At 31.8% G+C, this 72,089-nt stretch overlaps 4 protein-coding genes across 6 annotated transcripts; 2 read left to right on the plus strand and 2 right to left on the minus strand.

The window, feature by feature from the left end:
• The first annotated feature begins 2,501 nt into the window (after positions 1-2,501).
• On the plus strand, positions 2,502-21,764 carry Polr1B (RNA polymerase I subunit Rpl135). Its single transcript, XM_088273417.1, has 18 exons — positions 2,502-2,660; positions 2,743-3,075; positions 4,190-4,429; positions 5,360-5,532; positions 5,956-6,205; positions 7,660-7,815; positions 9,136-9,305; positions 9,827-10,035; positions 10,662-10,858; positions 12,140-12,293; positions 12,978-13,068; positions 14,097-14,292; positions 16,425-16,639; positions 17,671-17,809; positions 18,252-18,458; positions 19,050-19,253; positions 19,866-20,030; positions 21,504-21,764. Exons 1-18 carry the CDS (start codon positions 2,580-2,582, stop codon positions 21,717-21,719), a joined length of 3,396 nt encoding a protein of 1,131 aa, XP_088129543.1. The 5' UTR covers positions 2,502-2,579; the 3' UTR covers positions 21,720-21,764.
• A 990-nt stretch (positions 21,765-22,754) lies between these two features.
• Positions 22,755-28,343, minus strand: LOC148301344 (cytochrome c-2). Of its 2 annotated transcripts, none has more exons than XM_088273421.1 (4): positions 28,316-28,343; positions 26,771-26,873; positions 25,328-25,436; positions 22,755-23,186 (listed from the first exon to the last, which is right to left on the minus strand). In XM_088273421.1, the coding sequence occupies exons 2-4, from the start codon at positions 26,840-26,842 to the stop codon at positions 23,041-23,043; spliced, it is 327 nt and encodes a 108-aa protein (XP_088129547.1). In that variant the 5' UTR covers positions 26,843-26,873; positions 28,316-28,343; the 3' UTR covers positions 22,755-23,040. The 2 variants fall into 2 exon arrangements, with proteins under 2 accessions (XP_088129547.1, XP_088129548.1); XM_088273422.1 differs by having other exon boundaries at positions 28,138-28,343.
• A 1,014-nt stretch (positions 28,344-29,357) lies between these two features.
• On the plus strand, positions 29,358-30,535 carry Den1 (SUMO peptidase family member deneddylase 1). Of its 2 annotated transcripts, none has more exons than XM_088273419.1 (3): positions 29,358-29,539; positions 29,632-30,151; positions 30,235-30,535. In XM_088273419.1, exons 2-3 carry the CDS (start codon positions 29,701-29,703, stop codon positions 30,438-30,440), a joined length of 657 nt encoding a protein of 218 aa, XP_088129545.1. In that variant the 5' UTR covers positions 29,358-29,539; positions 29,632-29,700; the 3' UTR covers positions 30,441-30,535. The 2 variants fall into 2 exon arrangements, with proteins under 2 accessions (XP_088129545.1, XP_088129546.1); XM_088273420.1 differs by having other exon boundaries at positions 29,358-29,535.
• Positions 30,536-30,575: 40 nt separating this feature from the next.
• LOC148301346 (fatty-acid amide hydrolase 2-A) lies at positions 30,576-55,938 on the minus strand. The gene is made up of 6 exons (XM_088273418.1): positions 55,420-55,938; positions 44,855-45,074; positions 34,653-34,785; positions 33,406-33,530; positions 32,138-32,272; positions 30,576-32,050 (listed from the first exon to the last, which is right to left on the minus strand). Exons 1-6 carry the CDS (start codon positions 55,636-55,638, stop codon positions 31,254-31,256), a joined length of 1,629 nt encoding a protein of 542 aa, XP_088129544.1. The 5' UTR covers positions 55,639-55,938; the 3' UTR covers positions 30,576-31,253.
• Between the last annotated feature and the right edge of the window lie 16,151 nt (positions 55,939-72,089).

Here is a 72,089-nt window from a genome sequence, read left to right on the forward strand (position 1 = left end):
AAAGTAGGAAACACTGTAATTTTCAACGTGATAACGAAAATACAAGTAGCTAAGTGTAAGTAAAGGAAATGAGTTGTAAAGAGAAAGATAAGAACAAAGAAGAGTGCTAATGAGCCATAATTAGAAATCGTTAGGAAGGTAAAAATCTTGAAAGTTATTAGAGGGAGCGCATCGTTCACAGAATGATATAGATTATTTTCCCAACTAGGAAACAAATTACCTACAAAAGAGGACTCATAATGATGAGTAATGCAGTAAGTATTATCTTTAGAACAGAGAAAAGTAATAGATCATATTTATTATATTCATTATTCACGTAACTTTTAAACTAACAATGTAATAATTTATTTCTGTAATCTTTTGTAATCCATAGAACAATTAAAAAGTAGATACTACACGTAGGTAGATGGATAGTAGATAGGTACTCGTGATTCAACGCTGCTCTCGACTCTGGCATTTTTCAAATAAACCTTGTCTATAAAATGGTCACACGTGTGAAAGAGCTATTAAAACCACATTGTTTCGCTTTGTTCCGCTTCCCTGAGATATTGCAGTTAAAGCTTTGGATATATCAAGTAATAATAAAATTTGTTACAAAGCTCTCTAAAAGGTTTTGTGCTACGGAAAGCGAGAAGAATGTAATCCTTGAACTCCATGACATTATATCTTTCATGAGGCAAGAGATGTATTTTTTTTTTAAGTTAATCATATTTTGAATATTTTTTTACTGACATTCGTGAATATTTCGAGATATGAAAAATTTATTCGAAAAACGGTCCAAATAATAATTCATCCAGAAAAAATAAAGCTTATATAAAATAATAAATACACTCTCTTTAATACTTACGACATGTTTGTTTTTTTCAAATTTATTTAAAAATATAAACTAAAATAGAGTTAATCATAATGATGTATGATGCCAATTATTAGTACTACTACTACTACTACCATCACGCCGTTTCCCCGCAGGGGTAGGCAGAGAGGATGGAACGCCACACTCTTCTGTCCTGACATACACTCCTAGCCTCCTTCACATCCATACATCTAGTCATACATGCCCTCCGATTACGCAGACTTTTGACACCGCCAGCTTTTAGGTTCTGATTGATCTGATCGTGCCAAGTCTTTTTCGGTCGTCCACGTTCTGTTTTCCCTCTCACATTCGCCACATATATTTTCTTAGTCATTCTCTCGCTATCCATTCGCTCCACATGTCCATACCACCGCAAAGAGCTCTTTCTAATCTTTTCAATTATTCCTCGTTCAGCCTTACATTCCTTTCTTATATCATCGTTTTTAATTCTGTCATACAATGATTTTCCACACATTCGTCTGAGGGAGCGCATTTCAACAGCATTCACTCTGCTTTCATCCTTCCTTTGCCAGTTCCATGTTTCGCTTCCATACATTAGTGTCGGTACTAGCACGCCGTTGTGAACCGCTAGCTTGGCTTCCATGGACATATTCTTATTCCCAATCACTCTGTTAAAAGCACCATTTATTCTATTCCCTGCATTCACTTTCTCTCAATATCCTTATCCACTTTTCCATCCCTTGTGAACATGCTTCCTAGATATAAAAATTCTTGCACCTGTTCTAGGGATTCATTGTGCACGATAATCTTGCAAAAGCACCTCGCACATCCCAAATCCGTTCTTTCGTCACCATTCTAACTTTTTCAATTATAATCTTACTATAGAGTTTACCGAAAGAGCTTAGCAGGCTTATCGCCTTATATTATTAGTAAATATAAACAAATGTATTCAAATAAGAATAAATATTTTTAAATGTCTCGAAAAAATGTTGAACATTTTTTAATACGAAAAGAGTATGAAAGTTTGAAGATTCACAAAGTTAACTACCTTATATACATAGTTGGCTTAATTAATCCCTTTTTGTACCTTAACATTTACCGTTCATATTGGTTATCAAACAAAACAACATTGCGTATAAAATAATTTAAAAAATAATTTGTTATTGTGCATTATTTGGCAGCAACATATTATCTCAAATTATCTTTCAACAAACTAATCAGTCGAACGAATAAAATGGAACTTGAAAATGTCATACAGTTTTGTAACTTTAAGTAGCAAAACAAAATTTTATATAAACATGGCGAGAGAAACATTAAAAAAAATATGAATCAACCTAGGTACCTACTCAAATAAAATAAAAATCTTCAGCATAGTTCTAGCCTCTCGTTGCTAGTGATGAACATTTCGGTAACTATTTTATTTACCGATTTCAAAAATATATCGATATCACTTATTCATTACTTTGTTGATATAAACTTTGTATATTTATTTTTTTAAATAAAACTAATAACAAACCTTAAAATGATAATAATCAACAGAACACGTAGACTTATTTAAAAAAAAGATTGGCAAGCATTTCATAAAGTGTATCGATGTATATCGATGCACGTTATGGACACCCCTATAGTACGCCTGCGCACTAATCAACGTATGCACATGTTCAAACGACCAATCACGGATCGAGTCATATTTATTAAGTTTGGAAAATTTGAGGTTTTCGTCTGTTCACATGTGATTGTTCTGTCAAAATAATACTGTTTAAAAATGGTTGTCATGAAAGATGCACCTTCTTTGTCTGCGTTGACGGATCGAGATTATGGAAAGCCGGCCAAGGAAGCTAATCCAGTTAGTTTTGTGAATAAATATTACATTTTATATGAATTTGAAAAGTAAGGTTATATTATATTTCTCCCGACTTATTTTTCAGCTTCTTCAATCCCTCGGAGAACCACACATTGAATCATTTAATTTTTTGATAGACGAAGGCTTGGATATGGCTGTGAAAGATATTTTACCCATTAGTTTTGAACTACCAAATTCCAAGAGAGTGTGTTTTGGCATACAAAGTGTTGTTTTTTCAAAGCCAGCTGCCCCTGCTGGTACAATCGGCATTAAAAATCAGACGATATATCCCACAGAATGCAGGCAAAGAGGGTCTACATATAAAGGAAAATTCGATGTTAATCTAAGTTGGAACATTGATGGAAATGAGATGCCTTTCATTAATAAAGAAATGGGCGAACTGCCTATCATGCTGAGGGTAAGTATTGATTTATAATCTTCTACAAATTACATTATTTCATGCCAAACGTCTTGAGATTAAAAAATAAATTCAGATTCTTAGGTTTTATTACACAGATATGTGTAACAAATTCGGAGAAATTTATGGAAAAAAGTCGGAGGTGATAATTTTATTGTTCTATCGAAAATTTATTAGCGGAAAAAATCATAAAAACAGGAATGTCACCAACCGCCATTGAATGAGACAAATTGTGTTTAATTTGAATTTTTGCAAATTCGTGGAGTGGCGGAATGACCACTGTAAAAATGAGAATGCTCTTGATAAATGATGCGAGCAGACGCTACGCAAGGTCGAATTTTTTTTTACTAAAAAGCACTTAAAATATCAGGTTATTTTATTTTTTACTTGAAGAAATTTATTACTTTTTAAAAAATATACATTTGCTATGTTTCTAAATAAGTTACAACAGAAGAAATGATTTGCGTTAACCTTTATAAGCGTCAAGTGGCAACTGGCATGCTCAACAAGTCCAAACACGTGAACAGTGCTCAGGTTGGCATGATACAACACGTGCGCCATCCGCGAACACTGCTTGTTGAAAACCATGAAGTGGTTAATATGAAAAAATGTACACCTGCCAATTTGTCTCTTGTTTTTTTTTATCTAACAGTTGTTTTTTTTTGTTTTTTTTTCTTTATTTTAAATTCTTTTGCATTACATAAAATAAATTCAAATACAATTTTTTTTTATGATGAATAAAATATAAATATGAATACAAAAAAAGATCCCACAAAGGCATGGCCTGTGTGTAGGTATACAATATAATTTAGTCATAGTAAAGGGTATAGGTATTAGAAGTAGAACTAGAATAATAGTGTTAATATAAAAGACAAAAAATACTTGACCATCAGAAAAGAATTTTTTTTTTACAAAATTAAAAACTTAAAAACATAAAAAAGATGAAAAAGTAAAATTGGCAAGCATGTACTACAAGAAAAAGGAGCTTAAATCTGTCTCTTCAATAAATAATCTAAGCAAATTTTTTAATTTACACAAACTTAGGGAATTAACATCTAACAATTATTTTTTTCATCATATGTAAATTGAATCTTTACAATATTATTATTTACAGTCGAAACTCTGTAACCTCGATGGAATGAACCCAGAGCAATTGGTATCAGTGAAAGAACACGAGGAAGAGTGGGGCGGGTATTTTCTGGTTAAAGGACACGAAAGGTTACTCCGAATGCTTCTGATGATGCGAAGAAACTACCCTGTTGCTATACGGCGACTAACCTGGAAATCCAGAGGCACCCTGTTCTCAGAATTCGGAATTTTAGTGCGAACCGTAACTCCTGATCAAACTGCTACGGTAAGAATTTCTCATTCAATTCAATTCAATTCAATTTATTCAATAATTAATATTTAACAAACAAACATTTAAGGCGTATACATTAAAAAAACAAATTAAAAATTACGCAAGAAGACTCTTGTTAAATGTGTAGAAGAATCTCGCTTCGGAAAACTCCTTCGGACACATGGAACAGATCAATATCCAATGTGATATTGTTCAACATAGCGGTAGCTCTTCCTACAGGCATAACCATCGGCAGGTTGGTCCTGTGTATGGTCCTCATACATTTTATACACTTGCCTCGGTTTCAAAAATACTGTAAAACATTTTATTTCCTTTTATATTAATTCAATTCTTACCTCAAACGATAATTATTTTACTCCATATAATTTTGCAAAAGCTTTATATTTAATATTGATGAATCTGCCTTTTTATTGAATTAGGGATTGTCCCAAATACAGTGGAACTTCTCATAGTGTGTAATTCGTATAGCGAGCAAAGAAAATTGTGAAAAAGTTGCTTCTTTAACGAGCGATATTTCACATAACGTGTAACAGAGAAACGGAATTTCCCTTTTTCATGATATTCACTTGTAAGCCGGGACTTCTGAGCTAGTCAAAATAAAAAAGGTTTAGCTTAACAAGTGTTTCGCTTAGCGAGTAAGATTCTGGAACAAATTACACTCGTTATGAGAGGTTCAACCGTATTTTTGAACAATTGTGCCGGATTTATCGTGCAATATTAACTATATTTATTGTAATTATATATTGCACATGAGCATACCGTTTTCCATTGAACATGTGGTTTTTTCTACCGAAGGCACTGAAATATGCACTTTGGTGAAGTCTTAAATTCCCCACAACCTAATGCATTTAGAATTTTTACTCACACCGTGTAATAACAGTTTTTATACATAAATATATGTATTTATTTATTATTTATTTTTAGAACAATTCTCTTCATTTTGTACTGAATGGCACACTTAAATTCATGTTTAGCTACAGTAAAATGATGTTTTACGCTCCATTACTGCTTATAATGAAATCCTTGGGAAATTATTCGGATGAGTTTATATATCAGCAGTTAATTAGAGGAATGAAGGGGGACCTTTATTATTCCAGGTATGTTCACTAACATTCAACTCCAAAAATACAGTTATGAAGAATTAATTTTGTTGATTTATTTTTTATTCTAGATTGTAATTGAAAATTCTCATTAAAAGTTAAAATATATTTAGCATGTAGTATTTTCACCCATATTTTATGTCTTTACTAATTAAATATTTTACTATTTATGTTTTAATACATATCTATAATTGAAAACACTGTGTCAAAAGCGACTTACCTCTATGTATTTTAATATTTGAGCCTGATTAGTATAATTAATTTTCAGTTTCATTTTAGTTAATTTTGAATCACTTCTTATTGATTCCCCAACAAACATAAATGAAAGAGCTTCATCTCTTTTACAGCAACGTCTTTTTTTCCTACTCTCTGATATGGCCAGGACAATTTTGATTAGCAATTTATTTTTACTGATTTCAGCTGTATACAAAAAATGTTACGTGAGCTACACGCAGAAAACCTTCATACCAGTCACCAGTGTAAGGAATATTTGGGGAAGATGTTCAGGACTCGCATATCTGAAATTCCTCCATGGGCGACTTATGCTGAAATAGCTGATTTCATTCTGAATCAATGTATTCTTATCCACTTAAAAAAGCATGAAGATAAATTTAACCTATTGGCATTCATGAGCCGCAAATTATTTGACTTTGTTCAAGACAAATGTAAGGTTAGTTAGTTAAATTAATTTTTTTGGAATATTTATTTCTGGAATGCTTTTTAGGTTCAATCACTTTATTAGATTATGCACACAGGTTTAGGCGGATCTAGTGTAACTTGATATACTTATCTGGCAATTCACTTTTTACTAACACTACATTGTTGTCAGGCTATTTTTTCATCAACCCTGACCCTAATTATACTCAATTCCGATCTGTACAATGTTTTTTGGCATCTCTCACGCTCTACCAAACGTAAGTAAATAGAACCCTTATTAAAGTCTCCCGCTCTCTACCAACTGTTTGTAAAAGACGCTTTTAAGCATTTCCCGCAAAAAATGTTAAATGCAAAAATTTTGCATTTTGTTACTTTATTTTACTATCTGCTAGCCATGAAAACCACTGCTTAAAAAAATGTTACTCCTTCTGTAGCATTATTTGTTTGTTCCACTCAAAGTTGAACCATCACACACCTTAAATTCGTCCCGAACACCCATTCTCAAAATTGTATTCTAGTTTTAAACCATTGTGAGGTGCCATGTTTCACAACTGTATAGGAGAAAGGGTATAATATAGGCATTAAAGAGGGGGCATTTGGTATTCACGGAGTATAATTCCCATCTCCAGACAACCTTCATACTATTGAATGCGGCGCCTGCAGTTCCTAAACACACTTGCAAAAGCTACCATTGTTGTAATATTACCAAATACAAGGCTGCTGGACACTACACATTTGTTGAGATACATTTTTTTAACATCAATATGTCGCTCACTCCTTTCAACAACGACGTATATAAAAAAACTTGATTTTTCAGAAGATCGTATTTAAAGTTTAAGAATATAATGAAATGTTTTAAAAATGAATATCAAGCCACTTATTAAACTTTTTACTGTGGAACAGATCTTTTTAGGTAAAAATCTCAAGGTTTTTTCTCCATTTGAAAAATATTTAGTATATTTAAAAAAATTATTAAACAATACCTTTTCTTCAAAATGCAAAAACGACACTTTCTGCCCTATAGCGAGTAAATATTAAGTTAAAAATATGCCGCTTTTGCTGGGATATAGTACATTTTTTGGGCATTCCGTAAACATGCACAACTGAAAATTGACGATTTTTGATATATGACGTTGTTGAAAGGAGTGAGCAATGTGTGGAGTATCAATTAAGCCTATGGCAGCCTTGGCCGTTACCAGTATGAAGTTACTGCGAACTTGTCTACAGTTTGACAACTTGCATACAGCAATCGCTGTTCAGGTAAAGTGCCATTATAAGCTACTAATTTTAAAGCCGCTCCATATGCTTCTAGCGCTTTCCAAAGTATAAGCTCACGCGGGGTATCTCAAATTTTTTCTCATATTTTACAAAACACATTGCCTGAGTACTATATATTTACTTCCTGGCTCTCCTATAGCATGTGTAATATACAAATATAACATATTCAGTTATGTAATTTCTCATCAGGTAGAAGGCACTGATGCAGTCATGATGCAAGAAATTTTACTTGGTGGACATCTCTATTTGCAAATCATCAAGGAGAGACTGCAAAACTTCCTTTTGTCAATCAAATATAATATTTTGAAAAAGGCAAGAAATAGCCCGAATTATGAACTTACCCAGGTTAGTATAATCTACACTATAAGTTTAATCTATACATGATCCATACTTTAAAATGAATGAAGGATATGAGAAATAGTAAACTAATAATTGTTTATTTGAAATTAAAGAGGCTAGAAAAATATGCTGAAATTTATTTTTAGCTTTTTTGTACATTGCTTTATACCATTTTCATACAGCATATGACTATGTGTTGAGTTGACTGATGGCTATATGCACTCAATTTTTTATACATGTGTACACACTGTATTAAATTGAAATATAATCAAAGTTTAAAGTAAATTTATATCTCATAACAAATTTGTTTTTCAATTGACTACAGAAAAAGGGGTTACTATTTATTTATTCAAGACTAAGTACTGATATGTAGAAACAATGATATAACAATAGCTAAGAAAACAGTGTTATATTTACAAATTTGCAAAAATAATGCTAAACATTAGTTATTCATGACTAGGTACCCATAAGTGAAAACAAAGATACAATATTAACCACTTAACAGTCAAATATTGGTGAGAAAATTTGCTGGTGCAAGAAATCATCGCCAACAAGTCGAAGCAAGACTGCCCGAAGACTGCTCGGGTCAGTCAATAAAAACAAATACAGAAATATGTTTGGCTCGGGCAAATCAATACCGCCAAGTTAGAATATTATTTGCCCGAGCAGCACTCGGACTCATCAATACAACACAAACTCCTTGCCCGAGTCACGCTCCGGATAAACTGTGAACTGGTTATCCATAAAATAATGAAATATGTATGAATTTGTAAAAATAATTCTTAACATAAAACATATATTTCTAAAATGTTTTTCGCAGATACTTTGTGGCACATTTTATAACCTTTATAAAATTAAACAACTTTGTTTTAACCACTTTTGATTGGTACACTTTATCGAACCGGTTTCGACAAGAACCTTGTTTTCATCAGGGTTTATGTACTGAATTCTAAAACATTGAAATACTCATAGTTAATTACCCTTCACTTACCAAAAACTTTTTTTAGAATTTAGTACATAAACCCTGATGCTGACAAGGTTCTTGTCAAAACCGATTGGATAAAGTGTACCAATAAAAAGTGGTTAAAACAAAGTTGTTTAATTTTATAAAGTTCAAAACATATATATGTTTAACAAATAAAGAGAGAAACTCACTTTTTTTGACTTGGATTTACAAAAGAGAGTAAAAAAGTTTGGTCAACTTAATTAAAGAAAGCATCTGATTTATAATGAGAGGATCCATGTTCATGCCTTGAAGCGAAGCAGTTTTTTTGTCTCTTTATTTGATTGTTTTTTTCTAATTTGTTCTTGTATTATTATATTCAGAAAGATGTAATGGCTGCTGTCAAGTTTTCCGGTGGATTAGAAAATGCTATGGGTACCTTCTTGTCAACTGGCAACATCAGAACATCCTCGGGACTCGGTCTCATGCAGGATAAGGGTCTCACCATAATTCCTGAGAATATCAACAGAATGCGCTACATGTCACATTTCAAGTAAGACCCTAAATGTCAGTTTGCCAAAATCTAGGAAATATATTTACTATCATACCATCTTAAGCTTTCATGTTGTGAAATAAAAAATACGTACAGTAAAAAAAATGTATTTAATGAAATAAATACATCTCATTTTTATATATATATATATATATATATATATATATATATATATATATATATATATATATATATATATATATATATATATATATATATATATATATATATATATATATAATAAATTCATCTCCTTGGCTTCCTCCCAAGTCAGTCCGGCATCTCGAAGTTCCGCTGAGTATAGTCGGTGAATAGTCGTCAGCGGCCTTTCGGGGCGCCGGAATCCTCGGGGTTGGAAGAAGAGACATGAGGGGTTGATGCACTCAGGTGGCATTCTAAGGACATGTCCCAACCATGTCCATCTTCTCCTCTTTAGGACTTCCTGTATGAGGGGCTGTTGAGTTCTTCTACTGACTTATTCTACTGACTACATAATAATAAAAACATGATTTGATTTGTAGATCTGTACATCGCGGGTCGTTCTTCCTGGAGATGCGTACAACTGAAGGCAGACAGCTGCTACCCGACGCCTGGGGCTTCATATGTCCTGTCCATACTCCCGATGGTGCACCGTGCGGTCTCCTCAACCATCTCACGATGCAGTGTACTGTCACTCCCTCGCCAGATGCCAGTAAAGTCAGGAATGTTCCACATGTTATGGTCAGCTTAGGTGAGATTTAAAAAAAGAATATTGCTAGACGTAGTTCATCACTAATCTTTTTGCTTTCCTTTTTACTTAATGATACTTATTTTACTTATGTTTATTTCATTTTTCTTGTACTCATTTTTTTTTCTATTATTTATCATGAATTAATTGATTTAAAAATGTATTAGATTTACTAAGAAACTGAAAAATAATAAAATACTCTCATAAAATTATGTACCTACATAATATATTTTTAAAATAGTAAACAAAAAATTTGTTTTTTACCACTTGAGTATTATATATATTTTTTTAACGATTACTTGAAAGCTACAGATGCTTCCATCTATTGGTTTAAATATAAACTTTATTTAAACCCGTAGATGTAAGCATCTGTAGCTTCCAAAATAAATCTTTAAAAAAATAAATATAATACTGAACTGGTTAAAAAACAAGTGTTTTTATTTACAATTTTAACATGTCTTACCGCGTATGAATGTTGAAACAGTAAATATATATATTTTTTATTAGATTTATATATGTGTATAAAAATTCAAAAAATATATCTTTCTTTGAATGAAAATAGTGGTAAAGAAGACGCATGCAAAACCAACAGTTTTTCAGTAGGTTATGTATAATATTATATTTTTCAGGAATGATACCCATCTCCTCGTCTTTGGATTATTTGGAATCAGATGAATACCAATATCCAGTCTTACTGGATGGTTGTCTGATTGGTCATCTCCCCTTGAATATTGCCAACAAAGCCAGAGACAAATTACGACGCTACAAAATACTGGGCGAAGATATTCCAAATACACTGGAGATTGTATTAGTTCCAAAAAAAATCGTAAGTATTTAGAAGATATTTTTTTAAATTTGTAAGATACGATTATGGTTCATCCACCAAAGAACTACAACAAATGAATGTCCCTTCTGCATCTCATTTTTCTCGTAATCATCACATCTGTCTAAATTACAATGACATATCGCTCACTCCTTTCAAGAACGTCATAAATCAAAATACATGATTTTTCAGGAGAACGTTTTTAAAGTTAAAAAATACAATACAATGTATTAAAAATAAATATTAAGCCACTTATTGAACTTTTTACTGTGCATCAGAACTTATTAGGTAAAACCTGAAGGTTTTTTCTCCATTTGAAAAATATTTAGTATATTTAAAAAAATAATTATCCAATACCTTTTCTTCAAAATGCAAAAACAACACTTTCTGCCCTGTAGCGGGTAAATATTAAGTTAAAAATATGCCTCTTTCACTGGAATATAGCACATTTTCTGGGCATTCCGAAAACATGCACACCTAAAAATTGACGATTTTTGATTTATGACGTTCTTGAAAGGAGTGAGCGATATATTTTTTTAAAAGACTGATTAACTACCTATTTTTTCTAACCCTTATCCGCACCCAATGGTGCGCAGGGTACTGTGTCATATATAAAAGCTGTATCATCTTGATCATTCACACATGAAGTAAAGGCGATCAGCCCCGCGCTTCAGGCGCAGTTCAGGGTAATATTAAATAAATATTAGAGTGAAAATCACATATTTATTTGACCCTCTCCATGGGAATCGAACCCAGGTCCTCAAATACGGTAGCCGAGCGTGCTGACCATTACACTACTGAAGCGGACAAAATAATCTATCTATTTTGATCGATCTATTATAATTATTTATTAAACCGGTTCGTTGCCACGAGCGCGTTAACGTGTTCTCCAATTCCGTGCTCGCCAGGCCGGCCATTCAAAATGAGCGCGTAAACGCGCTATCGTTTGAACTTGTCGCAAGCCAATATCAAATCCAAATGCAATATTTTTTATTAGAATATATAGAGATATCTATTAGGAAGATCAAGAAATACTAAAATATTACAATATACCCATATTATCAAAATTACAGTCATCTTTTTGAAAGCTTTCACATTTTTGTAGAAAAAATCACGGCCTACTGGGTAGGGCCATATTAATACCTTCCGGCATTGAAAAGGTTAAATAATTTTAGACTTATTTATGTTTCTGCCATATTATTTTCTTCAAAAACACATTAATGATTATCAAAATCTAAATTTGAAGAAATTTAGTAATGAAGTATTTGTTCTTCTTTTTTCTAGGTATCCGCTCAGTATCCTGGCATGTTCCTGTTTACTGGTGCTGCTAGAATGATGAGGCCAGTGGTAAACTTGGCTTTGGATAAAATTGAATTGATTGGAACCTTTGAACAGGTTTATATGGATATCGCAATTACAGCAAAAGAAATTTATAAAGGTATTTTCACTTCAATAATGTGAGATTAATGTTTAATTTTTTAACACAATTCGAATGATTGTTTTTTTATGCCTGCAGACGGGATTTGCTAATTATGTACAAATAGTTAAGACCTTAAAAAAGAAATTAGTACCTAACATTCATATAAAACATTAAATATGTATTTATTGTAACTGCAGACAGTTGGTAGAATTCCATATTGAATTGTTGGGTTAATACGTGCCGCGTTTCTTCTTCTTAGGACATTATCAAACACTGACTAAAAATATTTACAAAATGTCCTTATATACTAACAATAATTGCTATCATTAGGTCTATGAGTGCATATAATGGTGTCATGTATTAACATATACATAAATAAATGTAGAATTCAATCCAACAAACCTTGAATTATTTTGGGTATATTACCCAACAATTAAATATGTAATTTCCTCTTTTCTGACTTTGTAATAAGGCCAGCGCAGAAGGTAAAAATACGCTTCCCGTCCTTAAGCACCAATCGAAATACCTTTCCCGTCCAAAGTGTGTTAACATTGTTTTTGCTCAATTCTATAAACTTTCGATTTCTATTATTTTACGATGTATAGCTGAATGAAAAAAAAAACCCTAAATAGAAATTATCAGAAATATTTTTATACATATTGTGCTTGTCTATTTTCCTAATAATGCATTATATATTTCCAGGTATCACCACCCATATGGAACTATCCAAAACTTCTTTCTTAAGTAACCTCGCACAATTAATACCAATGCCAGATTGCAACCAGTCTCCGAGGTAAGAATAACAGATAACAGATCTCTCTAAAAAAATACAAATTGACACAATCATTGACTATGAATAGTTCTTGTTTATTTAAGATTCCTTTTTTGAAAGTCAGTGTGACAAAAATGCAAATGTTTGAAACAAAAAAAAAACAGAAATATATATTATTTACAAAAAAGCTTCAATTTCATACTATTTCTGTGAGCCTAAGCGGCTCATTATTAAAAATAGCTATCAAATTGTGGTAGAGTGAGTTTGAGCCCAGAAACTCTGACTCAAGAGTCCTTAAAACTAACCACGGAACCACAAACCGACAGTTACATTTCCTTCACCAATTATTTTGACATTTTGAAACAAACTTGCCTTGGAATATGCGCATGTTTTTATATCCACCCATTGACAGGTTAAAATATACTTTAACCTGTCACAGGTGGCTATTTAAAAACAGTTATTTCTATCATAATAGCAGCGCCATCTGTTGAACGTAACAGAAATATACGCAATACTAAACATTGTTTATGGCGGACACTGCTTCTCGAAAGATGCTGTCACTTAGAATTTTCAATGTTTTCAATTCCATTGTTGTTTTATAGATTTTTTATTCATTCCTTAGCAAGCATTGTGAAATAAAACATATTAGATATGTGTGCTTTGTATTTTCTTTATTTTCCATTTTACCAGACGAGCCACAGCAACATAAGGCTGGGTACAACTATTTTAAAATATATGTATATATTATATAATTCCTTCTTCTTCTAACCGTTATCCGCATCCAATAGTGTATATGTTCAATGGTCAATGTTATCTTGACCGTTACATGCATGAAGGCAAGGTGATCACTGCTACGCTTCAGGGACCAGTCCAGGGTAATATTAAAATAAATATTGTAAAATCACTAATATTTATTTTTACCCCCCCCTGGGAATCAAACCCGAGACCTCCAGCACAGTAGCTAAACACGCGAACCTTTACACCACGGAGGCGGATTATATAATTACCAGTTATATATTGAAGCATGTTGATTTTTAAACAATTTTCAGAAACATGTACCAATGCCAGATGGGTAAACAAACAATGGGAACACCGAGTCATATTTGGAACATACAAGCTGAAACTAAACTCTACAGATTGCAGACTCCTGCCACTCCATTGTTTAGGCCGGTTCACTACGACAATATTGGACTTGACGACTTTCCAATGGGAACTAACGCTATTGTTGCTGTCATATCATACACGGTAAAACATCATAAATACTAATGCGATACAATATTTCACAAATTATGGATTTATCTCCACCTGAGTTATTTATATTGATAATCAAAAAATTTAATTATATTGATAATAAAAAAATTGAATGGGTAATGATCAAGAGCTAATTTTATGAAAATTGTAAAATGTTTATATTCTTTTTTCTTTTTTCTTTTTTGTGTCTATATTAGATGCTAGCTTACATGAACAGAAAACATAATTATAATTTTTTTTATTCAAAATCAAGAAGTAAAAGAATATTTTTATTACTACTACTACTACTACTACCATCACGCCGTTTCCCCGCAGGGGTAGGCAGAGAGGATGGAACGCCACACTCTTCTGTCCTGACATACACTCCTAGCCTCCTTCACATCCATACATCTAGTCATACATGCCCTCCGATTACGCAGACTTTTGACACCGCCAGATTTTAGGTTCTGATTGATCTGATCGTGCCAAGTCTTTTTCGGTCGTCCACGTTCTGTTTTCCCTCTCACATTCGCCACATATATTTTCTTAGTCATTCTCTCGCTATCCATTCGCTCCACATGTCCATACCACCGCAAAGAGCTCTTTCTAATCTTTTCAATTATTCCTCGTTCAGCCTTACATTCCTTTCTTATATCATCGTTTTTAATTCTGTCATACAATGATTTTCCACACATTCGTCTGAGGGAGCGCATTTCAACAGCATTCACTCTGCTTTCATCCTTCCTTTGCCAGTTCCATGTTTCGCTTCCATACATTAGTGTCGGTACTAGCACGCCGTTGTGAACCGCTAGCTTGGCTTCCATGGACATATTCTTATTCCCAATCACTCTGTTAAAAGCACCATTTATTCTATTCCCTGCATTCACTCTTCTCTCAATATCCTTATCCACTTTTCCATCCCTTGTGAACATGCTTCCTAGATATAAAAATTCTTGCACCTGTTCTAGGGATTCATTGTGTACGATAATCTTGCATTCTGTCAAATCTTTCTCTCTTTCAAACACCATGACCTTTGACTTACCTTCATTCATTGCCAGATCATTTTCCATACATACATCGTACATTCTTGACACTATTAGTTGCAAGTCCTCCGCGCTGCTCGCTAGCAGTACGGCGTCATCCGCATACAGCAAGCAACTAACAGTTATATTCATCATTTTCGCTCCGACTCCCATACTTTCAATCTCTTTCATACAATGGTCCATATAGAGATTAAACAACCATGGTGACATTACACATCCCTGCTTTACGCCTTTGGATATTGCAAACCATGATGTAATGTCCCCATTCACTCTTATACTAGCTGTGCTGCCCTCGTAGAGGGAAGCAACTGCTTGTATAAGTTTATTGTCTACTCCATATTTTTCCAGCACGCTCCATAATTTTATCCTATCAACCTTATCATACGCTTTCTGCAAATCCACGAAAGCACAGAAGAGTTTCTGATTTTTAGCCAAAAACTTTTCCGTCAGCATTCGTAGTGCAAAAATTTGATCTGTGCAACCTCTTCCACTCATAAAAGCACCTTGCACATCCCAAATCCGTTCTTTCGTCACCATTCTAACTTTTTCAATTATAATCTTACTATAGAGTTTACCGACAGAGCTTAGCAGGCTTATCGCCCTATAATTCCCACACTCTGCGCGGGATCCCTTTCCCTTGAATAGAGGCATGATTACTGCCCGTCTCCAATCCAGAGGTGTGTATCCTTCCTCAAGACACAGGTTAAATAGTCTGTGAATCCATGTGAGGGTGGTCAGTCCACCACATTTTACAAACTCTATAGCAATATTATCATACCCTACAGCCTTACCGTTCCGCATTAATTTTAAGGCATTCGTTATTTCTGACATACTTTTATTTTATTGAATATGATTAAATAAAATTGGCCTTTTAGACCAAAATTCTGAAAATTGCAGTCAACATATTAAATAAAATTGGCCTTTTAGACCAAAATTCTGAAAATTGCAGTCAACATATTAAAAAAACTTGCCGGACTCAAACAAAGGTGGTATGTACCAAGAAGTAATATGTAAAAGGTGTCATTTAAAGCATAAATATCATATTTTGTATGAATCAATTTGTCAATTTTTCCACATGTTGAATGAATTTTTTTTTCCTTTTAGGGATATGACATGGAAGATGCTATGATCATTAACAAATCAGCGTATGAGAGAGGTTTCGGACATGGTTCGATATACAAGTCAGAATTTATTGAGTTGGAATCTATCGGATCATATTTTAGTCGAGATCCGACCGCCGATAAACTGGTCGATAAACTAGATAACGATGGTTTACCATATGTTGGTTCACGACTTAACCATGATGATCCTTTTTATTGGTAAGTTTTCTTTAAATATATAACATTAAAAACCCCCATCAACTGGACATAAAGATTTTTTTAAATATTTCAAATTTCAAATTAGCAATTTTGGAGAAAATAATAACTTTGTTTCCATAGTACAAACCTATATGTTGCAATGTTTTTTTTTTTTAAATGTGTTAATTTTTTTTGGAACAAAAGCAGTGAATTTATATTTTGAATTTGAAAAATCATTGGAGAGATCAGATTATATATTTATTTAGAGTTATATATTTTTATAATTATGAAAAAATAATTCTATGAGGCCCAGTATTTGTTAAGTAGCAACTTAATTTTCTCTAAATCTAGGTAACATTTTACGTAATTGATTTTGTTCTTAAAACACCGATTTTGCATTAAAAAAATTAGTTTTTCTTCAAAATAATTATAAAGTTGAAAAGAAAAGAGTTACTGAATGGTAAAAAGTTTAAAAAAGAAATTATAAAAATATCTATTCTATTTAATTCTTTAAAAAATCCAATATACATTCTTTAAAAATTGGGCATGGAATGATTTGTTATCTCTCCGGCGGTCGGCAGTTGATTGAATTCTGTGTTTACGAGTAAGGTCTTAGCCATCTTTTACTGCACACATAAATTGGAAGTTATATAAAATGTACCTTTTTTTTTTTAATTACCTAACGTCCAAGTGACTCCGAAATCTAGCTACGGCGTATGCAACACCGTTTATCATGTCCCTACTCAGGCTTCAACTTTATAAGTTTCATTGCCTATGCCTACTTGTGAGTGGATTTACTCTTTATGTTTAAAGTTACTATAATATCATGTAATTCATGAGTGAAAATTCTAGGCAAAAACACTCGCATAATGTCCCTTTTGGTGTTGTCTGAATTCTTTAATTCATTTAATTTAATTTTCTAATTTTTAGACTTCCTTTCTGCATAACACCCAGCCAATGTCAATAATTGTGACATCACAAAATCAGACCCTATAATATTCTTTTTCCGTTTTTTTGCCTCTTTCATTCATCCGTTTTTTTGCCTCTTTCAGTTTTTATGATATTTTGGAAGGAAAATACCGAACTGCTAAGTATCATAATAAGGAAGAATCATACGTAGATAATGTTAGAATTTGTGGAAACTTTACTCCCAATGTCCTGAAAAAAATCTGTATTACCGTCAGAATACCGGTAAGTTTGTTTACTTTTTAATCATAGTTTGTCAATTCTCAGAGCTGGAATTCATGTACTTTTATATCACAACTTTACTCCCAACAAAAAATAATTATTATAAATTAAACTGCTTTGTTTTTAACCACTTTTTACTGGTACTTTTCTCCAACCGGTTTCGACAAGAACCTTGTCATCATCATCAAGTTTATAAAATGTACCACAAAGTATGTATCTGTGAAAAACATTTAAAAATAATAATTCTAATTACCTCGCTCTATTACATAACTTTATTCCACTCACCTAGTTTGTGTCGCTTCAAACTTATAAATTCATCATCGTAATTTTAGTTTAGGTTACAATTGGTCAAGGTTTCTTGTTTGATGTTTTTTTTAATAAAATGCACTTACATTTATTACATTTTTTATCACTCATGATCTTCATCTAAATTCTATATTTTCAGAGAAATCCATCTGTGGGAGACAAATTTGCCTCACGAGCCGGCCAGAAAGGCATCTGTTCACAGAGGTGGCCAGCTGAAGATCTACCGTTTACAGAGTCGGGACTCATCCCGGACATTGTGTTCAATCCCCACGGCTTCCCTTCTCGAATGACAATAGCTATGATGATAGAAACAATGGCTGGAAAATCAGCAACAGTGCATGGGCTGGTGAGAATATTGTTTTACAATATATTCATGTACATACTTACATCTCTCAATATTGAAGCTAAATAGTCATTTTAAGCTATTCGGAGGTCTGTATCAAATACGCACAGAAATAATCACAATAAACGAAATATTTTGGACTAGAATTCTTAGAACAGATATGTTTGTAATTAGGATTTGTAACTAACCCAAAACCACTCAAAATGCTACCCTCAATGGACAAATAATATAAATAGCTCATTTATTTGAATGGTGATTGTTAGATTATTGCCATAATTTAGAAAATATTCGAAATTTTGATCCCTCCAACAATAATTTTATGCAAACTTTTCAATGATTTCAAAAAGTACAAAAAGCTGATTTTTTTCTTCAGATTTTGTTATTTTATCAATAAACAACACTAATTACCGTTCAAACATCTCCACATATTGGTTTATGTATGAAAAATTATGATTTCCTTTTTATCCAAATTTTTTAATTCTAAATGAGATATTTTTTCAGTCCCTTTTTCGATTGATGAACTTTTCCAATATGACATGACAAGATAAGAATATTTTTATTGTATGCAATTGTAAATGAGCTTTCATTTTCAAGGTCCACGATGCAACCCCCTTCAAGTTCAATGAAGAGGACACCGCTATAGACTACTTTGGGAGACTATTAGAGGCTGGCGGGTATAATTACTACGGCACTGAACGTATGTACAGTGGAGTGGACGGGAGAGAAATGAATGCCGATATATTCTTTGGAGTCGTTCACTATCAGAGACTTAGGCATATGGTTTCAGATAAATGGCAGGTAACAAAGCAATTTAAGAATTCTAATCTATTACAGATATCAAATCACTCTACATACTAAATCATTTAAGAGTATTTTTATAACATAATGAGATAATGGGCAAATTTACATATAATCACTGCAATATTTACTCAATGATGATAAGCTTATCCTAAGCCCTATAACTATTACTAGAAATACATACATTATTTATTAAACATCTGTTTAGGAAAAAAAAAACACAGAAATGAATTTTTTCACAAAAGTCCAGAATTAATATTTGTTTTTTTTTTATATCACATTTCTGACGGATGTTTTTTACGCCTGCGGACCGCTAGCAACGGGATTCAATAATTGTGTACATATAGTTTACACTTTTACAAAGAGATTGGTACATAGTATTCATATAAAAGCATTAAATAATTTCTTCTTTTCTGAAGTTAAAATGAGGCTGGTGCAGAAGGTTAAATACCCTTCCCGTCCTTAAATCAACTGACCGAACGGGTTGAAATACCTTTCCCGTCCTTAGTGTGATATTATAACATCGATCATTGTAACATCATACACAAGTATGCAATGTTCTTGAGAGTGGAAAGTGTTATATGGATATGTAGGTATTCTGAACCATTGCAGGTAAGATCAACGGGACCCATAGATGCTCTAACTCGACAACCTCTCAAAGGAAGAAGGAGAGGTGGCGGTGTAAGATTCGGTGAAATGGAGAGAGACAGCCTTATTTCTCACGGTGCTTCCTTCATGCTGCAAGATCGCCTTTTCCATTGCTCTGACAAAACTAGAGTATGTTATTTGTATTACTATTTCTTTAACCTTTTAACCTTTTAACCTGAGAGACAGACGCCCGTGCGTGGCGGTATTTTGCTGTTTTTTAAATGATTACTTTTATGTTGTATTTAGTTAAGAAACAGTTTTCCTATAAACAAAAACGTTCAATGGGATTCATTGTGCCTTTTCGGTACTCTATATGTAATACACTTCTGTCACATTATTCTTGAAATATATCGTAATATAAACAAATAAGATCGTAGCATAAATAAATCAAAGCACGCATCGTGTGTCATTCTTACCCACTGGCGATGCGTAGCGTCGAGAGTGAGACAGTATAGGGCATGATTATGGCGCAGACTATTTACCGACCTCAAGAAAATTCAGGGATCTGTTCTTTTATTCATCCTTGTGATGTAACAAATTATTAGTCAGATATTTCAACAGATGTCATAAGGCCAAGGCCAAGGATTGACGTATTATTTTATCCAAAATTCCACACCATGAAAAATCCCTCCAAGTTGAACTGAGGTTCGAAACTTGGAGCAAAGTAAAAACACATACACGTCAGCCGCGTATGGGGCACGTTTTGTGAAAACACATACATTTATGCGAGCCGCGTGGATCCGGTTAAACATATTTTTTCTTGATCCAAATGACAACATAGAAATAGCCCTGTGACTCTGTATGCCCGTGCCAAGCCAAATTGCATGATGCTGATTCTTAATTTCCTAAATAAACAAATTCAAATTAGTTTTACGTAAGCGCTTGGCTCGTAACGTATTACGTTAAAATGAAATGGCTCCGGCCAGTCCCAACCATAACGGTATTGTCCACAAATCCCCTTTTATAGTATTTACATCCATTCCCTGTAGAGTGGTGATTAGCTAATTTGCTTACCACGCAAGTGGTCCTGGATTAAATTCCCAGCGCGCCAATGTTCTTTTAACCTTATTCATTTAGGGCACTGCATCATATTGAAGCGTTTTATCTTATTTATTAATTTTATGAAGGCAAAGTGTGATCAGTTCTGCACTTTAGATGACGATATTAAATCAATACATATTAGAGTAAAAAAACACCTATAATTATTTTTTACCTTCCTGGGAATCAAAGTTGGGACCTCTAACACAGTAGCCAAATGTGTCAAGTACTGCAGTATACAGGCAGGCTTACTATTGAGTATTTTTTTCACTGTTTTTCTTAATATGGTTAGCTTAGATTACATAAAGTGTAATTTATGATCAAGATATTACAACATATCTTGTGCAGTCCTTTATGCACAACTGTGCAGATAGGGGACAAAGAAATGAAGACTTGTCAAAATATATACATATTCGGGTTTGACATTATTCCAACGATTGAAGTATGTATTGTGCTACTGAGCAGGACTTGCGTAACAGAAAATATCTTCGCTTGGCATTGAGGTTAGAATGCCGACCCAATTCTATGTCGTTGCGCTAATAGAATTAATTTGAATGTTGACAGTGTCTGGTCTGCATGGAATGTGGATCTCTACTGGGACCCATGACTATCATCTACAAGCAAGGAACACAAACTGGAATGAGGGACACTTGCAGACTGTGCATGAAGGAGAGCAAGATAGCGGAAATGGAAATACCATACATCTTCAAGTTATTTGTGACACAACTTACATCTGTCAATATAAATGTGAAAATAGATTTTAAAAAGCTTAAAGCTTAAGAAATAATAAAAGAAAATCTAAATAAATTGTTTTTTCAAATAAAATGGTTATTTATTTCAAATATATTTTAAAGGAATGACCAGCGAAGGCTTTATTTTAGAGGTAAGATGGGGCAGGTAAATATGAAAGATTATTTTCAACACCCAGACCAAAGAATGAAAAAAATACTTCAATTTATTTTTTGCAATTGATAGGAATCAAACCCGTGTCACTAGTTTTAGTCGAGTGACTACCTAACTATGCCACGGTACCTGTCTTGATATTACCTATATGTATTATAATTTTTTTCTAAAATAGCAAACATAATTTGAGCCCATTAGATGACTTCAAACCTGCACTAATCATTATAAAAATAAATTCACATAACACAAACACAGTTGGAATCTTAATTTGTTGAATACATATAAAGGCTTATCAATCCGTACATAACTTCCTTTTTCAACCCTTTGACTGCCAAAACCGTGTTGATAATCTCATTTTTGTGTTTGTGTGCTGGCCATACAACATTTCCATATTTAGATATGCATCTTTTTCAATAGTTTTATCAGACGATGTGAAGTGTTTTTGACATATCCGTCAAAAATATTTTGTTACAAGATTTACTAACATGATTTTTTTTTTCTATTTTTGTTAAAAAACTCTCAGCGTTGCAGACAACTCCGTATAATATTGACCTGGTAGTTTATAGGTTAATAACAAAATTATTATCTGGCTAGGTTATCTTATCATGGGGTAATATTGGAGAGAATGTGTTCAATGCCAGAAATAAACTGATTGTATATACGATTTATATAATGATGAGGGTAATTTTGAAAAAAAAAAGTTATGTTATGCATACTAATTGGTAATTTATTTTTATTTGCAATCAATTAAATGACACATTATTTATTAATTGATGAAACAACCTTGTCATGCTTCTTCGTTTGAGCTTTTAACGCATTCACAAATCAATAAATATATTCACTCCAGGCAACTTGTGACATTTCTTAATTTCCATGTTGGCTTTGTGTAGTTATGTCAAATAAAACAATTGATTGCCTGTCTAAATAACACCAACACTTAGACGACAATTTATTTTAATTAACTTAAATACTCTACAGATTTTATAAATAAATATTTAACATACTATACATGGTTAATTAGTAAGTGTAAGAGGTAAAATACTATGACAAGTTTTTAATGTCAATTGGAAATAATACGATAATAATTTAGGTGAAAATTGTTTTCATAAATAAGTCTAAAAAATAAAGATTTGTTTGAATCAGGTTTTTACATAATTACGTAAAATTTAAATAAATTGAATGTCTAGACTGCCCGTGTTCACTTGGTAGCGCTCTTCAGGTACGCGATAAGGTCGGCACGCTCCTGGGGCTTCTTCAGACCAGCAAACACCATCTTGGTTCCAGGAATGTACTTCTTGGGGTTTTCCAAGTACTCAAATAGCGTATCTTCATTCCAGGTGATTCCTGCAGGATAAAAACACCCGGGTTAAGTAAACTAAATGTTAAGTTTAAAAAAATAAAACAAAGAGAGAGAAAGGAGAGTTCCTACAGGTTATTATTTGAGGTGGAGAAAAAACTCCTGGAAATACAAATAATCTAACTAAACAAAGCTCCATTTTATCGTCCTAGAAAATCTACACAACTTGTGAAAACATTGTACAAAAAATTATATTTGTATGGATTAAATCTACGCAAACAGTAAAAACTATAACTTTTAAAGTGAAAATATGGGAATATAAAAAATAAATAGGAATATATTTATTTCTACAATTAATATAATAAATTCATATTAAACACAACCAAAAAATTATAAATCATGATTTTAAGTACATGTATATGTGGTATCTTATGAGTAATATTTATTCAAGAATTGGCAGCACCTTATCTCATTACTACCTCTATGTAGATCAAGGTCATGTAACCAACTTGACATTGCTTTTAATGATTTATATTTTCTAAATATGTACTAAGAACATATTTATTCCTTAAATTCAAAACACAGGTTTGAAGACAACACGATAATTATGAACCTCATACATATCATTTGAAATATTGCGTTCAAAGGTCATACTTTAATCACGGAAGATCTAGATAATTCAACTATTAATCAATGAGTGATTGTGAACTGTATATTGCAAAAGATAAGAATATCAAGAATTAATCAATTATGAGCAGTTATCATAAATCTACTGTTTAAATTTAAGTTGATTAAAATAATACAAATAAAACCCCCAATATAAACCCTTTTCCTCAACTTTTTTAAAAAATATTTAACAATTATTTTTAATGTAAGAACACGAAGGAATTTATATGCAAGGTATGTATTTTAAAAAAAAGTTATTTTAATTTACATATTCTTACACAAATTAATTAATAAATTGCATCATATTTAAAACTAATATGGTGTAATAATCACGTGTGTTCAAAGTACACGAGTTTTATAAATGTATTATATAATTCAAACATTGATGTACTTTGCTAGATTATAGAAATAAAAATGTAACTGAGTAGGTAATCGAACCATGGACCACAGGTTTGAAGTCTGGAACATTTAATAATTACTGCTTTAATAATATAAATTTGATATACATATTTTTAAAGGAATGAAATGTCCCTATTAAAGTGTCTTGTCTACATACTGTAAATACACACAAAAAATATTTGGCGTAAGTTTCGCAGTATGATATCTACCCAACTATGCCACGCCATTTCATTTATTTTCCATAGGTCGTGGTGTAATTATTATTTTTTTAGCTATGATAATCATAAATATTTTTGTACTACTACTACTATCACGCTGTTTCGCCGCGGGGGTAGGCAGAGAGGATGGAACGTCACACTCTTCTGTCCTGACTTACACTCCATGTTTCCTTCACATTCATACATCTAGTCATACATGCCCTCCGATTATGCAAACTTTTCACACCACCAGATTTTAGGTTCTGATTAATCTGACTGCCAAGTTTTTTTCAGCCATCCTTGTTCTGTTCTCCCACTCACATTTGCCACATATATTTTCTTGGTCATTCTCTCGCTATTCATTCGCTCCACAAGTCCATACCATCTTGAAGAACTCTTCTTAATCTTTTCAATAATCCCTAGTTCAGCCTTAATTTCCTTTCTTATATCTTCATTTTTAAATCTGTCATACAATTATTTTCCACACATTCGTCAGAAGGAGCGCATTTCAACAGCGTTCACTCTGCTTTCATCCTTTCAAATTTTTTTAATGATAATTTTTAACCTATCCGGGAGTGAGTTTCTGCAGACAAAACTGTATCCGGGGAGTGACTTTTTTTGCAATTTTTTTTACTTTTTATAATTTTATATCATAGTCGATGCTATAAGCAGCATATTTTTTTAATAAAAAAAATCATTACACCAGTAATTATGATTTATATCAAAATTATCAAAACACTGATAAATCATGTTTTAAACATGTTTTGATATAAATCATTTCATAAAACATGTTTTGTATCAGCCGTACACATACGACCATACTCCTTTGAGGAAAGTTTGGAATGGCCGTAGATGTACGGCCATACTCCTGGACAGGTTAAAGGATATGAAACACTAATCAATAGTTAACGGATGTATTTCTTTACCTTTAGCTTTGTTAGCATCGGTGTAGGTGTATCCGGCAGCCTGGCCAGTCTTGCGACCGATGAGACCACTCAGATTAGGTCCTACCTTGTGCTTGCCACCTGCTTCAACCTATAATTTGTATCATTTTTCATTTAATTGCTTTATCTTACAAAATCCATGAACCGATACATAATTCACAAGGAATATCACTACTTCAGAAAAAATAGTAGAGTTGACTGACATTTAAAATGTTTTATTTTACATAATCCACGAACCGAAACATAATTAAGAAGGAGTATCGCCACTTCAGAAAAAGAGCTGAGTTGACATGAATACAATACAGTGTTAAGGACTTGCAATGTCTTCTAATGTTACCGCCCCTTAGACCCCATACGAATATACAATACAAACACCTGAGGATGTGTTTGTTGACTTCTTACGTAAGGTTAGCAGTAACAATTAAAGAAAAAAGAGAGCCTTTTTTTAGAGGTCACACTATAACAAAATCATAGGTTTGGCTTTCTAAAAGAAAAGTTCTCATGATTGGTAAAAGATATTAACGATAAAAAGAATGGCCATACGAAACGTAAAGTACAAAAAAAATGTTCTACTTAATTTATAAAAATTAATATTTATACAAGTGACTAGAAATAAGAAAAACAATAATGAAAGGGGAATGCTGAATACGGTTGCAAATGACATATATTTTTATATAAAAATCACATTAATATATCGTGGGTAACTGGCAAAAAACGATAACTCGAAAATCCCTGTTGGAATAATCCGTTATTCAAAGCTTTTACCCTGAATAAAATACCCGCTATTAAAGTTTACTTTTAAAACCACATAAATATGACGTTTCAAACTACTTAGTGTATTTTGCTTGTTTATAGAATGTTGAAAACTTTATAATATGATTTATTATTAGATTAAAACCAATATTTTTAGCTTTTCCACTTTTTTATTTGACCAGCGACCGGGTTTCGTCGTTACCGACATCATTAGACTGGTGAGAGGCTATGCAAATTGTTATATTATATATAAAAGAAGGCCATGATTTGATATAATTTTAATTAAATAAAAAACTTTTTTTTAACCATAATTTTAATTAAATAAAAAACTTTTTTTTAACCATGATTTGATATAATTTTAATTAAATAAAAAAAAATTAATTAAATAATTAAATAAAAAAGTGGAAAAGCTAAAAATATTGGTTTTAATCTAATAATAAATTAAAAATGCAATTCCATCACGAAGTGTCAGTGGATAATATAAAACTTTATAATATGCATCATTTAGTCAAAATTTCGTATTTTACAGTTGCCATTTTTTGCCAGTACACCCACGATATGTACAACTGCCTTAAGGGATCCACGAGCATTCTATGATTACCTTTTTAAAAGGACAAAGCAGTTTATGTATTTTTTTGATCTGTGAAGATATTAGATGGTTGCTTTACTCACTGTGTGGCACTGGGCACACCTCTGCACAAACAGCTTCTTGCCATTCTCTACATCACCAGCTGGGACACCCATTCTGATAAGTTACGTGACACACGGGGCAAGTCTAAAAAATATATTTCATATTATAAAATGAGCATCACCAAACATACGATTCATACTAAACAGTTTGGTGTTCTTAACCCATTGCACCACTAATAATGATGACATAATTTGTTCATACAACACACTATTTAATTTTGACACATTTTTTATTACAATAACATTATTACACACAAAATAAAAATGGTAAAACAAAAAAGCATATTTTATGTTTGTTAGTAAGCTAGATATACTTATTACTTGTTAGGTATTATTCAACCGAAATAAACTTATTTATGTCACTTTAACAAATAAAGTTATTGTCATTCAGTTTTAATGTAAAAAAATCACTTTAAAGACAAACCAGTGAAAAATTGACTTGTTTTGCAATGGGTTAACACACTTCAGACGGGAAATTTTATTTCTACCCGTTAAGCATCAATTGATGATTAAGGACGGGAAGGGTATTATTACCTTCTGCGCTGGCCTCATTTCAATGACAGAAAAGAAGGAATTATCAAATGTTTTTATATGAATATTATATACCAATCTCTTTGTTTGTCTTTACTATATGTACATAATTATCAAATCCTGTCTCCAGCAGCCTTCAGGCGTAAAAAATACCCGTCTGAAATGTGTTAACTAGGGTTGCTAATGATCAAATACTATGATTGATTTCAGAATCAACTCGGAATAGGTTTGGTTATTAAAGTTTAAATTAATAATATTTCCGCATTCCAATGCATTATAGATAATGATAGATAAATAATTTCAATGAAAAGGAAAAGATTATATGAAATTTTAAAAATCAATAAAACGAAGAACAAGTGTTGGAATTTCTGGATGGAGTTTGGTGCTCTTCATCCTGAATATTGATTACTTATATTGCAATGCCACCCAATAATTATAATCAAATATTACAATATCAAAACTATGTGTCTATCACTCATTTTTTTACTAGTAATATCTTTAACATACACTGAGTATGCCCTTCACACATTGCCCCTTGTGAGGTGTGACATGTATTATCACACTAATAAATTATGGTTAAAAAAAGTGTATGTATACAGCTATTTAACGAATAAAATAAAATTTGCAACATGATTCGCTTATGTAAGCAAACTTGCTAACATGCCAGAAGGTCCCGACTTGTGTGCGAAATGTGTAAATGGACCATGGCCAAACGTTACGTAATCAGTACATTTCAAAGTTAAATTATTTATTCAAAATTTACAATCCCGTAGAAAATCTTCTATTTTAATACGAAAACTTCGAATAATTTAAATTACTAGATGACAAACGAATGAATGCGATATGTCAAGATTTGGCAACAAATAAAATGTTTTTAAAAATACACAATAAATAAATTCATCACATGAAGTAAAGCTTTCATTAATATTTAAAGATATACAATAAAACGTTTTGAGAAAAAATGACGAAATCTAAAGAAATGAGGGAACGACTTACCAACGACAGCAAAAAAAATATAATGACTGACGAAAGGAAATACGTAATGCCACAATTGCGGGGGAATGCGCGCGCACGTGGGTTTTAGTTGGGATTTTTCCCACCAGAGCGCTTCGCAGTGCAACTCCCGTTTGTATGATGTGCGACGACGCGAACGACTATCGTGCGACAGTCGCGCGACGATACGTAAATATTTTTGAATAAGTTCCAGAGAATATTTATTCGGCTACTTATGGGCTGTATGGGGGTAGATGATGCAATATGCACATATACATTTATTTAAAAATAAAAATGACTGCTATTTCGTATTTTTAAAATACAAAAAGGACTCCATTTATTTGGTGTACAGTATTTTAAATCCGATAACCCCCCTAATGTTATTCCAAGCATAATGGAGCGAATTATGCTTGGAATAACATTAAGAGACAAAAAAAGGAACGATTGGATCCGACGCCAGACACAGGTCTGTGACGTGGTAGAGCGAATTGCTTGGCTGAAGTGGAAATGGGCTGGTCACATAGCCAGAATGACCGACGACAGATGGACGAAATGCGTTCTGGTGTGGAGACCGAGGAACCAGAGGCCTCAAGGACGTCCACCGATAAGATGGGTGGACGACAACAGGAAGTTTGCTGGAAGACAGTGGATGGGGACGGCGCAGGATCGGGAGGAGTGGAGGTGGAAGGGGAAGGCCTATATCCAGCAGTAAACCTCAACGGGTTGATATGATGAACCCCCTGAGTGAAATTTTACCTCAAAACGGCTGGTGTTAAACTTAACCCACCCTCCACGGTCACTTTCGCCTTAAGTATCCCGCAAAGATTACAAGCGTATCCCGTCTTTGGAATTCCGAATGCATGAATCCTATACAAAAATTCCGAACGCGGATATTTAGAAAATTGAAGAAAAAATCGCATTATCAATTTTGAAGAACGCAATTTTTGTATACCGATAAAGTTTATTTCAAGGGTAGCGAGACGTGAGACTTCAGTAGTCACTGGTAGCACAGACTAACTAACTCGTAGTCTACGCTTTGTATCACATACTATGTAATCTGTGGAAATATGAAGCGATTAATTTGACATTTGTATTGGCCTATTTACGTAGTTTTAGTAATACAGCATAATTAGATTACCTTGTCTTCTTTGTCAGTGACCAATATGAACAAATTAGAGAATTATCATTTTTAGAGTGATTTTACGTGCTGAACTGAGTTTCGTGTAGGTGAGTATATTTATAAAATTATATTTTGTGATCTAAGGTTATGTCGTAAGTAATGCATCCAATTTTAGTTTGTTTTCTTTTTATTATCGTAGATCGGTCAGATGGTGTGCAGTGAACGGAGTATGTGGAATTGAAGAATTTTGTGATTGAATCAAACAAAAATGTCATCATACTTGGAAAATAGAGTGGTTTTAAGTTATCACGAATCCCTTTTGCACCAGTCTGATGTTGAGTTGATCGAGGGACCGTTTTGGTTGAATGATCGAGTGATATCATTCTATTTCGAGTTTCTCGAAAAAGAGCTATTCCAAAATAAAAATTACTTACTATTTATTTCTCCCGAAGTAACACAATGTTTGAAAATGGTAAGCGAAAGCGATGTTGGCGTGTTCTTGGCCCCGTTAGAAGTATTTTCCAAGCGCTTTATTTTCTTTGCGCTCAATGACAACCAATCTGCTGACAGAGCAGGAGGATCACATTGGAGTTTACTCGTATACTCTCGTCCAGAGAAGAAATTCTTTCATTTAGATTCGATGCCTTCGAGTAATAACCTGGACCACGCTTGGATGTTGGCAAATCGCCTCATTCCCCACCTTTCAGGACAGCTTAATGGTTAGATATACCTCTTTATTCTTTTTCCATATCGAGAAATATGTTATAACTCCCCCTTTAAAATGATTAAACATTTGTTTTAGATGATTGGGATTTCGGAGAACTTGATACTTTGCCTCAAAGCAATGGGTATGACTGTGGCATTCATGTGTTGTGTAATGTGGACTTCGTAGCTGACCAAGTAGTGAAGCATGACCGTATTAATGGCTGTGGTATGATAAGCTATTCTTCTGTCAATAGCAAGAGAAGTGAATTGCTGGATATAATTCATGGACTTGCCGACAAATAGGCATTAAGTATATCCTTATTCATTTATAGACTGATGATTTATATATTTTTTCAATGGAGAAATGTTCAATTAAATTAATAAATAATATTAAACCATACTTATGTACTTTTTAATGAAAAATAAACTCATATTTATGTGGGAAAAAATATATTTTAATTAATATACACATATATAAATATAAAATTTGGTACAAAGTTTAACAAACACAAACTTGTCACATGTTCATGAAACATTCAAAACAAATTAAATCTTTATTCAACATTGAATATACAATTCAGGTAATAATAACTTTGGAAATGTAGGGAACATTACAGTTTCTAATATAAATGGTTCAGTAATCCTTTTCATGTAACCATCACTTTATATTTATCTCTCTTTCTTATCATCGCTTACTTGTTAGTTTTTCCAGAAATAAATTTATAGTAAAACAAAAGAGGAGTACCTCAATGGCTGTATTTATTAGAGTATGTATATAAAGAAAGACAAATTTTAATTACCATAAATAAGAAATCTTGGCATGGTTTGTTAAGTCTTATAAATTAATTAGTTTATTTGTTCGTAATCAATTAAAGGCGTCCTAGTTGTGTTTACTAAAATAAATATGATAAATAAGATCCGTACATTGTATTCCTATCTCACTCTCATAATTATTCGGTATTAATAATACTAAGGTAGTATCAACAAATCAACAATAAGCACTTCTACCGTTCGTAATAAATGTAGTGTACATATATAGATCTTGGATATAAAATAATATCAATACAAAGTGTCAATGTAAAGTAATACTTGAAAATTCAACTTTACTTCCAATGTTTAAACCATTTTTTTACTTGTAGCTGGTTCGACCCAGCCGCCAAATGCTCTTTCTAATTCTTCCGCTATTAACAAACAAAGTCTGTCATTGTTTGTTTTGGAAACCACCTGAATACCGATTGGCAAGCTCTCTTCATTGAGGCCCATGGGTATATGTGTTGCGGGGAATCCTAAAACATTTATAATGGACGTGTAGCTGAAGTTCAGACCCCTGATTAATGGTTCATTATGGTACGGTGCAGCTGTGGGATGGGTGGGGTACAAAAATACTCCGTTTTCACCCAATATTTCTTCCATTTCTTCTTCTAATTCTTTTCGCAGAGTGATAAAATAGTTGTAATTTTTTGATCCGGGTTGATCTCCAGATTTCTCGACCAGTGCAGTCATTAGACCTATAAATGTATTCTTAGACAACCCGAACATAGACTTTACAATTTCCACTAAGATGTGGAAATATCCATCCATGCCGGTGATTCGTTCGGCGAATGAAAGAGAATCTTTTACTTTCATATTAGTGAGCCAGATACCGTTAGCCTGCTTCAACTTTCGAATGTGTAACTCCTTAGCGGGATTACTACAAACTTGATTCAAGTGATTCACCGCCCGCAGCAGAGCTCTTTGAATTGCCGGTTCTACTCCCGACACGAATAGCGAGTTAAGGTTGTCCTTTTGGTAATAAACTTTAACAGATTTTAAATCTGTCTTTTCATCAAGTTTGAGTTTATATGCATTCTCATCTGCTAAAACCTGTAATAAGGGACGAAGATCGGAGGCTTTTCTTGTCATAGGACCGACACCTGTAAAAATAAAATAATTGTCAAAATTGTATGACTAACAACTTCGGTAAATACTTAGAACATAACTCGGCATTGTTAATATATTACCCAAGAATGAGGCTTGGGCCTCTGATGCCGGAGAGGGAAATTGGCCTTCATTTGACACTATAAACTTGCTCGGTTTGTGGCCAAATATTCCATTGAAAAATGCAGGCATTCTAATTGAACCACCGATGTCAGATCCTGGAAATACAGAAAATGTGTTAATTTACTGACTTTTCTTGGAGCTTATTCTTCATAACATTTCAATATACAATTTATTATAAAACATATTTTAATATCCGACATAATACAATAATTTATGCAAAGAAGATTTGGAGATTAATAATAGAAAGACAATAAGACTAAAGTTCGAGCAAGTTTCACAGTTTAAGCATATATTATAGTTGTAAATTTAACATATTTTAAAATGCCAAATTCTTCAAAGAGGATGTCATTTGGGTGGTGGATAAGGTTTTAAATGAAAGATATTAAAGGTAATAGAGATTTTGGTACAACTTCATATGGGTTCAGCCTGGTTTCTGATCCACTCCATCAACCAATTAGACCATATGTACGTCCGAATCTAATCTAATCACGGATAAAATTATTTTTTTGAATCTGCAATCTTAAAAATATGTGTTAAAGGTAGTGCTATGCATCAGCCATTTAAGTTTTATTAAAACTCTGCCAACTACAGCATTTCTCATATTAAAATTTAACCAATAATTATAACTGTGATCCTGTAGGATGAAAGGAGGCTGGATCAGTGTACCGATGTATTTCCAAAATCAAATCAAATAACATTCTACAGTTAGTGTACCTTTTTATTGTTATTTGTATGCATACTACTAAGTTTTGCACTGACATTTCTTAGTGGAACTGCATTTTTTATAATAATACAAAAACAAAATAAAATAATAAGTAAATGAAATAAAAAAAGACACTTAACAACAGTATGTGGTTTTAAATTTCGTATCACAAAAATAATGCTTTGTAAATTTAAAATAAGAGGAAAATATTTGATGAAAAAAACATTCATTCTAATTAGTTTATCAGACAGAAGTCAAATCTTATCGATCGGTATAATTTGAATGTTTTAAGATGTATTAGGTGTCTAAATATCTCAAAATATTTGGGTAAAATGAAAATTTATTCAACATACTCCTTAGTCTCTTTTTTGTTTTTTATTTTAACTTATTTTAATTTGCAAATACATTATGACACATTGCGCCTATCTCTCATTCATGTAGCGAGAAATCAAGGAACCTTTTCTGTTTGTTATTACGCTTTGCTTCGTTTATGGAGGAGATTAATTAAATATAACTCTTAAATACCTATTCCAAAAGCACTTCCAACAGCGGCTTGCAAACAGCCCTCCCCACCAGAAGACCCTCCAACAATTCTAGTTGTATCGTAGGGATTATTTGTTCTTCCATGTATCATATTGTGGCTCTCCCACCTAAAATATTCAGAAAAGAGAAATGCGTTAAAAGTACAATCATATAACAATTAAATTCTATTTAAATCGGTCTAGGAGGGAATTTTATAGGGATGAAATTATTTTATCAATATTCCCTAAAGTGTGAGAGTTTACCAGCTTACCATTATTATGGAGTGATGGTTAATAAACATAAACATGCATTTTGAAAATATAGTAAATGGTGAGCATAAAAGTTGGCAATGTTCGTTCATTATTTATTAGTTCACGTTAGTTGATTTCAGAAGATATTTTACTGCATTTTGTCCACTTTTGTTTAGGAATTTGGTGTTCCTATTTTAATTTATTGAATTTATTATAATAACTACTTCTAAGTAGAGAATAAGGGATCTTAAATTACTAAGGGGCTTATAGAGTACATCTTATTACATTTATAAGCATAAATTAATCAAGAATAAATCAAAATACAACTTAATTTCTCCAAATAAGCCTGACAATCGAGTTATGTTTGATCGCAAGTATGAATGACATAAATGTGATGATTTGAAAACGTACTCAGAAAAACAACATTTTCTGCACGCTTAAAATTACAAATTTTTTAGTAGTTGTCTGACTGCACGTTTTATACTATCATAAGCATTGTTGCTATGGTACAAGATTAATAAATTATTAAATGAATAAAATAAAAATAATTTATATTTGTAGCACTGACTTTGTGATTTTCCATTTTATAATCAAAATGTAACTTTGTTTTAAAATCACTAAAAATATTTTGTTATAACTTAATTATAATGTCTACCGGTTAGCTTCGAAACCCGTAGACATTATAACTAAGTTATAATAAAATATTTATAGTGATTTTAAAACAAAGTTACATTTTAATTATAGGAAATATAATTGATGCTATAAGCATTTAAATGTCTTATAATTATCACTAGTTTCACTTATGGTAGTTAAGCACAGCAATTAGTTAGATATCGCTCACCTTTTATTATTGTTATTATTGTAACACCATATTAAATCAAATTGATTTTTATTCTCTGTGCAAATTTAATACTCGGTGTGACAAGCTGTTTTTAAGAGTTTGAAGATATTGAAAGGAAACCATTATATTTTTATATAAATAAGCAAAGGAAAACTTACCACATGCAGAGTTCTGAGATATTGGTGAGTCCCAATGGAATTGCACCCGCCCTTCTCATACAATCCACAGTATGAGCATCTTCTGACGCTATCACATCCTTCCTCAAATAAATTCCCGCTGTATGATGCAATCCTAAAATTATTATAAAACGTAAGTATACGATGTGGCATTTAATTATTTTATAAAACCACGCGAATATTTTTTTTAGTATTGGGCTAAAAAAGTAAATTACAAAACTATATCTTAGGTTTTTTTTCAATAAGTGAGACAAAAATAATAAAAAATCTTATTTGTATGCATACTACTATGTTTTGTACTGACATTTCTTAGTGGAACTGCATTTTATATGATAAAAAAAAACATAAGTAAATGAAATAAAAAAAGACACTTAACAACAGTATGGGGTTTTAAATTTCGCATCACAAAAATAATTATATGTAAATTTAAAATAAGAGGAAAATATTTGATGAAAAAAACATGCATTCTAATTAGTTTATCAGACAAAAAGTCAAATCTTATCGATCGGTATAATTTGAACGTTTTAAGGTGTGTAAGGTGTCTGAATATCTCAAAATATTTGGGTAAAATGAAAATTTATTTAACGTTTTCAACGTACTCCTTAGTCTTTTTTTGTTTTTTTTTTTAATATTTTGTTATGCAAATATATTTGCAAGTTTAAGCAAGTATCGATGACATAATATGCAATATACATAAAACCCCTCCTTGGAATGAATTTTTATTATATATTTTTATTATTATAGACGATTTTGTCCTCAAGGTTAATAATAAATAATCGTCGACCTTGAAATTCGCGAGTTTATTTATCTGGTGTCTGGCAAAATGATTTAAATAACACTATTTGCCTAAAAATCCGGCGTTTTTATCTGTTATGTAAATTTTTTAACTACTCCAATAATTTATCGGAAATATCTTTATTTTAAATTATACCTCATAACTTCAAAGTGTTATCTTATGTATTTATATATTTCACTTCATGAATAGAAATGATTTAAATTTTATTATTAAATTATTCAATATATATTATTTCTAATTACTAAGAAGCAATATCTTCTAACCAACCAGACTAGTGATACTGATCAAAGTTAAACCTTATACAGCTGATTGAAATTAGTGGGTAGATGGTGCCTGTACAAAGATAACAAAATACGATTAATTACTCGCAGTATTAATGAAAAAACATAACAGAATAATACATATATCAATAAAACTGTAAATTTATGAAAACGAGGACTACAAACGGAGAAGGAACCTGTAAGGAGTTGAGGGAAGAGGTTGAAGAAAAGTAAGGAAAAATTTTACGATGAGTTTCAAGTAATCAGAAATGGGGCATTTTTATGTTCAAATAGCCATCCCTAGCCATAATTCGGATTATTGCAAATTTTGGACTCCATAATCGAGTTAATATTTTTTTAGTACTTAGTAGTAATTTTTGGAACATGCATAGCGCGATCAGAACAATAATTACCTCACGGTTAACGTAAATTAAAAAAAACAAACGAGAAATATATGTTTGATGTTTGACGCGTTTAATGCTGATATACGTGTATATCTTAATACAATTAACCCTCCTATAACATCGAGATAGGTACCGCGTTTTGTATTACGTTTTTTTTATTTTTGGACCAAGTAGATTCCACTTAGTCCAAAAATGCAAAAAAAAATGTACTACAAAAAAAATGTCCCTTACTGTGTTTTAAGTTTGGACAGCCGAACACTATCCTTATCATTCATCGTTCACTTTGTGTAATACCACTTTAATATACACTAATTCGTGACTACCGGTAATGATAAGTAGAGTGTTATATTACGATACCACAAAGTTAACAATGCTTTAAAATACAAAATATACATGTTCGATACCGCTAATCTCGGAAACTTATTAAAAAACACATGGGAAAAATACACGTTTTTCTCATGGACAGTTAAATTTCGCGTTGGGAAGCTGCAAAATTTATTTATATACACAGAAGCTGCCGAAACATAAAACATACACATTAGAATTAAAATAATCGTTTACATTACCATATTCAATATTTTTTTTATTTTTCAACACTTTCGCCTATGATTTCGAGTACGAGTACATATATATGCATACATAGGATGGCGCAAAATTAATATAATTTTTTCAAATACGACGTGTGGGTACAATGCGCGGCCACATTCTGCGATGATAACACAACATCCACCCTTTTATCTTTACAAAATGATCAAAATGGAATTAAAATTAAAGCAACGGAGGAGGTGAAAACAGCACTAGAAACGTTCTTTGCATCGAAACCCGAAAGTTTATATTCAAATGGGATTAATGTTGATAGAAAGATGAAAGAAAGTCATTTAAAATAATTGAAAATATATAATTAACTAAATTAGTAAAGGACATGCGAAAAAAAAACATTTTTGTTTTCATGAAAAAATGCGACGTTACTTATTTTTATTTTTATTTTATTTTATTTTATTTATTCGGGAATTGTACAGCTTACATATAAAAAAATGATATAATAAACAACAGTTACATTAACAATAATAAACATTATATTACATTAACAAAAATAATTTCGTTAAAAAAAGAGCCAATTAAACAATTCCACATTTATATTACTTATGCATCAACCTAGTAAAAAACGAAATTGTATGATTATGTTTGCGCCACCCTATATATTTACGAAATGTTTCAATAAAATAACCTGTGTTTATTCGATCTAATACTACAACACATTTATATGACAGTGAATTACTCTAATCGTTGGGATGGGCACGAGCAGGTTATACAATAGATAATCATGTTTTATGACTAATGCGTCAGTTTTTATGTCGATACAATAATACATATAGAAACATTCATTAATTTGTGAGTGTCACAACCCGATGGCACTATCTACCATCTTTTTTTTTTCAATACGATTAACTTACTAATAGTATAAAAAAAATTCGAGTATAATGGCGTCAACTAATAATAAATAATAAAGCCCCTATCCGCACCCCAATGGTGCATAGGGCACTGTGTCATATTAACGCAGTGTTATCTTGATCGTTTACACATGAAGGAAAGGTGATCAGCCCTCCGCTTCAGGTACCAGTCCATGGTAATATTGAATAAATATTACAGTGAAAAAATCACTTATATGGCGTAAACTACTCGTACATATTTTTTTAGATAGGAATTGCATTTATTATTTACCTTGCTTATTATGTACAAGGTTTATAGATCATTAATTGCATTTTTGTTTATTCTAGCTTTTAATTTTTTTATTTTATTTTAATCTGTGTTGGGAACAGGAGGGATAATCTAGTGTGGGCCAATCAGGAACTTCTCAGCGTTTGCTCATTGCTGGGAGAAAACCACGTAAAACTCCTAAGGAGAAGTCGGACTGTTGACTCGTCAGCAGACCTTCCGTTCCACTAGAAGAGGGTTCGACATTTTGTGTCCTAGCTTGGTTTATGGTACCAATTTCCTTCAATATTCTTATCATGTATGATACCAACTCGTACATATTATAATGAAAGCCAGACGTAACGATTAATAAATGTAATAAAAATGTAATGTACCAAACTAATGTATGAAAGAGAAACGTGGAGTTGGCTAAAGAAGTATGTAAGTAAACGGAATGCAGTCCAAATCCGATCTCTCAGGCGAATATTTATTGTGCGCTTCCGTGGTTTAATGGTTAGGTTAGGTTAGCTACCGTGTTGAGCTACCGTGCTGCAGGCCCGGGTTCGATTCCCAGGGTGGGGGGTGAAAATAAATATTTGTGATTTTACATTCCAATATTTATTTAATATTACCCTGGACTGGTCCCTGAAGCGCAGGAATGATCACATTGCCTTCACGTAAGTAACGATCAAGATTATACTGCGTCAAAATGGTACAGTGCCCTATGCATCATTGGGTGCGGATAAGGGTTAGAAAAAAAATATATGTATTTTTTCCACTCCAAAAAATTAATAGTATGGTTGTCGATCGTGGGTAGAATGGTGAATGTTACATGTGTATAAAGTGATCATTAAACCAGCCAATGACAGGCCATATTCAGTGCAAAGCATAGTATGATATTTATACACATACATATTGAGAAAACGAACCGACGACACCGTCACTACTCATTGGCGTAAATGTTCCTACTAGTAAACGGGTCGCTGTATTGTCGCTTTGTCAATTCATTACTCGCCCTTATACGAGAACAAATTGCAGGGGCAAATTGAATGGAAGCATTATTGAAAAGCACAACGGCATTCGGTCTCGAAACCTTTAAAAAGTTTACACTATTATTAAATGCAAAAAGGTAACAAAAGATGACCACAGTTTCGCGACTTGTTGAAGCAGTTTACACTATTATATGCAAAAAGGTAACAAAAGATGACCACAGTTTCGCGACTTGTTGAAGCAGTTTACACTATTATATGCAAAAAGGTAACAAAAGATGACCACAGTTTCGCGACTTGTTAAAGCAGCAGTATGTATATTTTCGACATTATTTTTTGGCATCTCAACATAGATGAAGAAGAATATGGAAGTTTGGGCATTTAAAGGAATTACGACCATCTCAGGCTTGGTTAAGTGATCACTTTACACGCGAGTAACATTCACCAATTCTACTTATGATTGACAACTACACTACTCAAATTTTATAATTTTTTTAAATATATTGATCAAACTCGTAACTCAGTATGGGCGAGTTCACAATAGCCATCTATGGTAGGATGAGGAATGTCAATCATGGGTAGAATTGGTGAATGTTACATATCACAAAATATTACAAAATTATACAAATCTAAAGCCATTTTTTATTGTAACCGAGATTTATTTATAGTGATAATATAAAAGAGTTATTTTCATAGTTTATTATCCATAATAATCTAGGTTGGGTTCATACGCGAGTCAACCCATTTTACCAATAACTCATCTTGTGGTTTTCCTGAAGCATAAACACCATATCAAATTATCGATCTTCTTTAATATAATATGACAAGACTTATCGCGAAACACTGGCGCCACGGGATAACCATGAAATTGGGATCGTCACACATTTATCTTTTATCATGTTAAAAAAAACAGTTGTATTATGCTGATACTGTACAATAAATAATAGGGGTTTTTAAAATATATTATAAGAATACAAAAGCAGTTCAATCAAGACTTATTTGAATATATTTTTCATATTAAAAAAGGTATTTTATTTCTTGTTTACATTTATACCTGAAGATGGAAGCGTAGCTTCCGAAACTAGTTGTCATAAATAAACTCAAGTGGTAATAAAACAAGTGTTTTCTTTAATAATTTTAAAAAAAGGTATGTTGAAAACAAATATTCTTTTTTTGACATCTGATCATAAATGGTGAAGAATATGGAAGTCTGGGCATTTACAGCTTGCTTAAGTCGTTCACTCCTTTCAAGAACGTCATAAATCAAAAATTGCCAATTTTAAGTTGTGCATGTTTTCGGAATGCCCAGAAAATGTCCCAGCAAAAGCGGCATATTTTTAACTTAATATCTACCCGCTACAGGGCAGAAAGTGTCATTTTTGCATTTTAAAGAAAAGGTGTTGTTTAATTATTTTTTTTAATATACTTACTTAATATTTTTCAAATGCAGAAAAAACCTTCAGGTTTTACTTAAAAAGATCTGTTGCACAGTAAAAAGTTCAATAAGTGGCTTGATATTTATTTTTAATACATTGTATTATATTTTTAAACTTTAATAACGTTCCCCTGAAAAATCAAGTTTTTTGATTTATAACGATCTTGAAAGGAGTGAGCGAAGTGATCACTTTACTCACGTGTAACATTCACCATTCTATCCATACCCTAGATATACGAGTATTGATCTCGTGACACAGTACGTGTGAGTTCACAACAGCTACAATATGTTGGAATAAGGATAGCTTTTTATTAAGCGGAGACTGTTTTTATTTGTATGCAAGGTCCGAATCCTGGATTATATTCACACACAAAAATGTAAAAAATAACTTTTCAAAAAAAAACTACTTTTTAACGACTTTTTGTTTGTTCTTTTCTCTAAACGGTTTCGACAAGAACCTTGTCATCATCAGGGTTTAACATGTATAGTACATAATTAACCGTGATGGTTAAACACAACGTGTTTAACCCTGATCATGACAAGGTTCTTGTCGAAACCGCTTGGAGAAAAATACCAATAAAAAGTGGTCAAAAATAAAGTAGTTTTATTTTATGAAGTTTATAAAATTTACCACAAAATACCTGCAAAGAAAAAGTAAAAACTTACTCTTAAGTGGAGATAATCCAGATTTGTGAACAAGTATTTGGACACACTCAAAATGTTCCATACACGTGTATTGATTCTAAGCAGTGCCAATTACGGATTTACGGGTACATTAAATTATATATGTGTCGGCTACTTTCAAAATCCGCCAGATCCAATTTTATAAGATTTTAAAAATAAATACTCTATCGGAATGCCAATTGTGGGTTTTTATGGTTTAAAATATTTATATACTTGAAAACCCTGCTTAACATACTTAAAAACAGCGTTGTATTTCAAATTCTGATATATTCATGAAACTAGCCTTCTGACCCATATAGGCCAATCAGAGAGCGGGGATAGGTCAAAAATTAAGATGACGTCGTTTTCGGTTTGTGTCTCTTGTTTTTTTCTTAAATACTGAAAAAAATTCCAAAAAATGGGAAATTTCTCTATTTCATAATATTTTATCTAAAGATAGACAAATCTTTGAAACATAAATGTTACCCGGAGAGTTTAGCATTTTTTTGTGAAATCGACTTACATGGATCTGGCGGATTTTGAAAGTAGGTATCACATATCGCTCACTCCTTTCAAGAACGTCATAAATCAAAAAACTTGATTTTTCAGGAGAACGTTTTAAAAGTTTAAAAATATAATACAATATATTAAAAATAAATATCAAGCCACTTATTGAACTTTTTACTGTGCAACAAATCTTTTTAAGTAAAAACTGAAGGTTTTTTCTGCATTTGAAAAATATTTAGTATATTTAAAAAAATAATTAAACAATACCTTTTCTTCAAAATGCAAAAACTTTTGACTTTTTGAACTTTTTACTGTACAACAGATCTTTTTAGGTTAAACTTAACTGTTTTTTCTCCATTTGAAAAATATTCAGTTTATTTAAAAAAAACATACTTAAACAATACGTTTTCTTCAAAATGCAAAACAACACTCTCTGACCTGTAGCGGGTAAATATTATGTAAAAAATATGCCTCTTTTGCTGGGATATAGTACATTTTATGGGCATTTCGAAAACATGCACAACTGAAAATTTACGATTTTTGATTTATGACGTTCTTGAAAGGAATGAGCGATATGCTACTTGGATACCTTTAGTCAGACGCTCAGAAGATTGCATGACTTAATAATCTCTAATAATTTTCTCAATGGCATGATAATAGCTTGAATCGTTCGTGCATCCAAATCAAGAGTGGATCGTTAAACGTAATTAGGGATTTAATTTGTTCAAGCATTGACGTTCGTCGGAATAATACTTCAGATAAGAGGAGGTAATTTTCAATAGCGGCCAAGTAGACGTATGTTACGTTGAAGTTTAATTTTAAGCTGGCTAATGGATTTCCGAGTAGTCGGCCTAATGGACATTTTTTTATAGGTCCTTCAAAGTGGGAAATATTTCCAAAGAGGATTTAATTGTCAGCTCACCAAAAAAAAAAAAAAATTTTAATAGTACATATTGAAAGCTGTCCCACCGCATGCCCAGATCTGATACAGAAGCATCTAGGCTTCCTGACAGATCTGCTCTTGCAAAGCAATTTTATTTTTGAACTATGTTGCGAAATTTATTGAAAATGTGAAACAATATAAAATTGTATTCTGATTTTACGGTCAATTTAAATTTAAAAGCTTTCAATATACCAATATATCACTGCCAATCTAAATAAATAAAAGTTTGTAAATCCGTCACAAGTGAAAAGATGATTCACTTCGCTAGGCCCCGCTCGCCTTCCGAAACCCTCAATCAAGATTGCCTCTTTTACAAGGCACCAGGTTCGCGTCGCCCGGGACAACCACTACTGACAATTCGTCGGCAGCGCTCGTCTGAACTTCGGGACGCGGATCTGACTGGAAGGATGCAAGGGAGCTAGTTGCCGACAGATAATCCTGGATATAGTTTGTTGACTCCATATGCTCCACAAAGGGAGCGGATATGATTAAATAATAATAATAATGTCCTTTATTGCTCCTACATAATGGCGAATGTTTCCACGAATGCATATGACATTGGATCTGCTTTATCGCTTTTTTTTAGTATTGTCTGTAGTTTTTTTTCTGTTAGCCTTTTTTTTGCGATGATCCGTTCACTGTCGGGTTTTGGTCGCATTTCAGAGTGGCGGAAATTAGTATGTCTCTATCATATACCACACCATCGCATCGCGTGTTTTCGTTATTTTTTTACGAATCATCATGGCGGTTCAAGGTGAAGCAACCTTTCTGTAATGTCACTTATTAGCAATGTTCATTGTTTCCATGGTCGCCAGGTTGCAATTCAGAAAAACTTGGATTGACAGCCATACATGCATTCGTGGGTATGTACCCATTAGATAATATACTCGAAATGGTTAGAAAGTAACTATCAAAATATCTCTCCCGATACACTGTATAGTATAGATAACAAAAATTGGTTCGGAATAATCCTTAAAAGATTTGAAATATAATACATATTATAGTACATGTATATATTTCAAAATAACCATTTTTGAAAATCAACTAAACCTAGTTCGTTACTTAGGAATTACATTCATTTGAATTCATGTTTATTAAAAAAAACTACTGACAACTTCATCGATTACGAAGGAAAAAGAAACACTCATGTTTTAAAAAATACCAATGATGTTATGACGAAGAATATACGAGTAAATTCACTTGAACCTGACTAAAGAGGTTACAGATAATTTATTTTAGTATCCAAATTATCATAATGGCATTGCATACGTTTTTATGACTGCTTTTCGGTATATTATGTCGATAATTATGTTAGGTAATTAATCGACTAATCCGAATCAAACTAGAAAACTCCATTTTCACCATAAAAATATAAAAAACATAGATTAAAATTTTAAATAAAACGCTTGTTTCTTACCACTTGAGTAAAAAACAAGTGTTTTATTTATATTTTTATGTTATTTTTTGACATCTCAATGTAGATGAGGAATAATATGGAAGTCTGGGTATTTACGGGGCTGACGACCGTCATAAGCTGGTTTAAGTGAACATTTTACACAGGTGTAACATTCACCAATTCTACCCATGATTGACAACCACACTAGTCAAATTCTTGGAACCTCTAGATACATATATTAAAATTCGAAAACATTGTGCTTGAATTCACTAGAATTTTACTAGAGACATCTATGGTGGTATGAAATAAGTTTTTTTTAGCAGAAACTCTTTTAAATTACTCCTGATTGGAGATAATCCAGATTTGTGTACAAGTATTTGGACACACTCAAAATGTTATATTTATAATTTGATCATGTCTTACCACAAAGTGTATGGCGAAACAATAAATACATAAATTGAATGCTATTAATTCTTTCTTATTTTATGTGTTAACTATATAATATTTTTGCAATTTATTATTTTGGTTCTACAAATAAAATTTATAAAAAATCCTTTAAACCAAAAGTTATTTCGTAAATAAAAGAGATGCATCAATTTTTTTATCGAATACTTGAATTCGTACATATCGCTCATTCCTTTCAAGAACGTCATAAATCAAAAAACTTAATTTTTCAGGGGAACGTTATTAAAGTTTAAAAATATAATACAATGCATTATCAAAATAAATATCAAGCCACTTACTGAACTTTTTACTGTGCAACAGATCGTTTTAGGTTAAACCTGAAGGTTTTTTCTCCATTTGAAAAATATTAAGTATATTTAAAAAAATAATTAAACACTACCTTTTCTTCAAAATGCAAAAACAACACTTTCTGCCCTGTAGCGGGTAAATATTAAGTAAAAAATATGCCTCTTTTGCTGGGATATAGTACATTTTCTGGACATTCCGAAAACATGTACAACTCAAAATTAACGATTTTTGATTTATGACGTTCTTGAAAGGAGTGAGTGATATGGTACAAAGTTTTAAATGAAAAGTATCCTGGATGTTGAATTTTCGTTGGTTATTGATCGTATAAAATTGTCTAATATACCTTTAATAGCTATACAATCCTTTGTGGTGAAAGGGACTCCGAGTAATGGTTTCTCTTTAGCGAGTTGCTCTTCCGAAAGTTTGCCGCTCCTGACTAACTCGTCAGCTTGCCTGGCTTCCTCGACGGCCTCCTTGAATCGGTTCTCCACGAGACAGTTCAGAATCGGGTTCACTTCAGCAATCCGGGCGATGAACGCGTTAACAAGCTCCTCGCTAGATATCTGGAAAAATAAATATATTCAAAATTAAAGTGACAAAAATAGATAGTGGAAAATAAATCAATTAGTCTGATTAACCCTATGCGAGTGTTTTTGTCTAGAATTTTCACTCATGAATTACATGAAATTATAGTAACTTTAAACATAAAGAGTAAATCTACTCACGAGTAGGCAAAGGCTATAAAACTTAAAAAGTAGAAGCCTTGAGTAGGATCATGATAAGCGGTGTTGCATAAGCCGTAGCTAGATTTCAGAGTTACTTGGACGTTAGGTAATTAAAAAAAAAGATTAACCCTAGATTACGTGAGATTTGTAAAATTAACGCCTGACAATATTCGTCGTGATTTTTTTTTCCACATCCGGATAAAACAGGCCTTCAGTACCCTCATATTTAGTGCTATGCTAGACAGCAGTCTCCGCCTCCGTGGTGTAATGATTGGCGTGTTTATCTACCGTGCTGGAGGTCTCGGGTCCTATATATTCCCAGGGGGGGAGGGAGAAAATAAATATTTGCGATTTTACATTGTAATATTTATTTAATATTACCCTGGACTGGTCCATAAAGCGTAGGAGTGATCACCTTGCCTCCATGTAAGTAACGATCAAAATAACACTGCGGTAATACGATGCAGTGCCCTATGCACCATTGCGTGCGAATAAGGGTTAGAAGAAGAAGAAGACAACAGTCAATAGGAGATGTCGCGCTTTTGTTAACTTGATAAATTAAATTAATTAATAAAGTAAATTTTACGATGATCCCGTATTAGCTTGAGTAAGATTATTATCGTATTATTTTTTATAAAGCATTTTCGTATTTTGTTTCAACTTCTCGAACAAAAATGCACTTATTTTTAAAAAGTTTTTGGTAAAATATGAGTTCTTCTAATCGTCGTACATTTTAGGATAGTTCCGGATTTAGGTACTTTGAAGTCTCGTGATATAGGGTTAAAAAGTTAAAAGGTTACAGCACAAAAATGAAGATAAATTGAACCAACGGCAACCTATCATATCTTTTAAGAAGAAAACGATAACCTGAGTGATTTATTTCAAAGAGGGACATTGTATCGACACTATCGATGTTTAGAGTCGATACAATGTCCCTCTTTGTCGGGTTATCGCTACAGATAGATAGATATAATTGTGATAGAAGATAGGTCACAAAGAAAATTGGTCGGTAAACGAAGTATGTATTTAAATACTTAGGATAGGATGTCGATTTAACATGCCTAGTGATAGATGTAGACTGTTCGACACATATTATTCAATTGAAAGTAGACTGAATGCAGTCGAAATGCGATCTCTCAGAAGAATGTGCGACAAAACGATGTATGATAGATGTGCGAATAGTGAAATAAGGAAGGAATGCAAAGCTGAGATAAGCATTATCGATAAAATTAAGAAAGGTGTGTTGAGATGGTTTGGACATGTAGAACGAATGAGTGAGGAAAGAACGGTAAAACAAATTTATGAGGCGAATGTTAGTGGGAATAGAAGCAGAGGAAGACCGAGAAAAACATGACACGATCAGGAATGCCAAATACTTGAAAGTGGTCAGGTTAGGAGTCGTAACAATCGGCGGGTATGTATGAGGAGATGCATGAACGTGGAAGAGGCGAAGAATGTTTGCAAAGACAGAGTGGTGTGCCGCTCTATTCTCTCTGCCTACCCCTGCGGAGAAGCGGCGTGATGGTTAGTTAGTTAGTTAGTTTTATTATTCAATTGGATGTCTTTTTCTTGCTGACGACAGTGGGACATTTGACGGTATTTGATATTTGACGGTTCTCGTACAAAAAGTGTAGTCATGAAGACGAGAATTTTCTCGATCTCATTGAAAAAATATCTGAGCGTGAATGATAATAATGTCGTCGGTGATGTCTTGTATAAAAATTCATGTTCGTTCAACGCACCATATTATTTTTAATTATAATTATTTCATTTACTAATGATATATTTCTAAAATTAAATAATAATAAACAGATTTTAATTTTCATATTTGATTCGCGGTGATGTAAATATTTTAAAACTTATTTTTTCATCACATATCCGTTTGTAAGTGATGACATAATGATTAAATAAAATAAATATCATAAAATAAATAAATATCATAAAATATATCAGGAATTTATTCTTTACAGCGCTCATCGTTTCAAAGAAGAGGTATCTCTACATGAGAGAATACGGCTATTATCCTTGGCTCTACCCGACCCAGTTTCTCCAGGGAATGCTTGGCTACAATAGTTTAGAGACTAGAAGGAATGTGTATTTGATTACGCATTTTTATCGATTGTTGCGCGGTATGATCGATAATCCTGAAATTATCCGGAACATTGGTCTGTATGTTCCCGATAGTTACCTAAGACAGCGTCGACATAGATTGTTTCACATTCCTATACACAGGACCAACCTGCCGATGGTTATGCCTGTAGGAAGAGCTACCGCTATGTTGAACAATATCACATTGAATATTGATCTGTTCCATGTGTCCGAAGGAGTTTTCCGAAGCGGGATTCTTCTACACCTTTAAGTCTTCTTGCTTACTTTTAATATATACGCCTTGAATATTGTTTGTTATGTATATATTATTTTTTTGTTGAATAAATTGAAATTGAAATTGAATCGTGTCCCAGCCTATTTATAGATGTTTTTTAGGAAAAACATCTAGAAATTTTAACATCCGAAGTAAAGAGCATACAAGATGCCCTAATAATAATAATTATTCTGAATTTGCCAATCACTCAATAGAAAATATTCACTCATTTGATAAAAATAAAGGTCTCAATATATTACACACATGCAATAGAGGAATTAAATTAGATTACCTAGAAATATTAGAAATTTAACAGGCAATTAATAATAATTTACAACTAATAAATATACAAGTAAATGATTTTGCTAAAAGTCCGTTATTCAATATGTTTCCAATCACTTATCATCCCTGATCCCTTTTGACTGTGACTGCCAATCAAAACGAAAAAATAAAGCCACTTGAGATCTACCTTAGCTTCTTTCCCTAACCGTCAAAATATTTTGAATATTGTTTAGTAGATAGTATTTAAGTATTAATCAGTCTTGATAAAGGGGCGGTTAGCTTCGAAACCGGTAGATATTATAATTAAGTTATAGTAAAATATTTATAGTGATTTTAAAACAAAGCTACATTTTAATTATAAAATAAATATCAATAAAAATACCACGTTGTGATGCCTTCTAATTGCAGTTCAAAAAAATCAGCAGAGCGTAACGAACGTACTGCAATTTCCTGTTTTCCATCAAGAGAATAATTTTGATGTAGGTACGTTGTTTTTAAATATTTTCTTCCAGTTTGACGGTTTATCGTGATACGATATAAAGACATTCTTTTTCATATAGTTAGACTTTATTAAATACGGTGTATAGTAAAGTTTAAACTTAAACGAATATTTATCGTTAAGTCATACTTAACGTTTACACTATATCAAAAGTTAAAATGATTTCAACATATTTATTACAATAGATAATGCAATAATACAAAATGCGTTATATTACTTTATTCTTCTAACTGCATCGTTTGCTGTATGGGACACAGGGTGTTTGGTAACGAATTGCTATATTTTGTATATTAAGCGCAAATTAGAGTATGTATGAATATAATTGCAAAAAATTGAAACGTCAAACTAAAATCGAAAAATAAGTAAATCGATTTTAATCATCAATTTTAATTATACATAATTTTTTTTTAAAATAATTTACATAGTATATACCAATATTTCTTAAAATGTATTGGCACGAATTTCAATACATCATTTTCGAACACCATGTTTTTCATTTTTAAATACAGTGTGTGTGAAAATGATGCGGAATGCATCAAAACAGGTGTCACAATAGATTTGTAAGAAATAGTGGTAGTACCAAGTGAAAATTTAATTGAAAATGAACAGATATTACCACAAAGTGACTGCCGAATCAATTAATGAAAAGAAATATATCAATAGCAATAACATATTCACTACATTTTTTTTGGTTGATTTTTTTGTTGTGGATTTTTAAAATTAATTTCATAAATAGCTTTTATATTAAAAACTTCATTTATGTCAAATAAATTTAATAAGTGCGTATTTAGTCTATGGTCCCTATCCACAGGTGTAGTAAATCACTCGCTAAAGAGGAATAAAAAACAACAATTTATGACCTTTTTTCAAGCTAGACACGCAATAAATCTGGGGTAAGAAATCAAATGCTTTATTCAAAGCCTTCTTGAAACAATTACCTGTAAGTTTGTAGTGTGAAATGGATTTAACCCTCCTAATTATTCTGAAAAACTTAAATCCACAATACTACTTACAAATTTTCTGTACAATATATTACTTATGTAGTTATATTTTATTCTTATAAATTCAAATATAAATATTATATTTGTCTTTATTTTTATTTATTTTATATTTGTCCGCCTCTGTAGTGTGATGGTCAGCACGCTCGGCTACCGTACCGTTTGATTCCCAAGGGGGGTCAAATAAATATAAGTGATTTTTCACTCTAATGTTTATTCAATATTGCCTTGGAGTGGTACCTGAAGTGGAAGGCTAATCACCTTTCCTTCGTTTGAAGACGATCAAGATAACATTACGTTTATATGATGCAGTGCCATATGCACCATCGGGTGCGGATAAAGATTTGAAGAAAAATTAAGAATATTTATTTACATAATAAACTGCCTTCAGTGTTGCGGTTAACATTGTCTCTCTCTGTCTCTCATATTATATCTCTTTTTTTTTAAAGTTTCACTTCTATCACGTGTTCGGTGCTGTAGGCGATGTTTTATTTTTTTTAATCTTTTTTACATAAACGCAAATGAGAGCAGATATAAGCATTGATAGACGGTAAAATTAAAGTTTTATATTCTTCATTTCTCTCAAAGAACAAGCCTATTAAAAATAACAAATTGATTATAAAAATGAGTTATTCAGGGGATATTCGCAAAGACAGAACTCATTCGCCGGCCAACCGCCGAAGAGGTGACGTCTTTCTACGCCCGTTTTTTAAAAGAATGTATATTTGAATGTGCATTTGATTTTTTTTGAATACGTATATATATCCATTTTTTTAAAACTCTTTATTTTCAACAAATCTTTTCTTTTTTAAACCATACAATAATTTAAAAGACAACCTTATTTTTTCAATACCAAAACGGTGTTTTAAGAAGAAAAAAAAATCAATTACGTCACCTGGATTTAGAGAAAATTAAGTTGAGACTTATCGAAAACTGGCCCTTAAAATATTTCGAGATACTGACTAGTTGAACAGTTGAGTGCTTCGTGGAAGTTTGGTTTGTTTACAGTGAGCTTAGAATACTCTTTGGGCGTGGGATTCCCAAATGAATACGATTACATAGTATGTAAAATATAAATATGTATGTATTATTATGTATCCTCCTTGCCGCACCATGTCGACTTATAGGGGTAATAATTTTTCCTTTTATAATCCAAAGATTTGACATGCACAGAATAGGTTTGAATAATACCACACGGAATGATAAAGACATATATCGTAGTCATACAGGAGAAAGTGACCAAGTGCATTTTTTTACAAAAACGTGATTATTGACTATTGGATATCTTACTAGCTTAATATTGCCCAGTAAAAAATCCCAAAGCGATTTTAGACTTGGATTTATGATATTTTGACACGTTAAAAATGACTAACTGCATTGATGTTTATTTTCTGGCCAAACAAAATTGACTTAAATGGCCCTTCTGAACATTTTATGTTTTGTTAGTTGGTCACTTTCTCCTGTACGACAACGATATATGCCAAAAACCACATAACTCACATTTAAATCTGATTTTATTTTATTTTATACATTTGTACTAGCTGTACCCGGTCACTACAGCTACAGCTCAGTTTGTTCACGTTGAACACAAAGAAAATAGAAAGCACACATTTCCGATATGTGTAATTTCACAATGCTTGCAATGTAAGTAATGAAAATATATGTTCATATAAGTAATGAAAATATATTATTAAGTATTAAAAATCTATGAAACAACTATGCAATCGAAAAACTATACTAAAAACTAACTAAGTGACAGCATCTGTCAAGAAGCACGCTGTCCGCCATGAGTAATATTTTGTTTCGGTATGTTGTTACTTTTAATAGATAGCGATGCCGATGCGGTAAAAAAAACTAATACTGTTAACAAACTTTTTCTATAAGGCATTGGAAACAAGTATTGTATTTTATAAACGTGGTTAAACACTCGTATGCCGGATAAAGTAGATAATATTATTTCACGAAATACCACATCTCTCGTATCGTGTGGTGTTTGAGGAGTATTTTTAGAACTTACGCATGGTATATTTTATGGATATATACATAATACATGCATAGCTATATTAGGTATTAGTTATCGCGTAGAAGTTGAGCCTATTATAAGTAGGAAAATCTCTTATCTCGGTTCCATTTTTAGTGTATAATTCTCTAGTATGAAACGAACCATAAAAATACTTCCCATGTTAAATTTGATATTTTCCCTTTATAAGTGTAGTCCGTAGAAAACGCTCCACCCAATTACCGTAGGTCGCCTGGTCTATAAAATATTAACGTCAACATTGATATAATACGATTGAAGGCGAATATAGGCATCGCCCATGTGATATTAAAGACTTAATACTTTTTACAAAACGCTTAATTGTTATCACCGGAAAATCACTTTTTTATTATTATTTATCATTACAGATAATACTATGAAGCATATTCTATTCTAATCAATTAGAATTAATGATCTTCAATCTTTACTTATTCCTAATATTTATCAACAGTTTTAATTGTTATTTTTGGTGATTAAGCTAAATTTGGACAAAAAAATATTGTGATTGAGAGTTTGAAAATTTTTTGTAAGTTCTCACAAAGATGGAAAATGATTGAAATTTTAGGCTATGACTATTATTTGGCAAACCTTTATTCAAATGTAGCAACTTTACGATCTCTGAATGACGTTTTTGTTAACTCAGGTGTGTTAAAATGACTCATCGAATACAATTACCTACGAATTGAACAAAATGTAGGTAATTTATAACAATATAATTTATGTAAGTAGATTATATAAACGGCTATAGGAAATAACAAAAAAATTAAATTTTGTATACAATCAGGTAACTTAAATCGAGACGACAAAGAGTAGAAATATGAAAATACACAGTAGCTGCAAGACTTTCTACTGATCTCCAAATAACGATGTGCCATTCACTTGATATACTTATAAGAAATGTGAAATCGGAACGCGTAATTTTCGTACTTGTACAATATAAAATGATTTAATGAACCCGTATTTATGACTTTGTCATTTATATGTGAAGTAATTACATTTTTCATTTACAAAAAGGTTATAATTTATATTTGAAGCAGTAACTTTGTGATTTTCCATTTTATAATTAAAATGTAACTTTGTTACATTTTAATCACTATAAATATTTTATTATAACTTAATTATAATGTCTGCCGGTTTCGAAACTAACCGCTTCTTTATCGAGACTGATTAATACTATTATTAATCAGTCTTGATAAAGAAGCGGTTAGCTTCGAAACCGGTAGATATTATAATTAAGTTATAATAAAATATTTATAGTGATTTTAAAACAAAGTAACATTTTAATTATTCACTAAGTTAACATTTTTAAACCTTATTAAAAATTTCAGTAGTATTCTGGCATGTCCATTTTATCAAATAACACAAAATATACATTATTTATGATTCTTCCAGAAAAAACGTGGTATACATGTATTAACACAAAAACTTTGTATTTTGTATGAAAATAATTTTATTAAGTAGGTACTTAACGAACGAAATAACTAATCTTTATAAAATAAATAAAACACAAACATCATATTAAACCGCTTTTATTTTTTGTATATTTATTACAACCGGTTTCGACAAGCACGTGGCTTTTTCAAGGATGGACACGTACGGATTAATCCCTGAAGAAGACAGAGTGCTTGTCGAAACCGGTTGGATAGTACAAAAGTTGTTGAAAATAAAGTTCGTCTTTGAATTATTTTTACAAGGCTTATGAAATGTGCCGTAAAGTATTAGCAAACAAACAAAATAAATTGAATACTTTTTATTGTAAACTAGTGTGATTCTTAAATCTAAAATATATGATAACGTAACATCAATTCAGGGAATTAATAGGACAACTATTATTATACGGATGTGATATTCAATAAATTTAAATGAACGGAGAGTTTTAGATAAACAAACTGTTAAAAATCAATACAAAAATAATGCAAACATTGGTATAATAGCTCGTATTTTAATATTTGCTTTGCATCAATATTTTTTTAGCTCTGAAATTGTGATGTAAGACTTTTTTCTTTCAATTATGGATTTTTTTTAATGAAAAATAAAAACACTTTTGGAAAATACGAAATTCACATCACCTTAAAGCATCTTTGTTTTTTTAAGTTTGCTTAAAAATGTATACTATGATTTGTAAATATATTTGTATACCACATTCTTAACTCAGATGGATCTAATAAGAACCCAATCAAATTTAATTGTTACGGTTGACTAAAAAAGAAAATAAAACAAAGAAAAGAGAAAAAAAAAGAATAAAGAAAAGTCGACACAAACAGATACGGTAATTCGCCTTGGTAGTGGGGTCAGGCATTATTGCATGTTCCAATTAAAAATAGTATATATATTAAATCTTTTAATAATTAAAACTTGATAATTCTATTACTGAAAGAAGGAATTTATAACTGGTGTTTATGAAACCTTTTGAAGCTGAGAACAATTCATACCCAAAGAACAATTTTTCTGTCTTTGTTTTAACGTTGATGACGGCAACACCTGTGATGTTTAAACAATGGAAAGATAAAGGCGTTATCTAGATATCTTAAGCATTACTTCTGGACCTTTGCTTCCAACGACTTTGGCATTTGAAACTAATTATATACTTCTACTACTACTACTACCATCACGCCATTTCCCCGCAGGGGTAGGCAGAAAGGATGGAACGCCACACTCTTCTGTCCTGACAAACACTCCTCGCCTCCTTCACATCCATAATATAGTCATATATGCCCTCCGATTACGCAGACTTTTGACGCCATCAGATTTTAGGTTCTGATCGATCTGATCGTGCCAATTCATTTAGTATACATATAACTATACATAATCAGTAAATATATGTCTTTGATTGCGAAAAACTTGAATTTTTGATAAATTACCAATATAACATAAGATTTAACAAAAAACATTTTTTTTGTATGGGTCCGAATTGTAACTAAGGGTTTTTATACCGGACCTGGAAATGTGTCGGGAGCTTTCGAGTATACATATTGCATACATAGTATACATAAGTACTGTCAGGATGTTAAAGTTATCAAAAAATATTTCCTTTTATTTAAAGAGAATAAACATACAGTTAAAAAAATATAGAACACGTTTTTGACATTTATGTTTCCATCGTTATAGGACCACCGAAGTAGCATTCCGACGTTTGGTTTGATATTGTACCTACCATTGTAAGTACAATATCAAAATCAAAAGATAACTGATTTAGTTCCTTTAGACTCTTTCCTATTCTGCCTTGCATTAGGTCAGTAACTGACTTCAAACACGAGGCAGGTCAGTGCTGACTCGGTAGTGCTATAGTTTAAATTGATTTTCATGTCAGTACAGTGTTCTCCCGTCACTGCTTACTTCAATATTCCCGATGTAAACAGCGTTAGGGCGATTGTCCACTACCCGGAATTTTACCGTCCGGCAGCCCGGTTTTGAAAAATGAAAGCGACTACGATAGTTTAGCGTGATCGAATTTACGTGCAACGTGTTCACGCGCCGATCAAGAGCACCGATCCGAAAAAAAGATGGGCAAAAGCACAAGCCAATCCAAGCCAATCGTCGTTTTAAAACGCTAACTGACGTGCCGGACGCTAAAATTCCGTGTAATTCCGTGAAGTGGATAAATGCGCTTAGTCAGTTCTCGGGGCCAGTACTGGCTTTAGTAACTGACTAAATGTAAATTCGGCGTAAGAGCGTGTTAAAGGTACTCGGAAGACGCACGAAAAAAGATCTACATAAGGTAAAATCAATTCATAAATTCTGATTCGTTTGTTTTATTTTATGTCGTTATATTTTACTATTGGCTATGCCCGTGTAAAATTTATTGTTTATGACATAAATAAATCATTTATTGTTACAAAAAATATCTGATATCATTAGCAAAAAATATATAAATTATTCAATGTGAAATATATTTGCAGAGATATTGAAGGAAAAAACTAAAATATAATAAATTAATTTCAGGTGCTCATTTTTATCCGTTTATAAAAGAAATGTGAAGATAAATTATATGAATAGTGCATTACCTTCTTTGTACGAATTTTCTCTGCTAAACTCGTTACTGATTCCAATAACATCGGATTTTCCACTTTAGGTAAGGTTTGTGATTTTTCATAATACCGAATTTTAAAAATCCACCTTCCCACACAAATTACAAGTTTTTGTAAATAATTCATGAGTAGCAACACGCATTTCCCACCAGAACTTTTACGCGGTTTTATATTTTTTTCACGTGTGGTCGTCATATTTGATGAACGAATTGATCACTGCACTGTATTAAAAATATTTTCACAATAAATTGCAATAAACAGATTCCCGTCACCGATCTCTAAAAAGTTTTCTTTTGTTCTGTCAAAATATGCCACATTTGTTTATCGAATTCAATCAGCACGCCCAGATTATTTTTAATGCAATACGTCACTAAATTTAAGTGAATTTATTAATTTTAAAATCAAATTACTAATCTAAAAGCAAGTTTATTCAAGTCGGTATCGCTCCAGAGCGTCTAACGGCCGCCACACGCGCGGCTTCAAATGCTTCAAACTAGTTTCTAGTTTATAGTTTGACAACTGCCTACTCAAACTCGGCTCCATATAAACAAGTTCCTGGAGAAGATACGCCCGTCTCTTTTCATCCAGTACGCTTGGTAACTCGAAAAGAGCGTAAATCTATAAAGGTCTTTTCGCACTGTGAACGCGCGCTACCGAACGACGCCGACGGTATCCGACATGCGGTTTGATTCGGTTGGGTTGGGTTGTGAAATGAACAACATCACATAAAAATACGTATTCGTAGCAAAACCTGTACCTATATTGACGTAGGCGTATTCCTAAAAACATTTAAAACAAACGTAATATTGTAATAGTTTTACTTATCTACACCATCAATCTACATAATGTATGAAAACGTTTCAGACTTATGATAATGCAGGAAGCGATGATATTATTCACTTCAAACCCTAATACTCATCTCAATGGTGCATAGGGCACTGCATCATATAAATGCAGTGTTACCTTGATCGTTAACACATGTAGGAAAGGTGATCAGCCCTCCGCTTCAGGTACCAGTCCAGGGTAATATTGAAAAAATATTACAGTGAAAAAAATCAGTTATATCTATGTATTTGACCCCCCCTGGGAATCGAACCGGGACCTCCGGCACGGTAGGCGAGCTCGCTGACCAATACACTACGGAGCCGGACGATGATATTATGTTTACCATAAATAAAATTTTTGAGAACTTTCAGAAAATTCTGAAAATATCTTACGGAAATAATCTATGTATGTATGTAAAAATATACAAATGTATGTATGTGAAATTCTCTTGTATATTTTTGAGAAAATTAAAGGAATCATAGTTTTGTAACTTATGGTATTTAATTCACCATCTGATTGCCGTAGTTGTGTAATGCATGAAACAATAATTCACCTAGGTAGAAATGAGAAATGCCTAATTAAATAATTACTAAAATAGTCACATTTACCTTATCACAAAAATGTAGAACTCTTTATGGTAAATATTATTACTCAAATGCATATTGTAGTTCATCAGACTACCTTGACCGAGACCGTGCTGTTACGACGTCGGTAAAAATGGACTCACGGACGAAGGTAGATCAATGGAATAACATTTACGGAGTTGAATAACTCTTGCTTCTGTAGTGATTTAAAAACCATTTTATAGTCACGGGTACTGCTTACTTTTCAATATCGTTTAAAATTAATTAAACCACATTCAAAGGTTTAAAAAATAACTATATATTGACGTTTATATGGACGTTGTATATGAAAAAAAATCTATCGTTTCATGGTCGAGAGTTTGCGTGATAAAGACAAAAAAATATTGTGCGTTCGTCTACTAAAGAACGGTATTATCTTCATTATTTTATCTAGTGCTGTCACATGTAACATTTATTACCAATGTCACGTGTTGAACTAAGTAGGTACCGATTCTATGGTTAAAAATTGGTAATAGTCATCACTGTATATTCAGTTTCAGTTAACTATAACATGCTCCTTTAGTATCCAGCAAAGTAATTTGTGCAGTTAATGAAACGTACATATCAACAATATTACATTTTGATGTAAGAAAATTGACGAAGGTACACGAAGAAATACTTGATAACTGTTTATTATTCCCGTCTTGATTGATAAAGAGTTTCTTTGTTTCAGGCTTCAAGTATTTAAAGGTGAAGAATAATGAAGAACACACCGAAAATATCTCTCCATTTGCCGCGTAGTTTGAGTCCGGCACGTCACAGAGCACGGAGCAAATCGCCGTCACGCAAGGAGACTAGCGAACCTAGCGGCAGCTCGTCGAAACTTCAGCCGGGAAGCGCCGCGCTATGCGTGGGATCTGCAACTGGTAAGTTTCCATGCTTGCATTTTTTCAGGCTTACCGACCTAAACGGCGGGAAATTTGACATTCAGCGTAAAATCGATATTAGTTAGGCACTATCATTTCATTTTACCGGCAGGAATAATGAATGCATGGCCAAAACTTGTATATATTTTTAAATTTATAAATATTCATTATTATTTAAATCATGATATTTATTTATATCATATCGATAAAGTTTATTGAGATGGGAAACTGGAAGTCTGTATATGTATTTGTCACTTGCTACGACAAAATTATAGGGACAGGAATTGAAAAGATTAGGAAAAGTTCATGGTACTATGGGCATATGGAGCGAATGGAGAACGAGAGAATGAATAATAAAGTTTATTTGGCAAATGTGAACAGAGCGAGGACGGAACAAAAAGACTTGGCACGACCAGATCAATCAGAACATAAACTCCGGTGGTGTCAAAAGTCTACGTAATGGGAGAGCATGTACAATATGACTAAATGGACGTGAAGGAAGCTAGTGTATATGTCAGGACAGAAAAGTATGGCGTTCCATCCACTCTGTCTACCCCTATATGGAAACGGCGTGATGGTAGTAGTAGTCACTATCTACATTTGTATATTTAACCTTTCGAACATTGAAAAATGTGGTTTTAAATCATGGACAGACTGGAAAACGTTGTACAGTGTATTATGTCATCACCTAAACCAGCCAATGACGCGTTTTAAGCCCTGTAAATATTCAGACATCTATATTTTTATCTAACCAGACTCCTTCATGTATTTGAATTGAGGTAAAAATAAAAATTTTGTTATTTTAAATTATTTATGAATTCACTAATTTTCAATGTTCTTTTTCCAAATTTGTTTTATACGTATTTATTGTAGTATGTTTATATACGTATTTTAACACATAAAAAATTCAAAAAATTAATTTTTATCTCATAATTGTAGACATATTTTTATAGAATTAAGTTAATTGTACTTCTAACGGGGGTTCATAACTCATTTACTTTATTTGCCTTGTAATTTTTCTTTAGTACAGGAAAAACACTGAACCACAAAGACATCGTTCAATAATGATTCGGCAATTTCTCGTCGGTTTTTCCCAAATCGAAGGGAGAAGCCCTTAGCCATCCACACTTATGATTGCTTCCATCTATATTGAGATGGAGTTTTAATAATATGACAACAAAAAAAATTATACAATATGCCTTATTTTCAAAGTTTAATAAACCAAATGCATTAGAAAATATTGACAGAACTACTGAAATCACTGTTTGTTGCAATACTGAAAAGTATTGAAAGTGAGTTTCATTTTCAATAAAAAGGATATTTATTGTTACATGAATATTATTATGATTCAATTGTTTTACGATTATATTTTTTTCCTATTACGTTCAAAAAAAATCTTTTAAAAAATTATCGATTTTCTTCATGAAAAAAGGCTAACTAAAAATCCTTTTTATAGTTGTAAGAATATATTGGATTTTATCGTCGACAAATTTATTCCTTCACACAATCTACATTTGTTTTATTCTGATAATCCTTTCCCCTTTGCATGATACGAGATATCTTTTTTTGCTAGCGCGCTTTCGTGTCATAATCAAGTTTTATATAAAAATACTCTGCTATATCTTTTCTGTCGACGTCGAGAAAAAATGAAATTCTTTTTTCACACCGTGGGATAAAGTAATTATAATTTCAATTTGAAAGCTGAAGGATTTTAAAATTTTCAGTAGCTGAAAATAACTTGAAAATACAAGAGAACCGTAATTTCAATTTTCATTCATGAAATAAATTGAATAAAAATTTCAGGACTGACATGAATACTAATATTACGTCAGATGAGGAGGAAATGTTCTCCGGTTAAAAATAACTTATTTAAAATGTAACATCATACATATTTTTCATTTATAAAAACATTCTAAAAAAATCGTATATATATATATATATATATATATATATATATATATATATATATATATATATATATATATATATATATATATATATATATATATATATATATATATATATATATATATATATATATATATATATATATATATATATATATATATATATATATATATATATATATATATATATATATATATATATATATATATATATATATATATATATATATATATATATATATATATATATATATATATATATATATATATATATATACACGTAAATATATTAATGTATCTATACATAATTAAGTATGGGCAATGCTTCTTTTTAACCGAATCTGCAGTTGAGTTCGGCTCTAAAAAAGACATAAAATAAAAGTATCATTTTTGTATTCTACATTATGTATTATGTTATTTATTTAAGTTATACCTAAACCTTGTTTTTCAGATTTTTTGAGTCAAATTCAAAATTGAACAAAGCAAAAAAATGAATGCATTTTCATGTTTCCCTTTGTGTATTGTTATCAATCAACAATATATGTAGTATTATAATACAATAACCTAAAGCGACTCATAGCAATGTCCGAGTTATAGCGCCCAGTACAAGTACCCAAGTTCCCCAATTATGAATGCCCATCTACTTTTCCTACCTCAATTTCTTTCCTCACTTTTTTTTCATATAGCAGTAATTTCAATCAACCTGAGCTCCTTCATCTCGTTATTTGTATTATTTTAAATAAATGTCACTCCTATAAAATTCTACACAGCAGAATTGATCACCTTGCCTTCATGCAATTGACACTCTAGCCAGACCTAAATATAAGAAACCCAAGAATTGGCAAGGATTAGTAAAATATAATAAGGAGAGGTAAAATAACGGTAACTTTAACACGCTCTCTTTTAACGAGGTTTGTCTTATTTCCAGGTATCTGTATCCAGGTTAGACTGTATGATGTTGTGGTCGATTGTTTATTCCTTGTATTATTTGTATAAAAAAAAATTAATGTTGAAATTTCTAATGCTACCGATTTTTTTAACGTAAGATGGCTAAATATTGATTAAATTGTCTTAACAGCTTTAAGTTTTCATTTGTTGGAAAATAATCCTCTCAGCTAAAAGCCGCTAATCATCTAAAATTTGTTCAAACAAAAGGATTGACTATTGTTCAGTAAGTGGTGAATAATGAAGTAATAATTTGAATGTCATACTTAATAGAATAAAATCAGTGGAATTGTTCCCATAAACTATTGTATTGTTCCCGAGAATTTCAGGTATTACCTGGTCGTTAGAAACAGTTGAAAGTTAGTTTTAATTTTGCAATCGTCAGAAGGGGTTTATGGTCGTTTAAAAACGATAATTTTGAATAATTCATATAGCGTCAAAATACTGCCTCAGGGTGCTTATATTTTTTTTGCAAGATTTCTACCGCGTTGCGTTATCTGACATATTTAATCAAATAATCAAATAAGGGCTTAAATGGTAGTACCAGCTTGTTAGAAACGCAATTCTCTGAAACATTAGTTTACTCTTAAACAATTTTTCGATACGAATTTCCAATCTATAAAAATCATATTTTTCCCTCGTAATTACATAATCCGCAGTAGTTAACGCATTTAGTTACTATGATGAGGTCCCCGATTCGATTGTTAAGATGTCATTTTTGGTTTTAAAACGCAAAAGGCTGAAAATAATAATTATTGTCTTAAGTTATTATTTATAAGTTATTCGTATTTAAATTAAAATTTTAAATCCTCTGCTGAATTATCTTTGTACTCGCTTGAAAATTTATTTCTGTGTTTTTAGTAGCCCTTTTTCATTATTTTAATATTAAATTCCGTTCGCCTCTTGATAAAGTCTTGAGGCTACAACTGCATCCGTTTTGCGAAATAAATAAATAATATAAAACCAACCGTAGTAAGTTGGAAACTAAAGTTTTTCCACATCTCCATAAAACCGACGGCAGGTTTTTCTGTCACAGTTTAAATTAATGCATGGAAATATAAATATGTCGTATAAGAACGGGTAATACTTATCATTTAGAAGTTATTCTTATCATTCTAGCTTGTATTATAATGCAACATAATTTTAAATGAAATATTTGTTGCTTTACCATTGTTTTTTCGTCATTGTTGACATTTGCATTCAGTATTTTTTAAATTTTAAGCTATCTAAAAGATTTTCTAGTTAATGACCTTACAAAACAACAAAGGTTTTAAATACTATACTGTTCAATATTCTGTGGATAAATGAAAAACCATGAAATTGAAGTACCACTGAAAAGGAACGGAAACAAACAAGTTTGTAAATTAATAGCGACATATTACTCCCCCTTTCCTTCTTATCAAGTGCCTTGGCGTTTGTACCAAGTGGACCTATGTAAATCTATAATAGTACTAGCTCAACCAAAAAACAGGTGATAAAAGTCATAAATTCGGCATAACATATAGGCATAAATTATATGTGTATGTATGTTTAAAAAAATAGCTAACTCTCACTGCTTATATAAAAAGATATATCACTTACTAAATACTAATTAAATTAATAAAGTATATTAACACATATCATCGCTCTACCAACAAATTGTTGTTACTGACATTTTCGCGAAAAAAAATCATTTGTCAACCGTTTTATTTACGTTTTCATGTGCTCATGCTGTTTAAGTGTACATGTGCTCACTCAGACATATCGACAGACATAAAATATTTATTATTGAATCATTCGTGTGTTTAATCTTACTGTATTACTCTTTATGAGCAAACAAAGAAAAAAATGAACCATTAAAAATAATTACATCTCCCCCGAGCACATAGTTTACACCTTTCAAGAACGTCATAAATCAAAAATCGTCAATTTTCACTTGTGCATGTTTTCGGAATGCAGAAAATGAACTATATCCCAGAAAAAGAGGCATATTTTTAACTTAATATTTACCCGCTACATTGCAGAAAGTGTTGTTTTTGCATTTTAAAGAAATGGTATTGTTTAATTATTTTTTGAAATATACTAAATATTTTTCAAATGGAGAAAAAACCTACAGGTTTTACCTAAAAAGATCAGTTGCACAGTAAAAAGTTCAATAAGTGGCTAGTAATTTATTTTTGATACATTGTATAATATTTTTGAACTTTAAAAACATTCTCCTGAAAAATTGAGTTTTTTGATATATGACGTTCTTGAAAGGAGTGAGCGATGTGAAATTAACGGTAATAACCGCAAAATCAATACAAAAAATTGGTCTTTTATGGTATTTACGTATTTAGTTGTGAAAAATAAAACATGTTTACTAATCAGTATATTCTTATTCAATTGATTCCCAATAATGTATTGATTTCATACAATTTAGAGTATTGTTGTAAGTAAATCTTTTGACTTTCAATCGATACACACATAGTCCATCCTTACTTATACCCGTTTTTTTTAAATATAGAATGCTAATTTTTATTACTATTGGAAAACTCGGCCACGATTTCCCGAATAGTTCTATCCTTCTCACTCGAACTGATTTGCCGCGGAGGTTGCCCAGAGAAGGCAGTGATAAAGCGATTTGCAGTCAGTTCAGTACGCGCGCGAGTCGCATGCCAGATGGTCGTTTTTAGGGGTCGCGGCGATCATTCGAGTTTTCCGCATTTTCCGCGATGTTTTTTTTTTCCTTGATGTGATTAGAAAGTTTCGGTTCGTGCCTAAAGTGTGAATACGGCTCTAGGAGGTATATAAACTCCATTTTATATGTCACGAGTTATTATCATGTTTGATTTATTATATTTATTCTAATATGGATATATGAATTTTATTGTTTATTAATATTCTTTGTATAATTTATCCGGGTAACCAGTAACATAATGTTAACTAGTCCAAAATAATAAAAAATAGTAATTGTTCGGACCTTATTTTGATGGTAAGAATTTTTATTGTTATGATCATATTACAATTTTATTTTTAACAGTTTACTTTTGACAATATACAATACTACTAAATAAAACATCCATAGTTTTTGATATATTGCTTACAATGTATCATTAATGAATTTGAGTTTATTAATGACTACTAGTTTCGGAAGCTAAACTTCCATCGTTAGGTCAGTTATTATTCAGACCTGACGATCGAAGTGTAGCTTCCGAAACTAGTAGTCATTAATAAACTCAAGTGGTATGCAAACAAGTGTTTCTTTAATCATTGTAACATGTCTTACCACAAAGTAAATGCCGAAACAATAAATAAAACAATGTATCATATTTGTATTGAGATATTTAGCGTTTTTTTTGCTGTTGGTTTTTTTCATTTACATGTTATTTTGGTGTAAAATACGTGTTTAAATATCAAATGTTACAATCAAACACTGATTAACAAACTATTACTGAAGTACATAGAATTGTAAATCTATTTAATAACCATCAGTCTATTTAATCTTCACATTCATTTGAAAATGCCATAACAAGGTAAACAATTGTCACAATTTTTGTATTTTTTAACAAATAAATACCATTTAGTAGACTCATGAAATTAGTGTTTGATTCCAACAATTAATATATAATTTAAAATATAGTTCTACAGATAAAATGCCAAATCTTTAAATAACTAAAATACATGTAACAAAATCATTTACGATGCATAAATTTGGTTTGGTTTGGAAACATTACAAGTACATATATAGTAATATTTTTTACTATCATACTATGTTTATACTTTACATGCATTATGTATAGTACGATAAGAACATGGGTTATTTTATCACTTACGAAAAACGAAGAGAAAATAGGCATAAGATCTATTTGTAGCACAGAGAAATTGATAAAAAATACTATAATTGAACAATTATCCCTTTATGTCACCTATTAAATGGAATATTCGATAATGGCGGGGTACTAATAGGGTAGTAATATTATTTTTAATAATGAATCGATTCAAAGATTCATAGAATATCGTGCTATTGGAATATCATAATATTATATGATAAGTAAGTTATCGGTGATAAAAATTCATTGAAGGTCACTTTCGTTAAAATATATTGTTAAAAATTGAAGAAGACAGACACAGCTTAGCGTCAGTTTTCGCAAGTGTTTAAATACTCGTAAATGACCGTTCTGGCTCAGGCACTTCTAATAACCTCATGTCGTGGAATCATAAATATAACGAATCTTTTGTCTTGGAATTTAAATTTTTTTCTTGTAACGATTGCTTTCAATGATTTTTTGTCGTTTGTAATGCGCTTTATACTTTTTATATAATTTTTTGAGATTTTAACATAGATGAATAAGAATATAGAAGTCTGTGATTTACGGAGCTTACGACCGTCATAGGCTGGTTAAAGTGATTGACTACCACACTACTCCAATTCTTGGAACTTTTATATATATTGTTCAAATTTGAAACAAAGTGCTTGAATCCATTAGAGTTTCACTACAGACATCTATGGTGAGAAGAAAGAAGCTTTTTTTATTGAGCAGAAAACTCTTTCATTTCTATCTCCTAACTCCTAATTGGAGCTAATCCAGAATTGTGAACAAGTATTTCGACACTCTCAAAATATTTTATATCCTTAATAACGAAATCCTAATGCAAGGTTTGGGAAAGAAGCGTTTTTCTTCATTATATAGTAGTAGATAGAAGTCTACTTCATCTTTATACGCCTCATATGTAGCATAACAAATTCTTGCAACGGTTTCAAATAAATAAAAAAAAAACTCATAGATAAAATTTTCATCCAGTTTTGGGACATCCTATATTTTACTTTTTGCTTACTAAAAATTTCTACCGACGACATCTGAATATCAAATACGCAAAAGATGAACCGTTCAAGTGGTTTTTTATACGTTTTTTTTTCACAGTATAATGCCTTTTTTCTATTCTTACAGCATATTTTAAGGTCAATATAAAATGGACCCCACATTGTTCGAGGCTTGATACATAATTTAATCTGAATACCTATTCAAACATTATGCAAATAGTTATGTATTTAGTGAAGGTTTGGGTAATTTCAAACAATACAACCCCTTTACCATGGCCATAGCTTATATATGGGTATCACTATAGCTGTAATATGAAGGGTTGACATATTTTCTTAACCTTTTAAAACAATTATTAAATTTTAATTTATAAGTTTTTTACTTAATTTATTTTATGTATTTGTTAAATAAAAAACCCATTATCCACACCCGATAGTGCATAGGGCACTGCAACATATATTCGCAGTGTTATCTTATCGTTAAAACAAGAAGGAAAGGTGATCAGCCCTCCGCTTCAGGAACCAGTCCAGGGTAATATTGAATTAATATTAGAGTGAAAAATCATATTTATTTTACCTCCCCCAGGGAATCGAACCTGGGACCTCCAGTACGGTAGCCGAGCGTGCTGACCATTACACTACAGCGGCAGACGTTAAATATATATTATATGCACATAAACCAAGCCACCTTATGTGTCGTATATTTATTAAACATACATTTATTTTATTTTATTATTTTATCTATATTAACATTATAAACAAAAAAAAACTTATTTTATTTTTGTCACAGTATTGACTTTTGATTATTTTTATGGAATTAAAAATAATAATTTCTTATATAATATTATAACTCGCTTTATTGGGAAAACTTTACGGTGATTCTCGTGTATCAGAAGTAATTTTGCTAAGTATGAACTTTAAAAATATATGATATTCAAATTTTTGGAACTCATACATATACAAAAATCTCATAAATCTCACGACGCCTCATGTTTGAGTTCATTAGACCATACTTTTTTACAGGGAAAGAATGCAAGGCTGAGATAAGTATTATCGAAAAAATTAAGGTGGTTTGGACATGTGGAACGTATGAGTGAGGAAAGAACGGTAAAAAAATTTTGAGTCGAATGTTGTTGGAAAAAGGAGCAGAGGAAGACTGAGGAAAACTTGGCACCATACTTGAAAGCGGCCGGGTCAGGAGTCAAAATAATAGGCGGGTATGTATAAGGAGATGCATGAATGTGGAAGGGGAGGGGAATATTTGTAAAGACAGATTGGTATGCGTTCTATTCTCTGCCTACCCCTTCGGGAAGCGGCATGATAGTAAGTTCACTTTTTTACTGTATTATAAAACGGGATACAGGACAAGGGGTTGGGCTTGCCATTTAAACGTATGGCAACTTCGGTCATACGTGATGCGAGTAGAATGCATTACTAAAACATTGGGTACATCAGCATCGAGATGCAAAGCCTCTCCCTTTTGCAATACATTATGCAAGGGAAATAGCAGCGTGGACCGACGTGACATTACAAAGATGTCCTCTCTCAGCGCAATGTGATATAAGTTCTAGAAGGGGAAGCACTTTCAAACCTAAAATATCTTTGTGTAGTTTTATATGATACAACATTTTGAGTGTGTCGAAATATGTGTTCACAAACCTGTATTAACTTATATACAATTTGGATTCATTTTTTATCTCACCTCATTGAGATGTCAAGAAATAATGTAAAAAATAACTCCTAATTTGAGATGATACATATTCGAGAGCAAGTATTGGACACACTCAAAATATAGTAAATAAATTTACTGGTCAAATTATAAGCTACAAAAAAAAAAATTGACCGTTTCTCTAGTAAGTGAATATAGTCCATGATTCGGACCTCACATATAAATGAAAGAGTTTCTGCTTATTATAAAGCTTCCCTTATCTTACTTCTCTAGTGAAGTTCTACTGAAGTCAAATACGTGCTTCGAGTTTGATCAGTAAAGTGTGGTTGTCAATCATGAGTAGAATTGGTGAATTTTACACGTTTTTAAAATGATAACTTAAACCATCCTATGACGATCGTAAGCTCCTTAAATCTCGGATTTCTATATTTTTCTTCATCTATGTTGAGATGTCAAAAAATAATATTATTTATTTTTCGATAATATTACCTACCATATTATTACCTTACTGAAAGAATCCGTTGGTCGTTGTGTATCAATCTGTATGTTAGAAGTAAGAAGGGGTGAATTTTAAACATAATTTTGCATTTTTATTTATTTAAATTTTACTTGTCACACTATAATTCATGAAATTGAGTTATATACCATGTTAAAATTAAATATGAATGGATTGATATAACTGTAATGTGACTTATATTTTAATGATTTTGAGGAGTATATTTTCATATAAATTTTAATCGTCCGCCCCCGTGGTGTAATGGTCAGCACATTCGGCTACCGTGTTGGAGGTCGTGGGTTAGATTCCCAGGGGGGAGGTCAAAGAAAAATAAGTGATTTTCACTCTATTATTTATCTAATATTACCCTAGACTAGTGCCTGAAGTGGAGGGTTGATCACTTTCCTTCATGTTTCCTTAATGTGTTAACTATCAAAATAACACTTCGTTTATATGATGCAGTGCCCTATGCACCATCGGGTGCGGATATGGGTTTGAAGAATATAATCACTATCCTTAACGAATTTTCTGTCCCCATCTGTTCTTGTAATTTTAAGGAGACATTTCTTTATTTATATATGTATAATATATCGTAGTCGTACAGGAGAAAGTGACCAAATAACAAAACGTTAAATTTTCAGGAGGGCCATTTAAGACACTTTTGGCTGGCAAGAAAATAAACATCAATGCAGTTAGTCATTTTAAACAAGTCAATATATTATACTTCCAAGTCAAAAATCACTCTGGGATTTTTTCAGGGCAATATTGAGCTAGTAAGATATTAAACAGTCAATAATCACTTTGTTGTAAAAAATGTACTTGGTCACTGTCCTGTATGACTACATATATCCTTTGTGACTGAACTTTGTGTTGTTCAATATTTTACTGAGAATCCCTTAAAATTGACTTATCACCGTTGTGTGTTTCGAATTTACTTTCGGTAAATAAAAGGCTCTAATGAGCGAAAGATAAATACGCTACTTACACAGTATCGCAGTTACCCTCGTAGCGTGTACTGGTATAGGCATAGGCGGTCATACCACGCTTGATGGTTGAGTATTAAGATAACGCTGTTTAATTTGCGAACCACAAGATATCTTCCATGTAATGTAAGCCTTTGAACCGTTGAAAGTAGCTATTCGTGAACGAGATAGGGTGTGAACTGGAAGTAATGCGGGGAGAGTGGAAAACCGATAAACCAATTTAACGGAATATCTAGTATAATAAAATAACACCTATTTACTTTTTTCAACATATATTTTATTTGACCAATGACCGGGTTTCGTCGTTTTCGACATCATCAGACTAAGGAAGTCAGGCTGATGATGTCAGTATCGAGGAAACCCGGTCACTGGTCAAATAAAATATATGATTTTTTAATTTTTTTTACGTAAAATGAAGTTCCACCTAGAAATGTCAGTACAAAACTGAAAAGACATATCGCTCAATCCTTTCAAGAACGTCATATGTCGAAAAACTTGATTTTTCAGAAGAACATTTTTAAAGTATAAAAATATAATACAATGTATTAAAAATAAATATCAAGCCATTTATTGAACTTTTTACTGTACAACAGATCTTTTTAGGTAAAACCTGAATGTTTTTTCTCCATTTGAAAAATATTTAGTGTATTTAAAAAAATAATTAAACAATGCCTTTTCTTCAAAAAGCAAAAACAACACTTTCTGCCCTGTAGCGGGTAAATATTAAGTTAAAATATGCTGCTTTTGCTAGGATATAGAAAATTTTCTGGGCGTTCCGAAAACATGCACAACCGAAAATTGACGAGTTTTGATTTATGACGTTCTTGAAAGGTATGTGAAAATGTATGATTTTTAAAATTTTTATTATGTACAATGCAGTTCCACCAAGAAATATCAGCACAAAATTGAAAAGGCATGTGTAGGGACTGAAATCAATACATAAATTAAATTGTTTCTTTGTATTTTACAATTTTTTTATTAAAAAGGTAAGTATTAAAAAAGAAGACAAAACGTGTAAAAAATAAATCACTGGCAAAATAAAACAAAAATGTTAAGTAACCGAATAATATAAGTGAAACTTAGGCTGTTGAATGTGATTGACTTATTTAAATTATTGCCGTATTATTATAAATGCTATTTAAGTCAGCGAATATTCTTTATTATTTTATATTTAATTTTCTAAGAACAAATCTTTTTTACATAATTTAAAAAATATATAATTGATTGATTCAATAAATTTCTGAATCACTTTTTGTTATTAATAAAAAAATTATAACGACATATGTTCATATTGTAGTTATCTGAAAATATATTACAGTTTAGTAGAGACACAATATATTATAATATCGATCGAAAGTACTCAACATTAGATATTGACATAGAAGTAGCTTCCAGCATGAGGGTCCTGATTAAGTAATAACTAATAAATATAATATTAATATTACATTTATTACTCGTATATACTTCATATATATTTAATTCGCAAATCCTTGTTTCACTTCATCTTGATAAATATGAGATATATTATATGAGATATATGAATTATATCATTTACAACATTTTGAGTGTGTCCAAATACTTGTTCACAAAATCTGGATTATCTCCAATTACAGGAGTTATTTTCATATTATTTTTTGACATCTCATCAAAGATGAAGAAGAATATGGAAGTCTGGGCATTTACGGGGCTTACGACCGTCATAGGCTGGTTTGAGTGATCACTTTACACACGTGTAACATTCACCAATTCTACCCATTATTGACAACCACACTACTCAAATTCTTGGAAGTTCTATATATATATGAACCAATTTAGAAACCTTATTCATGAATCACTAAAACTTCACTAGAGACATCTATTGGTGAGATGTAAAGAAGCTTTTTATTAAGCAGAAACTCTTATATTAGTATGTGAGATCCGAATCCCGGATTATAATCACACACATGAGAAACGCCAGAAAATACCATTTTCATTTTTATTATTAAGCTTATGATTCGGATCTCACATACTAATATAAGAGTTTCTGCTTAATAAAAAGCTTCTTTACATCTCACCAATAGATGTCTCTAGTGAAGTTTTAGTGATTCATGAATAAGGTTTCTAAATTGGTTCATATATATATAGAACTTCCAAGAATTTGAGTAGTGTGGTTGTCAATAATGGGTAGAATTGGTGAATGTTACACGTGTGTAAAGTGATCACTCAAACCAGCCTATGACGGTCGTAAGCCCCGTAAATGCCCAGACTTCCATATTCTTCTTCATCTTTGATGAGATGTCAAAAAATAATTATATCATTATTGCTAAAAGAGATAAAATGCTGAAATAGTTGAACGAGTGATGAAGTAAATATTTTTTTGCTATAAAATTAAATATATTTCTGTTTCATTTTGGTGCATATAAAGTATCTGATCCTAATGATCTGTTCAAATAAACCGATCGAGCGACCGGATCTTAATTTTTAATGAACTTTGTTCGAGAACGCTGATCTGTTCATTTAACGGTAAACTGATATTAATTCACGCATTTACCTGTTCATTGGTTCATCGGTCCACGGATTCACTGTCTCGCTGCCTTAGATTTTTGTTAAATTTGTTTTCGATATTTTTTTTAATTTTATTTTAAGCAGTCATTAATGCGATTTGTAATAAAATTCTAATCCCCGCTGAATGTAAAAATTCTTGAGCTATACGAAGTTTTTAAAAAAAAATATTATTCCGATCTTTTGAATGACCGAATCGTACTCACCTCTGAAACTTGATTGAAAAAATTAAAAGGCTAACGTATTCCTGAGATTACACGAGATTGCAAACAGAATTCTAGTTTTATCCCGAATATTTTATAATGAAGGCTGTATCCCAGCATCCAAGTCTGTATTACATAATATTTTAATATACACGGATTCCTCTTATGAAGGTTCTTATATTGTATGATTTAAGCCATAAAGCGATTCAGGTTTAATTAAAAGATAAACGAAGGGTTATGCGAAGCGATTTACTTGATTATTTTCGTAATTGCAAAAACTTGAGCAAAATTATCTTACATTCAACGTATTTCTTTCTATACGAGTATATTGTGTATATATTGTGTACCTATGTCTAAATCTTTGTATACAATTACTAGATTTTATCGTTGACGGATTTTTGTTACGAAACGTCATAAATATCTCAAGAGAGTGGATGAAGTTTACAAAAAAAAATCTGGATGCCAGTCCTCAGCTTTGTAAATGTGTAGACTTTCATATTCCCTTCTCGAAATTACGTTCTTCGTCGAGTATAGAGACCTGTAGTAAAATGATAAGTACTTTCTATAAACTTTGTAATGTATATAACTAGTATTCTACTTGACGTAATTATTGTACCTACATAAGTTAAATGGAGTGTCTGATATTAGTTTGAATGCAAATTTCTACTTGTGTGAAAGGTCCGAATCTTGGATTAAATTGACACACTTGAACCCCGTTTGAAAAGATTTTTTTTTAATTAAAGAGTAATATTAGTGTTTTTATTATTTACACAAATATTTCAATTTCATACTATTTCTGTGAGCCTTT

Source organism: Brachycentrus maculatus, unplaced genomic scaffold (assembly GCF_059751285.1).
Source record: "Brachycentrus maculatus isolate JH-2025_06_01 unplaced genomic scaffold, ASM5975128v1 h1tg000574l, whole genome shotgun sequence".
Taxonomy (NCBI): Eukaryota; Metazoa; Arthropoda; class Insecta; order Trichoptera; family Brachycentridae; genus Brachycentrus; species Brachycentrus maculatus.

Excerpts from the sequence above, each read along its gene's own strand:
- LOC148301346 (XM_088273418.1), bottom strand. The coding sequence starts at position 55,638 with ATGACGACCACACGTGAAAAAAATATAAAACCGCGTAAAAGTTCTGGT. Across the intron at positions 45,075-55,419 it reads AGAAAATTCGTACAAAGAAG|ATATCTAGCGAGGAGCTTGT; the intron begins GTAATGCACTAT and ends TTATTTTTCCAG. Across the intron at positions 32,273-33,405 it reads TGGAAGTGCTTTTGGAATAG|GATCTGACATCGGTGGTTCA; the intron begins GTATTTAAGAGT and ends CTGTATTTCCAG.
- Den1 (XM_088273419.1), top strand. The coding sequence starts at position 29,701 with ATGTCATCATACTTGGAAAATAGAGTGGTTTTAAGTTATCACGAATCC. Across the intron at positions 30,152-30,234 it reads CCTTTCAGGACAGCTTAATG|ATGATTGGGATTTCGGAGAA; the intron begins GTTAGATATACC and ends CATTTGTTTTAG.
- LOC148301344 (XM_088273421.1), bottom strand. The coding sequence starts at position 26,842 with ATGGGTGTCCCAGCTGGTGATGTAGAGAATGGCAAGAAGCTGTTTGTG. Across the intron at positions 25,437-26,770 it reads GGTGTGCCCAGTGCCACACA|GTTGAAGCAGGTGGCAAGCA; the intron begins GTGAGTAAAGCA and ends TACAAATTATAG. Across the intron at positions 23,187-25,327 it reads CGATGCTAACAAAGCTAAAG|GAATCACCTGGAATGAAGAT; the intron begins GTAAAGAAATAC and ends TTTATCCTGCAG.
- Polr1B (XM_088273417.1), top strand. The coding sequence starts at position 2,580 with ATGGTTGTCATGAAAGATGCACCTTCTTTGTCTGCGTTGACGGATCGA. Across the intron at positions 19,254-19,865 it reads TGGTTTCAGATAAATGGCAG|GTAAGATCAACGGGACCCAT; the intron begins GTAACAAAGCAA and ends GAACCATTGCAG. Across the intron at positions 20,031-21,503 it reads ATTGCTCTGACAAAACTAGA|TGTCTGGTCTGCATGGAATG; the intron begins GTATGTTATTTG and ends GAATGTTGACAG.